The 72,089-nt window shown below is 39.2% G+C and overlaps 1 pseudogene; it reads left to right on the forward strand.

Annotated features, from left to right (window-relative positions):
• The first annotated feature begins 33,782 nt into the window (after nucleotides 1–33,782).
• Nucleotides 33,783–34,263, forward strand: LOC123821056 (annotated as a pseudogene).
• Nucleotides 34,264–72,089: the final 37,826 nt, after the last annotated feature.

Genomic DNA, 72,089 nt, shown 5'->3' on the forward strand with positions numbered 1-72,089 from the left:
TTCACAGATCATCTCAAACTCTTCACTGTATGGAAGAGGACACTGAGGTCCCAGGAGGCTAACTGACTTGTATCTAACTCCAAGCTCCTTCTACTGGAAAACCAGAAACAGGAAGCAGAAACCGCTACAGAAAAAGGAAGGAGAGTAGGGACACTATCTTCCCTTCCCTCCCCACCCTCCTCCTGCAGGCTGTGGCAAGCAGCCAACTGCAGCTTGCTGCATATTTAATTTAAACCTTTGTCTGCCCTGGCAAGGACAAAGTACAATCTGTTTTATGTAAAAAGTCTTCCCTGAGGAAAGCCTCAGCCTCCAGCTGCGAAACTGATTGATGTTCTTAAAGCCCCCAGGAACCTCTGCTGGGATCCCAGGCTGTAGTTTCCAAAAGAAGAGTTTGTGAAAAGGGAAGCACTGAAAACAATTTTTTTCTCCTTTATTGTGTTTCTCTTAATCTTGGAGAATTAAACTGAAACATGGGTGGGGAGGGGCATGCAAATAAAGACTGGATTTTAAAAGCAGATTTCAGAGTTCCACCTGGGAGGGGCTTGGGATGGCAATCTGTTCCGGGAGGAAGACTGGAGACTTGTCTGGAAGCTTTATTTGCATAGCAAGCACTCTGCTTTTACTTAGATTGCCCATTCCAATCAATAAAGATACTAAAATATTCTAAAGAAGCTTTAGCCACACTTGACGGAGACTGAAAACATTGATTTTTTTTTTTTTTTTTTTTTACTTAGAGTGTCTGTGAAATGTTCTAACAGAGATTAAAATCCATTTTACTTTGAGAATGTTGTGGTTTTCCTGATATCCTTTTTTGGAGACCCTGCTTTGGGATGACACTCTTGCAAAACCAAGGTCAGTTTTGAAATCCAGTCCTTGAGCTGCCCCTGAGTACTCCTGAGTCGGTCAGGGTCAGGGGAATCTTCACCAAGCTCCTGCTCCATCCCTTGATATCTTTACAGCAGATCTCTACACCAGTTCAGGGCCCGGGGCACACATAGTGACACTGACACTGAAGTGCCTCCTGAACCCCAGAGAGGGTAGAACCACTACACATGTTCTTAGAGTGACCTTGGTTAACCCCGGAGGACTGGCCCTTCCTGCTGGCCCCTAGCCCCACCTACAGCAGGCTCCCTGTCAGGCCAGGAGGAGGGCATGGGTCAGGGCCTGCCTTTACCTTCTGGCTCTGGGAGTCCAACTTCAGCTTGGAGCCAGAACAAAGCCACTGCTGGGTCAAGGCTAAGGCACTTGGGCTGGTCTTGGGAGGGAGCCAGGACCCAGAAACCATTGCCATGAGCCACCAGCTGGCTCTGGGCCCAGGAACATGTGCAGCTGCTATGCAGACCAGACTGGGCCTGCAGACTGTCCCCGTGCCAGCCGCTCCATTAGGCCTCCCAGTCTCTCTGCTTCCGGCAGGCTCACGCCCAATGGCCTGTGTACTTTGGCATCAGCCTGCTTTTTGGTGTGTCCTGAGATGACTGAATAAATCTTCAGAAAAACCATATGACCTGCTGTTTCTTATCATTGTGGACATTACACTGTTGTTCTAAAAATCCATAGAGGACAAGGTGTACAGTTGCAAATCTCTGAAGTTCATTAGCCTGATGAAAATGAAAGAATGAACTATTTCCCTTAACTCTGTGTGGTCTAATTTCAGTGCCTGTCATCATTCGTATTCTAACAAGAACAACCTAGGCGTCCCCATAAGTGCTGATGGTGGGGGCAGACTGGTGACCGGCCACGTGCACAGCTGTTTCTGGGAGTGTTTCCCAGTATCTTGGATATTAAGCTTCAGTAATACAGTTAACAGCAATACAATTATATTGAGAAAAGGTCAAAATGGGGAAATCTTTATTTTAAAAACATTATACCATTTCTTTTAAATGTTAGATCACCTTCTGTATCAGTGGCTATTCTCCAAGGTGACAGGTCCACTGACCTTCAGGGAATTTCTTCTGAAAGACGGACCTTCCTTTCTTTCTAGTATTGTTCCCTCCCAAACATGCTAGATCCTCTCCAGCTTGCGTACAAAGTCCAGCATTTTGATGGGCTGCACTTAGTCCGTCTTTAGATTCTTCATCACCAGGGAAAGGTCTGTACAGCTTCTCAATAAACTGTGGCCTTAAGGCATGCTACCAGAGGAGAATAAAGGGCAGGATTCTGCAGTGGGGCCAGTGGGATCAGTCCCATGGAGAGTCGCCCAGTAGGGTTTAAGCTATAAAGACCAATAAAACAAGGTCTCTATGCCCAGGGTAACTCATAATCTTGGGGAGGCCATAGTATGTTGCTTAACAAGGTGATAAGTGTAAGCTAGCAGTGTGAACCAAGTGCTAGGGGAGCTCAAAGGAAGCAATGATTAATTGTGCTAGGTATGGGGATTAAAGATCTGGGAATGTTTCCCAGAGAGAGTCATAGTGGAGCTGAAATTTAAAGGAAGAGCCAGCTTTGATCATGAGGAAATTTAGTGGGCAGAGTGCTCAGCAAGATGCATTTCAGGAAGAGGCACGGTGCAGAAGTCTTCTAGACACTGAGAAGTGATGATATGTGAAGTGCTTAGAGCATAGCAGGTCATCGGGTATAGCTGGAGTCAGGCTGCCTATACCCCACATCCGTTTATGCCCCCACTGATATGTTGTTCTTTCACTTTCCCTATTTCAGGGCCCTCTCCTGGAACATATATCCATATTCCAGGAGATGTCTCTCCTTGGATCAGTGAAAAGCTGAGATCACAGACTTCTGCTCTTCCTGCTGACACTTTCTTTGTAAATGTCTTGAATAAAGCCTGTTTCTAAATCCATACCACAGGATGTTGTAGAATGCTTTTCTGACCCTGGTGCTTTCTGACCACAGTGACCCATGAAGGCACCCACATTGCACCAAAATAAAATGTCCTTGGAATGGAATAAACATTTTGCCATTGTCAATTATGACTTTTTATGTTGTAACAGAAAATCCAGCTAAAACTGGCTGTAAAATTAAAGGGAATTTTTGGTTCAAGTAATTGCTGGGGTGGACATAAGGTAATTAATCCAAAGTTTCAATGCACTTATCAATAGCCCATTTCTCTCTGTCTCTTTGCTCTGCCTTCTCTAGTGTCCACTTCATTCTAAGGCAGTCTCCCCTAATAGTTGTAGGAAGGCTGCTGGTCATAGTCATTTCTCAAACATTCACATCCAATGGCAGACAGGCTTCCAGATCAGCATGCTAAACCAGTGTCCTGAAATTCATCTAAATTAGATAAGCTTGTGTCATATCTGTGCTCACATCAATTCACATAACACTTAATGAGTATTTGTTGAGTACCTGCTACCTACCAGCCACCGTATAAGATTCAGTGAAATAGTATTGAATGATTGATTGGCTTAAGCCAATTGGTACCTACTACTAGAGCTGGGATTATGGTCAGTTTCTCCCAAAGCACATAAACTATATAAGGGGAAGAGTAAATACTTGCATCAAGATTTCTGTGCTATTAGAAAAGGGGGAGGAGGGAATGGATAATAGTTAGGCATCCAAAAATCTCTTCTACAGTCTTGCTGCTGAGAGGGTGGTCCATGGACTGGCATTGTTGGCATCGCCTGAGAGCTCACTACGAATGCAGACTCTTAGGTAGTATCCCAGTTTTATAGGATCAGAATCTGCATTTTAAAAAAGATTTTCATTGTATCTATCATTAGAGAGAGGGGAAGAAAAGGAAAAGGAGAGGAAGAGAAACATCGATGTGAGAGAGAAACATTGATCAGTTGCCCCTTGTATGCACCCTGACCGGAAATGGAACCCACAACCCAGGCATGTGCACTGACTGGGAATTGGACTGGCAACCTTTCGCTTTGTGGGACGACACCCAACCAACTGAGCCATACCGGCCAGGGCCAGAATCTGCATTTTTAACAAGATTCCCCAGTAATTCATATGAACATAAAATTTTGAGAATCACTAATCTACAGGATTGATAAAAATCACTGTTATGATTGGGGCTATAAGGGAAAGAAGTTGGAGAGCAAACCAAATAGTCTCTGTCACAGACACACGCTGGGATGACTGCCAGCTCATAACAGTTCTCCCAGGGGTAATTATGCAGCTAGCCCTCTGTCAAAGATGATTCATCCAAGGGGAGGTACACCTGCCAAGGTGGGCTAATTAATGGATCATTCTTCTGGGCATTTGAAACATGAATAGTGGGAAACAAATATAGAAGGCTATTGGAGCAGAGCTGCAAGTTGACAGAGTCCTAGGAACTCCAGAAGTACCTAATCTGGGACCCCCAAAGTATTTTGAGACTTGGTTGTTTAGCACCTCCTTTGATTCATCATCCCTTAAAATTATCCCTTCTGTAGCTTAAGTTATTCAAAAGCAGTTTCTATTGGTTACCGTCAAAATAACCTTAACTTACATAGTTTTGACTTTCCCAGTAGAGTTATCTAGTAAGAATGAGAATATTTGATCTGCTTTGGGAGGTATACCAAAGTCATTCTTTTCAACATAGAATGTCTGAGATACTTCAGTTGTTTTTCTCCAAACTTTCAAACTTGACCCTCAACATAGCCATGAACATTGAACTTCTTTCACTATGGATATAAACATAAAAATGATTTAAATAATATTTTAAAAATTCTAAATACCCTAAAAATGTTCATGGTTTACATAATAAATGTTTCACTTTGAAGGTTTATTTTCTGTATATAAATTATTATATCTTTTTAGAAAGCTCAATCCCTGTGTCTTCTTTAAATTGACCATCTATTGTTATGTTTTTCAAATGCAGCTGCCTTTTATAAATACATGTACCAAATTATTGAACTGTTGTTATACAATTTTTCTTCTTCTACATGCAAAATGTTTGCTAATAGCTAGGCTATTTGGAAATTAACAATCCTAATAGATGGGAACAACAATCTAAGCATTTAAAGCTTAATTACTCCTTCAGGCTCATTTTAAGAAAATCAAGGCTTTCTTTATTAGTCTGATTATGTATTCCTTGGTGTATTTCATCTTTTTCTACAATATTCTCATTTTATTCTTTTTAAAAAAAAAACCCTAATACAATGAAACAATGAGGAGGTCAAATCTAACAAGGAACAAACATGACATCACACAGGGAAGTGAGTCACTATGCATCAGACTGGGAACTGAATCAGGACTAAACTGACTCATGTCTTTCTGGGCCAAGAACCAATTCTAGTTATATCATGCTGGAAAATGACTCATTTTCTACCTTTATTAGCTCCCCTCAACATCAAATCAACTGCAAATGGGGATAGGTCTTATGAAACTCAAGTGGCTCTGCTTGAGCCATTACTCTCTTCTGGTACACAGAGGACTTCTGTGTATAAAATTAGCTGGTTGTTTGGCCTCAAGAACTCACAAGCCCAGCCTTGTCAACAGTATATTGCACTTATCTGAGTTGATCACCTCTAAACATACGAGTATCCATAATCTTTATAGTGTCTATACAGTAAGCACATTTCTTGATAATCTATTGGTTGATTGAAAATCTGTTATCATTCATGTTATCTTTTTTTCAATGTTTATTGTAGAAGGTTATATGAAAAAGCAACTACTCAGCTAGTACTTTGGCAATAGAAAGTCAAAGTTCAGCAACAGCTAAGGGTAACCTCTGCCTTGTAGTTACCTCTGCACCTAAACTGAGTTACAATAGAAAGTTGTGCTGATAAAGTATTCCAGCTAAAATTGGAAGGCAAGACGGGGAATTAGAGCTCCCAAATCATGAGCTAATTCCCAAAGCATCTTAAGTAAGTACCTTATTAAGAACTATAAATATTATTAACACCTGGAAATCTGAAATAGATTGTTTTTTGATGTATGCTTTGTATTTAGCAGAATCCCTTATGTAGGTAACCTAGCCACAAACATATAGAAATTTCGCGTATATATCCAGAAGTTCAGACATCACTGCCATTCTTCTATATGACAATTGGCTATGACAGAACATCAGTTCATACTGTTAGAGATGACAGTTAAAGCTCTCTCCAACCATCTCCCTGTCTCCACAGTCTCCACCATTCTCTTTTGTCTTAACCAGGTTCATTTCTTATTACATGCTTGATCCCTGATAGGCATTTGAGTTTGTAACCCATGATCAGTAGATTCTTAACTTTAGTACTTCTAATAAATTTTTTAAATAGAAAATTTCAAAAAATGTTAACATTTTAAAAGCTTGGCCAATCTTGTTTTCAATTTTCAGTGAGACCTTCCTTTGTTAAACATGTATTGAGCATCTTATTTGTATAAGACAATGTGCTAAATGTTGTTCATTAAGTGTACAATGCTGCCCTTCCCAAGTTGCTTGTTTTGTTATGAACAGGTCATAGAAGCAGTTCTTTCTTCAAAATTCTATTTTTAAAGTATTAAAATGAGCCTCAGAGACTATATAACTTACCCCAAAGTACAGAAACTAGAGCTTATATTTCCCCCATTAAAACCTTCATTTTCAATAAAAAACATTGCATTACCTTGTATTTGAGTGGCACTGTGTTGTGGAATGTAATGTTCTATAGGGAAGTCTTTATCCTCAAGAAATCTGTGTTTGTCCTGACTGGTGTGGCTCAGTTGGTCGAGCATGTTCTACAAAACAAAGTTTGCTGGTTCAGCTCCTGGTTAGGGCACATGCCTGGGTGGCAAGTTCAGTCCGTGGTCAGGGCGTGTACAAAAGGCAACCCATCGACGTTTCTCTCACACATCAATGTTTCTCTCCCTCTCTTTTTCTTTCCTTTCCCATCTCTCTAGAAATAAGTAAACAAAACTTTTTTTTAAGTTTTATATAAAATTAAACCTATGTTTTATTAGGATTGCAAAGACATTCCCAAATGATTCAAGTATTTGGCAATGTGTGATGCCATGTAGGACAAAGAACCCCCCACAGTACTCAGAGATCACTTCTTTTGCAGGTGTTTGGAGAAGACCTGACCCCCCCACCGCCCCCGAGGTTTGAGCAACTCTTCTGCAGACATCATTCTTGACTTAATTATTCTAACCCTAAGCCAAGGCCATGTGCTAGCTGAAGAACAGTAGAGGTTTTCCCCAGAAAACCTACATAATTCTGACTAATGACCACAGGGCAAGTTTAAGAAAGGAAGTAGTGGTGTGGGGTAAGAGGGAATAGAAAAATAAAGCCAGAAAGTTCCAAAGAAAAGGTAGCTTAAGCAAGTACTCAAGAGCCACAGGTAGGCTCTGGATAACCTTCAGTGTCTGCGGTCCCTGACCCCTCAGATTCCTTAACCCACATGAAGATTTTGCCTGTATTGGGAATCAAGAGAACTCACTTAGGGTTAGGTGGTATCTTTGGTGTGGCTATTCTCAGCCTATTCACTGTGGGATGCATTCTTTCCCTTCCTGTTTCATCCACCCTTCCCCATCCTACTCAGATCTGTGTTGTGGGCAAGGGGGAACCTGATTTCTGCAGTTTACTTTTCCTGGGTTCCATTGTCACTGGCTGCCCCCTGTGGCTGAGCAATCAGAGGCACTGACATAAGACTGTGGAGGAGAATGGGAGTGGGGAGAAACCTGAGGCCACAGCTCCCTCCACCTTGAATGGCTTCTCAGGTTACTGATGGGTCTCCTCTCTGGCTTTAGCTCCTGCTGAATAAAGCTGTCATAGTTCCAGTTGCTGGTAGCTGACCCTGGCTCCTGGGGCCTTACCTGAAACTCTGCCTCCTTCACTTCTCTCTCTGTTGATAAACCCCTATTTTGCTCCTAGCTTCTCTATCACCTGTGCAAACATTTCCTGTATTTAATTTCTTCTCTTGTAAATACTTAAACTGGTTTCTGATTTCCTTGCTAGATCTTGATGTGTGTGTGTGTGCGCGCGTGCGCGTGCGCGCAAATGGTGACTTGCCAAGTAGTGCAGTTATAATATTCAACAGCAGAGCAAAAATTACTAAGTCTTTTTCCCCACAAATTGCAGGAATTGCATAAATGACTATTCAAAGAGAAAATCTATCTCACAGAGCTTCAGGAAAAACCAGGCCACCAGCTGAGCAGGAGCAATTGTAACATGAATCCATTGTCCTCAAAGTGTGTTATAAGCAACCAAGTGTCCCACAGCATCATATCATTGGCTCACTATCTATGAGACACTACAAGTATGTAAAGTGCACACAGCTTAGCCCACAGACTTGGGTGTGCCGAGAGCCCTTGAAATTCTTGAGTTTATTTGAATTAACAGAAAATTTAAAGAGGTAGTGAGAGAAGATAAAAGTAGAAAGCTTTCTATTGAAAAAAAAGACAAAAAGAGGAAGGCAGAGATGAAAGTCAGAGAGAGAAGGGGTGAAAGGAGGCAGCTCGTGGCATCCTTTGGTCCGCAGGGCAGCGCACTCAATCCCTGCCGCAGAACCGGGGACAGAAAGGGAAGGAACAAGTGGCCAAATGAGGAAGTAGCAAAAGTGCTAGTTCCTCCTCTAATCGGCTACCCCCGTGGCTTCACAATTTAGTTGAAATGTCCACATTTGGAAAAACAGATATTCTCATACAAAAATTTAAAACTGCATTTCACAATAAACAAAGAATGATTTGCAGATTAACTTCCTTTTTGAAAGTCAAAATATAAAAAGCTCCTCTTTTTTAACACATATAGTAAAGGATGGCTTACATACTAAAGTCCTTCTATCCCTTGGATAATAATTTATGAAAAATTATACAAATTATACATACACATACAAAATGTATGCACATATTAAATGTATCTGTATGTAAAAAAGTATAGACACAATACAACTATAAAGTTCTAGATCACTAAACCAAATCTTTTTTTGTCCCATCTTCCAGAACCTGTTTTTTTAGAATACATATATACCACCCAAACACTTCTCAATATATTTTTAAATAAACTCACTTTATTAACAGAAAGTGGGTTGAGATTTTTTATATTCTATATTCACCTGCACTGTTCCATTAAAAATGTAATAAAAAGGCAGGCACAGGCTGCAAATACTAAATTAAAAAAACAGCTGTGCTTTTGACATTGTTCTGCTGTATAAAAAAGGCACCCAAGACAATCCCAGCAGCTGGCATCCTCTACATGGTGTGCTCATTACCACAAATGAATAAAGTCAGTAAATTACTGGCAGAACACAGGGGACCATGATGAGTCTAGGAAATAACCCTCTCACCAAACTCTCTGCACATTGTGTATTGCCTGGGCAGAAAGCAAATAGTGCTGATCAGTGGAGAATTAATATTTTAGTTAGAGGACTAGAGATGAATGCATACTATAAATTATTAACCAGCACTTCTCCTCTATCCCCTTGGCACAGCGTGAAGTAGGCTTCTAAAGAAACAGGATACATATCTTCTACTTACCTAGCAATATTTTCTTCCACCAATGAATAATACTCATTAAGATGCACATTTCTGAGACGTTCATGAGGAAAATGTATATCCGAATTTCTCTACCTTTCTGTAACAGAATGTAAGCAAAACATGAATATTTCTGTTTCTACCTATGTAAACATACTCACGTGTGTGTCATGTGTTGTGTCCATAAGTATGACTGCGCTGCAGCAGGGAAACAATCAGGGGCTGGGAAGCAAGGCCCAGCGGCTCCAGCTCTTGCTTGGCTGTGACCAGTAGTGACACTGCGACCTCCCGGGGCCTCTGTTTTCTTAACTGGAAATTAAGAGGTTGGACCACAGATGACCTTAAAGGACACTTTCAACTTAAGCTCTGCATAAGGGCTTCATAATAATCAAATAGTAGAAAGAAGTAGAAGATAGTTGCTACCAGCTCCAGCATAAAATTAAATATATATATATAGATAGAGTCCAGTTCTTTAAGCCAATAAAATATATCATGCACAGAAGAAATTGTGTATGTGTATATAAAATCATATGCATGTTATCATATGCACATATTAGTTGCTGTTCCCTTAATAAAAAAGCAATAGTTAACTAATAATTGTACATTTAAGTGACAGAATTCTATATTTACATATCCACAGCATACCATGAAAGTTACACAAGAAATTATTAAATAATGAACATTCAAATTTGAGAAATAGTCATACTCAAAATATTGAGCAATCATGGACTTGCAGTGTTCTGGAGATGCAATTCTACTAAACAAAAGACAGGGCAGCATGTATAGTGCTATGAGAGACCCTAAAATGAATGACTTGGAACCTGTAGAGCCCAACTCAGGAGAGTAAAACATATATCACTTTCAATAATACAAGTCAGCCTCAACAAGGTTACTTGTAAGTAAGGCTGCCCCTAAGCTAAAGAGAACACAGAGCCAGGGGAGAGAGAGACCACGGAGAGAGAGATCCCTCTGATCTTTTAGGACTTGTTTTGAAAATTAAGGAGAAGCCTCTGAATCACTGCTATGACTGGAGAAAGTTTACAGTTTGGGAAGGAATCTAGTAATGTCAGAGCTTAGAGGAGTTTGGAGACCATCTAGTCCTTCTCTCCCATTTTATAGGTAAAGAAGTTAAGGTAAGAAAGAGTATGTAGCTTGCCCTGTACTAATTGGCAGAGTTGAACTGTAAGAGAAGCCTGCTAACTTCCAGTCTGGTCTGCTTTCCCTCACTGCTTCCCTTCCCCCTGTGTAGGTTCAAAACAAATTATTCCCTGACTGACTATGCAAATGGTCTTCCTGGAATGAATAGAATATACTGTTACCTCCTCCTCCCCGAGAAGTTCCTCCCAAGCCATAAAGTTTTTCCCAAGCTGACTAATGCTTTGCTTGGTCAAAATTGTTTTTAAGCAATCCTTCCAAATATCATCTCCCAACTGAGCAATCTGGGAACCAAGCTATTCCTACCCACTGACTTGACTGTGTTACTCCCAGGGTGGAAGAGCCGGCATGGCCTGTGTGATGTATGTAGGTCAGTGACTCATCGACAAAGTATCGCACAAGAGAACAGAAGCTCTCTTGGGCTTTCTTGTTAAGTGAGCTATAAATCTCTCTGTATCTCAGTTTTCTTATCTGTTACGTAGGGACAAATATTCATATACATTTTCAAGACTGTAAAAATAGAAAATAATATTTTTTTAAGTCTGATTTCTTAGATACAGATTTTATTCATCAGGTAGAAAGCAGATACTTTTCTTTTTATAAAATTATCTCATTTATTTCCTCATTTCACAAGAGAAAAAAAGGGATCAGAAAGATTTTGATTTGTTCAATGTCAGTTAGTGTGCTTCTAAGTTCAGGCTAAAAACTGGGCCTTTGACATGCAATCCAGTTCTTCAGGCTCTGTGCCATGTTGCTCACTCTAATCAAGGTGCTTCTAATAAATGTGATGATAGAGAACATGTAAATAACATGTTCATATTGAGTCTTGGTACAACACAAGATGGCAGTCTCCTACACTATCAGGGCAGAGTTACCCCTTCCTTCCCCCAAATTAATTGTGTTTCTTGTAAATTATGTGGTAGACCTTACCATATAATTTCAGATACAGAGGCGGATTGGGAGTCATCTCCTACAACCTAACAATTTGAGATGATCAAGCTGGGTCATGATGAGAGAGGAAGCAAGTGGAGGAGGGGCCAACTATACTAAAATAGTGCTTTGTGAGGCTGGAGGTTCACAGATCACAGAAGCAGCTCTAGCCCCTCCAGTCTCATTCCCTCTTCAACCAGGGGAGTTATGACCCTCTCCCCACCACTTTTATATATCAGTCAAACTTGGGGACACTTTTTGGTGATTTGATTTCAAGCTCCAAATCATGGGACAATACCTGGATGAAAACAACAGGTGTGGAGCAATAGACGCAAAGCCTCAAGGCTCTAACTCTCCACTGGGACTGGTCATTATTAGGTACTTGACTGAAGGCTGCTCCTCTCCAAATCCCTCAAATATAATATTCTCTTGGGGGATAAGTTCTCTTCTACTCTTCCCTCCCATGCTCTGCAGAAAAGTGACTTAAAATGACATAACAGGAGCTCTGGCCAGTGGCTCAGCTGGAGCATCATCCTGTATAGCAAAGGTTGCAGGTTTCATCCCAGTCAGTACACATACCTAGATTTTGGGTTTGATCCCCAGTTAGGGTGCATTCAGTAGGTAACCTATCAATGTTTATCTCTCACATCAATGTCTCTCTCTCTCTCTAAAACTGGAGGATTTGGGGGAAAAAAAGAAAGAAAAACCAACATAACAGAAAATGGATTCTGGAGGAGACATCACTCAGAGAGCTCTGCTATTGGGGGAGGAGGGAGAAAGAAGGTGGCCAGAGAGTAGGACAGTGGCTAGTTGTCTGCGGAGTTTCTGAGAAGGTGAGGCCAGTAGGGGATGGAAGCACCTTGGAGGAGTTCAGCTACTTCCCTGAGTTAGGCTGGATGTGGAGGCCAGAACTGCCTCGCAGACCACTCTTCTCTGGGCAAAACAAGAGCAACATTTCAAACTAAGAAAAGAATGATTCTTCTCAAAAACAGGAGTCATTTCACAAACTTGAAATCAGACCACACTGAAGCTCCGTCTGCAAAAATAATGGTTTTTCCTGACATTTTAAACAGCACAATTTAATGGCTCAATGTTGCATTTGACATTTAAAAAGTCATCCATCTCCAAGAAACTTATTGGCAAATCTCAGTTCCCAGAATTAGCAAATGTAGTGTGCAAGGGAACACATTCTACAAGAGCCCTAAAGACTCTTTAAAAAGGAAGGCCAGGACACTGAGAGCCAGCTGTTACCTTCACTGAATTGGATCTCTCTCTCTTAGCTCAGGCCCTGCCAGCCCACCTGTAAACCAATTACCTTTTCTGGTAATCAGCCTCCTCATGACAAGAAGGAAGAAAAATCTAGTCTCAGCTTAGTAAACTGTTGTAGTAGGAAGATAGCTATACTAGATAAAGAGAAAAATTAAATTGCTCTGCCATTGTAAAGCAGGTATTCTGGAACAAGATTGCCTCAGATTTGTGGCTACTCTGCAGATTACAAACTGTGCAATATCAGCCATGTTACCTAACCTCTTTGTGACTTGGTTTTTTCCTTTCTAAAATGGGATAGCAATACTACTTATCTCATTGTGTTGTTAAGGTGATTAAATGGGTTAATATTTGTAAAGTTCTTAGAATAACCTGGCAGAGTAAATGCTATATAATTGTTTGTTAGAAAATAATAAATGACACATAATGTATTTAACTTCTTTCCTTTTTTTACTGAATTTATTGGGGGTGACCCTGGTTAGCAAAATTATAGAGGTTTCAGGTGCACAGTTCCACAGCATATCATCTGTACACTGTGTTGTGTATTCACCTCCCCAAGTCATGTCTCCTTCCATCACCATCTTGTATTCAACTTTTTTCGAATCGTTTGTGTGCTGATTCTCACTGCATGTGGCCCAAGCCTAAACCAACCAACGTATCACATTTCTCCTGGCCTCTGCGACTGCTCTGTAGATGGCACATAGTCTCAGTCCGAGTCAATCAGATATTGTGAGCCTATTTCTGGAACCCCTGGCTCTTTCCTACTGAACTTCAATCTGACAGGATATAGAGTCTGGAGCTGCTGCCACCATCTTTCAAATATGAGGCAAGAATCTGTTTGAGAATACCAGAGTGAAGCAAATCCATGATAAAGACAATGGGTGTGTTACCATTATCGGAGCTCCTGGATCATGGGATGCTTGAAGCTATGTCTCCCTCAGACTTCTTAATTACAGGAACCAATAATTTTCCTCTTTCCTTAAATTTTTAGGCTAGGTTTGGGGGATTTTGTGGGTTTTTAAAAACATTTTATTTATTTATTCTTAACATGAGGGGAAGGGAGTGAGAAAGAAAGGGAGAGAAACATTGATGTGAGAGAGAAACATTGATCAGTTGGCTTTTGTCGCACCCCTACCAGGAACCAAACTGCAGGAACCAAACTGCAGGAACCAAACTGCAACTTAGCATGTGCCCTCATCGGGTACTAAATCAGAGGGCTTCCACTTTGTGGAACGATGCCCAACTCACTGAGCCACACTGGTCAGAGGTTGGGAGTTTCGTTTAATCACTTGCAACTGGAATAAACCAAACTGATAAAACTTACAATATATTTCAGGGCCTATAGTAAGTATCATGGCAAAAAAAAGAATTATAATCTCCCTGGCCGGGTGGCTCAGTTGGTTGGAAGGTCATCCTGTACAACAAAATGTTGCAGGTTGCAGCCCAGACCAGGGAGCACAGGGGAAGCAACCAACTGTTGTTTCTCTCTCACACTGATGTTTCTCTCTCTCTCCCTCTTCCTCTCTCTCTAAAATCAATAAACATATCCTTGGGTGAGGATTAAAAAATAACCTCATCAGCATTTATAATGTCAAGTTCTGACTTTGTGATTTTTGTCAGGTTGCTTAACTTTTCCTGGTCTCAGTTTGCTCATCTGAAAATCAAGAAATTGAAATAAATAATCTTTATGGACCCTTCCAGCTGTAAAATTTTATGACCATGCCTTAAATTAAGGCTTTCTAAGCTACCTTCAAGATTACTCTTAAGTTCACTTTTTCCATTCACAACAAAGCCAAGAATAATTCTAAAAGAATGGTTTGTTTGTTCATTTGTTTTGGTTTTTGGGCATTTTTTAAAGTTCTTTTAAGAACGCTTATTGAATTTTTTAAAAACAAATTAGCCTGTTGGATCTCAATATGGTTTATAAAATAACTTCTGTATAAACTGCAATCAAAAAGTAATTTACTATTCCAAACAGAAAAAAAAGTAATTTGTCAAAAAAGTTATGAAGTTGGAAGTTATTGTTTTGTAATATGCAATACAGTAAAATGTAAGCATGCTCTCCGATGCTGGTGCTCCCATGTGCTATGGAGTTACTTTGAAGAGCTTGCTTGCTAAGGGCTGTAGGCAGCTTATGAAATGTAGTCATTTTCTTCACAATTTAAGTACATGGGAATAGAACTGATACTATTACTACCTATGAATAGAATATTTTTCTCGAAAATGTCGAGACAGCTCTTGTTGAATGCTATCTTGTGTTGATACACTTGTTACACCATGAGGTATACTAACAGAAACAGGCAGCCAAGAGTCCACGTTCATGCTGAACCTTGAAAAATCCTTCCCCACATGGTGAGTCCCAAGAAAAGGAAGAGGGTAAAAGACCATGCAATTGTTCATCATCTTATATTTATAAACCATACCAAGACACTTAACAAGACAAGGACGCAAATTCCCTTCACTGCTTTAAGTCAAGGTCAGTGGTGTCTACAATGGAGGGTGGAGATGGAACAAGCCTGGGACAGGGTAAAGGTTAATCAAGTCTACATCTTGTGTACAGTTGTCCTTGTCTGAGTATTTCTAAGATATCCAAATTAGAACTGAGGTTTGTTAACCTAGAATCCACGTCTATTTCATATCTGTATTGATGCCCTTTCATGTAATTTCTGCATGCATCTTTGATGGTATGCATCCACTTTTTTATCCCCTTATGGTTCAAATAAAAAGTGAGTAGGAAAATGGCACATATCAGGGCTAAAGCAATACCTAGGAAGACCAGAAGTCTTCAGGAATGAAAGGAGGATAAGGTCACCGCCCAGGTCGAGCTGTTAAGTTCCAGGAGGACGTGGTTCTCATTTTTTCTGGACAGGCACAAGTGAGACTGGCTGTGCTCTGCACCACCTCTGTCTCCTTGAACCAGGCTACCATGTCCACCATGTGGCAGTCACAGACCCAGGGACTGTTTTTCAGGAAGACCCTGACTTGGGGCAGGCCTTGCAACTCTGCCAGTGTGACATCGTGAGGGACATTGAGAGCACTGTAATCCTTGTGGAATCTTCTAGGTGTGTCAGCTTGTGACACATGTAGCTGTGTGTCACTATGTATGAAACACATAAGTTGGCTCACCAGCAAGTTGTTGTGCAGGTCCAGGTGCCAGAGGCTGAGCAGTTGAGCCAGGGCATCAGGGAGATTCCGTCTGCCTGGGAGAGAAGTGAATCTGCTAGAGACCCTAACACCACCTTCCCAGAGTCAAGCACTCGTGTTGTTATAGCAGCAGCCTGGAGAGTGCACTGCCTTGCCCCCCAGCTAATAGACATACCACTCTGCCACACTCGGGTCCTACAAAGAGGTCTGTTGGCTGCACCCAGCACGGGTCTTAAGGGTGCTCTTTTTCTGATCAATGGAACAGAATAGAGAGCCCAGAAATAAACTTACGCCTTTATGGTCAATTACTATTTGACAAGGAAAGAAAGAACATAAATGGGGTAAAGACATTTTCTTCAATAAATGATGTTGAAAGCCAGGCAGTGAAAGACAAATACCCTATGATCTCACCTTTAGCAGGAACCTAAACAACAAAACAAAGAAACAAGCAAAATATAACCAAAGACACTGAAATGGGGGACAGACTGATAGTGACCAGAGGGGAGAGAAGAGGGAATTTTAGGGGAGAATGGGAAGGGTTTACAGGAACAAATTTAAAGGACACATGGACAAAAGCTAGGGGGAGGGTGGTAATGGGAGGGAAGTGGGTGGGTGGGCTGGAATGGGAGTAAAAGGGAGAAAACTGTACTTGAACAATGATTAAAATAAAATTTTAAAAAATAATAAAAAAATAAATGATGGGAAAATTGAACAACATGCAATAAAAATGAAACCAGACTATCAATTTATACCACACACAAGAATAAAGTCAAAATAGATTAAAGACTTAAATGTGAGCTGAGAAACCATAAAAATCCTAGAAGAAAACACAAGCAGTAAAATTCAGGCATTTCTTACAGCAATACTTTTGCAGATATAACTCCTTGGGCAAGGGAAACAAAGAAAAAAAATAAACAAATGAAACTACATCAAACTAAAAAGCTTTTGTACAGCAGAAGAACCCATCAACAAAATGAAAAGAGAACCCACTGAATGGGAGAACATTGTTGTCAATGATATATCTGATGGGGTTTTTTTTTTTCCAAAATATATAATGAACTTATACTACTCAATGCCAAGACAAATAATCCAATTGAAAAACTGCATAGATAATTCTCCAAAGAGGAAATACAGGTGGCCAATAAGACATACGAAAAAATGTTCAACATCCCTAATCATCAGAGAGATGCAAATGAAAACCACAATGAAATATCATCTCACGCCTGTCAGAATGGCTATCATCAATAAATCAACAAAAAATAAATGTTGGCAAGGATGTGGAGAAAAGAAAACTCTTGTGCACTGTTGGTGGGAAGCAAATTGGTGCAGCCACTGTGGAAAACATTATGGAGTTTCCTCAAAAAATTTAAAATGGGTCCTGGCTGGTGTGGCTTAATGGATTAAGTGCCAACCTGCAACCAAAGGGTCGCTAGTTCAATTCCCAGTCAAGGCATGTGCTTGGGCTGCAGACCATATCCCCAGCAGGGGCCATGTGAGAGACAACCACACATTGTGTTTCTCTCCCTCTTTCTCTCCCTCCCTACCCTTCTCTCTAAAAATAAATAAATTAAAATATTTTTTAAAAATTAAAAATGGAACTGCCTTTTGACCCAGCAATTTCACTTCTGGGAGTATATCCAAAGAAACCTGAAACATTAATTCAAAGAATATATGCATCCCTATGTTCAGTGCAGCACTATTTACAATAACAAAGATCTGGAAATAGCCCAAATGCCCATCATAGATAGTGGATAAAAAAAAACTATGGTACATTTATACAGTGAAATACTACTTTGACATAAACAATAAAAAGGAAAGAAAAAAAGAGAAATTTTTTCTTGCAATAGCATGGATAAACCTTATGATAAGTGAAATAAACCAGTCAGAGAAAGACAAATACGAAAAAGGCATCCCTGGATTGGGTGAAGGTCCTGGGAAACTCAGATGTTGGGAAATCTTCACTAGTTCATGTTCTATGCCAATATCAAGTGCTGGGAAATCCATCATGCACTGTGGGCTGCTTAGTAGATGTCAGATGTATTTGGAAGTTCTGCTCAAGATGGAGGTGTAAGTAAACGTGGCTGGCCTCCTCATACAACTGCAGCAAAAATTATAACTAGACTACAAAACAACTATCACCCAGAATCATCAGAAAATCAAGCTGTATGGAAGTCTAGTAACCAAGGAATTAAAGAAGTCACATTCATCTATACTGGTAGGAGGGGCAGAGATACAGAGATGCGGAACAAGTGGTGCCCCACCAATGTATGGTGGATTGGGAGGGATCCCTTGTTCCCGAGGGATCCCAGTCCCATATCAGACAGCCTAGCCCAGGGCCCCAGTGCCAAGAAGATAAGTCCCCAAAACTTCTGGCTGTAAAATTCAGTGGAGGTTGGGGCAGCAGAAGCAATTGCAGGATTCTCAGAAGTCTCCTCTTAAAGGGTCTACAACAGACTTAGGACTCACACAGACTCACTCCCTCTGGGCTTCAGTATGGGGGCAGCATATGGAAGGGCACCATTGGCATAGGGGGGGTGGAATGCAGTGTCTGGCATCAGGCTGAGTACCAGGGCACAGTTTCTTCCCAGACAAAACTCCAGAGTCCAGGCAGTGGCATTGTCCCCTTTCTGAGCCCTCTGTCACACAGAGCCACAGTAGAGACACCATATCTGAGACTCCATCAACCTGGTTCACATGGGTCTCCCCACCCAGGCGATTACCTAAGTCTCTGCCCCACCAAACCCATGGTGTACCTTTCTACGATAGGCCATGCTAGTAAGACAGGGAATCAAAGAAACTATACCTAATACATAGAAACAAATACAAGGAAGCTGCCAAAATGAGGAGACAAAGAATGTGGCCTAAATGAAAGAACAGAACAAAACTCCAGAAAAATAACTAAACAAAATGAAGATAAACAATCTAACAGATGCAGAGTTCAAAACACTGGCTATTAGGATACTTAAGGAACTCATTGGGTACTTCAACAGCATAAAAAGATCCAGGTGGAAATTAAGCTTACACTAAGTAAAATAAATAAAAAATATATGAGGAGCTAATAGTGGAGTGGATGAAGCTGAGAAGCAAATCAATGATTTGGAATAAGGAAGAAAAAGCATTTAATCAGAAAAGCAAGAAGAAAAAAAGAATTTTTAAAAAACAAGGATAAGCTAAGGAGCCTCTGGGACAACTCCAAATGTAGCATCATTTGAATCATAGGGGTGCTGGAAGGAGAAGAGGAAGAGCAAGAAATTCAAAACTTATTTGAAAAACTAGTAAAAGAAAACTTACCTAATTTGGTGAAAGAAATAGACAAACAAGTCCAGGAAGCACAGAGAGTCCTAAACAAGATGGACTCAAAGAGGACCACACCAAGACACATCATAATTAAAATGCCAAAGTTCAAAGGTAAAGAGAGGCCCTGGCTGGCATAGCTCAGTGGATTGAGCACAAGCTGTGAACCAAAGGGTGGCAGGTTCGATTCCCAGTCAGGGCACATGCCTGGGTTGCAGGCCAGGTCCCCACTAAGGGGCACATGAAAGGCAATCACCAATTGATGTTTCTCTCCCTCTCTTTCTCCTTCCATTCCCCTCTCTCTAAAAATAAATAAATAAATAATTTTTAAAAAATAAAGAGAGAATATTAAAAGCAGAAAAAGAAAAGCAAATAGTTACCTACAAGGGAGTTCCCTTAAGACTGTCAGCTGATATCTCAAAAGAAAGTTTGCAGGTAAAAAGAGACTGGCAAGAAGTATTCAAAATGATGACAAGCAAGGACCTAAAACTTAGATTACTCTATCCAGCAAAGCTATCATTTAGAATGGAAGGGCAGATAAAGTGCTTCCCAAACAAAGTAAAGCTAAAGGAGTTCATCACCACCAAGCCATTGTTATGAAATGTTAAAGGGATTTATTTAAGAAAAAAAGATAAAAATGATGAACATTAAAATGACAATAAATTCACAATATCAACAACTGAATCTAAAAAACAGACTAAGCAAACAAGTGGAACAGAAAATAAAATCATAGATGTAGAAGTCACTTAGAAGGTTATCAGTTGGGAGGGGGAAGGGGAAGAATGGGGGAAATGTGTAGGGATTAAGAAGTACAAATTAGAAGGTACAGAATAGACAGGGGGATGTTAAGAATGTGTAAGAAATGGAGTAGCTAAAGAACTTATATGCATGACCCATGGACTTGAACTAAGGTGGGGGATTGCCAGAGGAAATGGGGGTTACCTGGTGGAGGGGAACAACGAAGGAAAAATTGGGACAACTGTAATAGCATAATCAATAAAATATATTTTAAAAAAAGAGATTGACAAATGCCATGTGATCTCACTTACATGTGGAATCAAATGAAAAAATAAACTGATAAACAAACTAGAAACAGAGGCATGGATACATGGAACAGACTGACAGCTGTGTGGGAGGAGGAGGATTAGGGGGCTGGATGAAAGAAGATAAAGGAATTAAGAAAAACATATATATAATGCATAGCGATAGACAACAGTGCGGTGATAGCCAGAGGGAGAGGGGGTGGGTCAGTGGAAGTGGGCAAGGTAGGGGGAATGGGGATGGAAAGAGACTTTGCTTGGGACGATGGGCACACGATGCAGTGTGCAGATGATGTTTTGTTGAGTTGTACGCTTGAAACTTGTATGATTTTGTGAGCCCATGTCACTCCAATAAATTCAGTTAAAAGAAGAAAATGAATGGCTACACCCTTAAGGCATGGTGAATTGTTAATAAAGTTACCCTTGCATGAACTCTCAAAAAAACAATCCCCCCAAAGGTCATCAACAAGCCACATGTATTGCACACTTGCATAGGGAAGTGAAAATGCAGAGGATTTTTATCTTCATTGACTAGAACATCCATATGGGCTGAGTATAAAACATCACAGTGATAACAAAAACAAAATAACGAAAATGTGAGGTATCTAGGAAGTTTATTAACCCGAACATCCTCATTCCCTGTTAATGGCAACAGTAAAATAATGGCATATTTTAAATTCTTTTCATTCTAAGCAACAAACATTATCTTGGACCTCTATATTGTAAATTTGCTAATCTTACAAAATCTCTAAATACCAAGGCAAAAGAAGAGAGAAATCATTAGTTTGTGGTCACAGAAAAAGTTGTAGGGGGCTTAAAAACTAGTCCTCTCCTCGTAATGGGGTTTATGATCATCAGAAGCTTTTTTCCTAGATAAAACGTTAAACCTATCATATTCAGTAATATAATTTGAATATTTAGATTTAGGCTATGAGAATGGAGACTATGGTAAAGAAGAAGAAAAAGTTTTGGTCTTGGTCATCTCTTTTTTTATGAAACACATATTGGAATTCTCTGGAACATTTTTCTTCATAGTGTCATGTTTATACCACTTCTTTTACCCTTGTATTAAATTTCACCCCTAAGCCACTGATTGCAGGGTTGGTTTTATTCAATATTTTAGGAGTACCTGTGTGTGTGTGTGTGTGTGTGTGTGTGTGAGAGAGAGAGAGAGAGAGAGAGAGAGAGAGAAGGGGGCGGGGAGGGAGGGACAGAGAGGTTACATTGTGTGTGGCCAAAACAAGAACTATTTACTTCTTTAAAAGAAGTATCAATAATGTGCATGCCAAGACAGCAGCCAAAGGAAAAGGAAGCCCAGGCCTGCCTATAGAAGCAAGCCAGAGAAAGTAGAGCCAAAAATAATCTGGCTGAAGGAAGGAGACAACAGAAACAATGAAGCTGGTGGGTGTCCAATGCTGAGAGCATTTAACCTTTCATTATTATCACATGTGGATTTCCTGTAAATTCTTCAAGACCCAAATTCAACCCACATTTACACATGTGAATTGAGGACCTGATTCTAATGATAATTTCTGGTTGTATGCTTAAATTCATCTATCCTTACTTTATCAGTAATTTTGAATTTAAATGAGGTTTTACTTCCTATATTTGTTACTTTATATTCCGTACTATTCTTAGTTGATTATTTTTGGTGTTGACTCTTACAAACACATAGCCTTTCTTGAGCAAACGACTAGTACAGAACTTTGTGTGTGTGCATAGCATTGACATCCTAGAATCATTGGTCCATACAAACCCCTTCTTTTCAACAACACACCCTTCTTCCTTCATCTCCATGCCAAATACTAGCCCCAGCCGTGGCATCCAACATATTTGAATATACACTTATCTTTGCAAAATTCATACTGTTATTTTGTGTTAGAAATAAATATTTATAATTTATGTAACTAGTGTTATTCTATAGAAGTGATTATTGCTATTTTTTCCCTGTATAATATTTTTTAAGATCTACATGCACTGCAGCATGTATTCCTAGGTTGATGCTTGTAGCAGTTGAGTAATATCCCATGGTAATAATGCAACACAAATTACTTAAGCATTCTCCCAGTAGGTTCCCTAGGTTACTTCTAACGCTCCCCACCCCACCCCATCCTTATGAATAATGGTGGGATAAACATTCCTACATATCAGTTCTCTGTTAAAAAATTTTTAAATCATAGATTGTTTCAGAGTTTTAAGTCTAATACCGTCATTTCATAGCCAAAGGCCCCACATTGAAAGAGGTTAAGAATATTGGAGGCTGCATCCAAAAGAGAGAAATCATCAAGCTTCAGAAAAGCAGTTGGTAGGTAGCAGGGGCAGGACCAAAACTAGTTCTCCCAGCTTTCAAACAGCATGCTCTGGGGCAATTAACATATCTACCAGGAGTTTAAGATACGATCTAGAAATCCTAAATTCTGAATATGTTACTATATTCTACTAACAGATAAAAAGTATAAAATCCCAAGCTAAGAAGAAATATATTGGAATCAGTGCTACATAGCAGGCTCCAGTTATGTAATGCATTTAAAACTAAAATGTTGGGAAAAAACCCAAACTCTACCTCCGACCGGCTGTGTGGTTTGTTATTTTTGTTAAGAAAGCTTCCAAAGGGATGTGCGTCTAGTATCTTTGGGGAACTGTTTCGTGCTTCTGAGCTCCACCACCAGGAAATGGCCTCATTTGTCATTTTGCATCCTCTGTACTGGGCCCCCTAGAGCATTTGAACAGAGTCATTTTTGGAAGCATTGGTGGGAGGCTGGAGTGCTAGAATGCAAATAGCTGCATCTCGTTGGACAGCTTGCTTTACTTCTATGAGCCTCTGTTTCCTCATCTAAAAATGAGAGAGAGTCTAGCATGTTACAGACAAAAATAAAAGCCATCATTTCTGATCCTTATTTTTAGCTAAAGTCCATGTGTTCCACTACATATGATAACAAATGTGCTTTCAGTCTTTTGTTATGACATAGAAATAAAACATAGATGATCGTATTTTCTGTATTGTACTGCTTCTTAACGTCAGTGAAATAGTGTGAGTGATGTTTGCAGAAGCAGATTTACCATGAAGCTGATGAAGCCACAAACACCGGCTATACCTGGGCCCTGCAGTGCAGGGAGGCAGGCTGGCCTTGGAAACATTGTATGTGTTTATAGCAAACTGCGGAAAGAGATCTCAGAAAAAAAGGGACTACAGTATGTAAATCTTCACTAATTTGTTGTGCTATTTTTCCTATTCTAAATAAATATTCTCTTTTATTCCCCTTTTTTAAAAGCCTCCCCCCATTAAATTATTTTGCACTCCCAAAAACCTGGATTTGACCTTACAAGTATGTTTGACATTATAATTTAAGAATATGAGGAAACCACATAGATAAATCTCAATTCACCTAGAAGAGTTTCCTGGAGAAAAAGGGGTCTACTCTTTGAATTTTGGGGCAAGTCACTCTTATTATGTCTGGACCATACCTTTCTCATCTTAAAACGTGCAGATTTGACTGGCTCCGTAAGACCCCTTCTAACTCAGAAAATCCTGACATGATACCTGTCTTGCCATAGTACTTCATTTTTAAAATTTTAAGTCTTCAGTGCTGTGAACGATTAATTACATCTACCCTTCAACTGAGTATTTATTTCATAAATGTGAATGAGTAGATACAGTTCTTAAAATAAGGCACACTGGTTATAGCATGTCACTATAGAACTAATTTGTTTTGTAAGGGCAGGAACATTTCTTCTTGTGGTTCTAGTTCAAACTGGCCAAGAAAACACTACATGCTGATTTTCATTTATATCACTACTCAAAATAATCCATTCTGAAAGAGGAAGAGGTATTTTCACAGTCCCAATGAAACCAACTAAAATCTCTATGTAAACCAAGTTTTAGAAAGTATGAACAAAATAGATGAAAAATTTATGAGAAATCAACCATAGTTGTTTCTCTTCTGAGCTTAGACAGTTGAACCTGATTTTTTTAAAGAAAAAATTGATGATGCATTTAGCCCTCAAACACCAGAACCAAAAAAAAAAAAATCAGGGTTCAGATTACATTTGTTTCCAGTGGTGAATTTCACAACACACTACCTCTTATTGGGCACAGGGAATGAGTTGTTGGAAATAGGCAAAATGAGTCCGATGGAGTCGGGATTTTCTGAGTTGAAAGGGACCTGGTGGAACCAGTCAAATTTACATGTTTTAAAGTAAAAAAGCTGAAGCCCAGACACAAGTGTGACCCACCCAAAAAGCCACATACCCAAATGAGGCAAGACTGATATTACAAGTCTGGTGCAGTTTCCCCCTCACCAATCTGAGTTTGCAAAACCATTTGAGTGCTTTCATACTTCAGTGCCCAACTAGAGTTTATGGTACAAAACATGGAGCAATTTTTGTTCTACCTAACATTAAATTCTATGATAAAGTTACAATAATTAAGATAGTGAGTATGATACAAAGCTTTATAGAGACCTATGGAACATATGGGGTGCCTAGGAATTAGACTCACATACATGTGGAACCTCAATGCATGCAAGTGGTGGATTTGTAGATTAGAGGGTGACAGTGGACAGTCAGTTAGTGCTTGAGCATGGAGTTATCCATGTGAAAAAAAAAACTGGATCACTACTTTAAACTATACACCCACGAAAATATTTCAAGTTCATGAAATGTAAAAAAGTAAAACTTTAAAATGTTTGAAAGAAAAATAAGACAATGTGTTTATGACATTTGGATAGGGATTGATTTCTTAAATCACAAATCCAAAACCATAATGAAGATTTGTTAATTCAAGCACATTTTTAAAGTGCATCAAAATATGCATATTTATATAAGTATATTTACTTGTAAAAATTTATTGAACTATACCTGTAAATTCTGTGTACCCTGTGTTTATTATACTTTAAATTTTTAAAATTTGCCAAAAACAAGATATCATAAACAAGAGTAAAGAGGTAGGCCACACTCTGGGTAAAGAAGTTTACAACATCTATAACCAACAAAGGATCATTATTTAGAATATATAAATTACTTCCTCAAATCTAGGGAAAAAGATGACTACTCAAATAGAAAAATGAGCAAAAGATATGAACAGGTAAGTCATAAAACAGGAAATAAACATTATGAATGTTTGAATGGCTAATAAACATTAAAAGATGTTCTGCCTCATTGGTCACATGTAAGTGAAAATAAAAATAATAATGAGAAAACATTTTACACACACTTAATTTGCATACTTTAATAAGTCTGGTAAGATCAAGTGTTGGTGAGAATGTAGAGCAGCAGAAACTTTTATACACTGCTGATGGGAGTAAAATTGGCAAAAACTACTAGGGAAATTTTGGAAATATCCATTAAGTTATGCACAAATGCCATAATCCAGCAATATCTCTCTAAGTAAATACCAAAGAGAAACTCTTTTATGTGCTCACAGGGAGACACATGCAAAAATATTCATGAAGCATTGTTTGTAACAATAAAGAAGTAAACAACATAAAAATCCAAATAATCAAAGAGCAGATAAATAAATTATAACCAAGCAATAGCATACTATATGTCTATGAAATATATGAACTAGAGCTAAATATATATGTAGATAAATTGTACAAAAATAATGTCATATGGAAAAGAGGAATTTATAGAAAGAGGTTTACAGTATGATTCTGGGTCATAGGCTGGCTTTATCTTATCATAACTGAAACATTGGTCTAGAATGGGCCAGCTAATATCAGTTAGGAATATTGTCTGTATTTGCTGTTTCTAATCTCAGCCTGGCTAACCTTCAGTTCTCAAGAATAGGTCCAGGCAGAATATGTTGGGTTGGTGGAGGGGGACAGTGCAGGGGGTGAGAAGTGTCCTTAGCTGACCCAAGCAGGGAGAGAAGAGATGGAACTTCACCGGCACATGACCCAAGAAACTCATGTATAGATAAGGATAGTGCAAGGCTCACCTAGACATTTTTAGGTAGAAATGACAATGACATACATGACTCTGAGTCACTCTGCTCCAATCTGGACTTTAAGATTGATGTATGGTTGTCATCCTGGGAACTCCCTTCATTGTCATCCTGGACAGTCCCTTCATCTTCTCTGAGTTGTGTATCCTGGTCTTTTTTTTTTGTATCCTATGTCTTCCTCTTTCTTCATTTATTCATTTTGGTGGAACATATCATCCCACAACTTTCTAAGAGGTTACTTTGGGGAGATAAATGTTTGGAGTCTGAAAATGTCTCGCCTTGACACTTAATAGTTTGACTGAATATAAAATTCATTATGCCCTTTCAATCTGGAAGCTCATGTATCTCAGTTCTGAGAAATGTTCTTGAGTCATCTTGTTGACAGTTTTCTCTCCTACTGCTACTTCTTTTACTCAGATTTTGGAATTCTACCGTTGGTTATATTTCTCATTCTCTTCTCTTCTTTCTCTCTCTCTGTCTTGTTTTCATTGTTGTTTATTGGTTTGTTTTTTGGTGTACTTTCTAGGATAATTCCTCATCTTTATCTTACATTTCTGTTATGTTTTAAATTCTCATGAGCATTGTTGTTTTCTTTTAATGTGCCTTTTTATAGATTTCTACTCTTATTTCATATATAAAATAACCTCTCCTAACTCTCAGAAGATAATAGTAGTTATCTTAAAATTACCTTTACTCTGCAAAACTGCCATTTCCTCCAAGATGTTTATTTCATTTGTTTACTCTCTAGCCCATTTGTTAGACACTTTCATTAAGTATCTGTCAGTCCTTGGTTGTCTGCTCATGTTTAAAGGTGAGGGGGGAAAACTGGTCGGAAGTTCTGAGCATGTGGGTGAAGCTTCCCTGTAAGGGGACGGGGTGGGGGGTGGTTTCCAAGTAGGTGACTGAACTTTCTGGGGGAAAACTTTTGATGCAATATATTTAGGTTTTTCCTCCTTCACTAGTCAAATTCCCCAGAGATGTTTCTTTTACTCTCCTGCCAGTGGGATAAGGATTGGCTGTCAGTATTTCGGGAGCTGAGTGGGAGAAGAGAGTTAGGGGGTTTCAGCAATCAATACATGCATTTATTTAATCAATCCCCTGCTTTCAGGTATGGTATCTACATGCTCACTCAATTGTGTTTGATTTCTCCAGTTCATAGACTCTATTTTAACATCTCCAAAAAGAGCAAGTTCTGCTGTGGTAGTGGGGACCGTAGGATCGCTTCTTACCAGTCTTGATTAGCTTTTAACCAGTCCTCTTTGGTTTAGCCCCTCCTCACTCCTTCCACCCCGCAAACCTGCTGTCACCAATTTTGAGTCTTTTCAGATCATGTGGCATAAATTCAATGGGCTCTCACCTTTTCCCAGTATCAGCTTAGAATTTGGCTTTCACTGACTTAGTAAGTCAATTCCCACTCAAGCATCTGCCTTTCAGCTTCTAAAACAATATTGCTGTGGATTCCCTTTGCATGTGAAAAAAATACAAATTAAGCCTGGACATAAAAAAAGATCAATTATAAAGGTTCAGTTATATGTAATATATAGGTAGGTTTTCACTCTTCAGTTTGGGGGACTGTCATATTATCCTTGTCACTGTAGGTTTATGCATTCTGTTAAAAATCCCTCCATGAATAGTTCAAGTGGGAGTTCAGGAGGGATTGAAGTTATTAATATATGTATGTATTCAAGTCATCATTTCCACCTGGAAGTTTATATAGTGATATGATTACTGTTTAACTCTTTATATTTTTAATCTATTATAAGTATCACATAATTTATCAAAGAAAGCTTTGAGAAACCACACTAAAGTCATAACGTTTAAAGAGAAGCATCATACTCCCTCTGTGTATGTGGATATCTTGAAATTTTCATCTAAGTTTAGATAGTGCAGAATTATAGAGCTTGAGAACATAAAGTTCCACCATCTCTCAGTTCTTTTCAAGAAGAGCAAACTGTCCAAGGAGTTGATGTGATTTGTTCATGAACATTACTAGCAAATTCTAATTATCAATAAAATTTCCTGATTATGGGTCAAAGTTCTTTTGCTAAGTATCCAGAGACCTAAATCTAGTGTTTTTTTTCATAGTAAACTGTTTCTCCAAATATTTAGTAATTCTGTTTCGTTTTTCCTACTGACAACATTCAAATCATTCGAATTTCTTACAGATTTTCCAAATTGCACCATAATCAAGAGGAACTTAAAATTATGCACATTGCTTGAAACAATAAACCAACTAGATATTTTAATGTGAAAAATCTATTCTAAAATAAATGACAAAATGGGACAATCTTTATCACTTTCCATGGTTGGTTAGTTTGGACTGGCTCAGGCCTTCTCCTGCACATTATCACTTAACTAAGGATATATCTATATATCTGTATCTATCATAGATAGATAGATAGATATCTATATATCTGTATCTATCATAGATAGATAGATAGATAGATAGATAGACAGACAGATATAGGTCTGTCCAGAAGGTATCCAGCCATGTAATATGAAAAATAGAGACATTTATTGAAGAAGATACAAGAAACATTATACATAGGACAATAATGACACCTGAGACCCCTTCAAAGGAGGCAACTTGGGACCTCACATAGTTCATCTATTGTCTCTTCCATTGTTCAAAACACTCATAGAATCCTTTGTTGGAATCACCATCAGCTGCCCTGTCATATTTTCCTGAATCTCATTGACAGTCTGAAATCTCTTCCTTTTCAAAGGCGATTTTAGTTTAGGGAAAAGTCAGAAGTTTCAGGGCTCCATATTTGGGCTATAGTGGGACTGAGTCACCTAAATGATTTGATGTTTTGCAAAAAAAACTCTGCAGGCCTTCCAGAATGTGGATCACTTCCAAAGGATTCTCAACCATCTTTGAAGCATTTGTGTCACACTCTTATTTGCACTATCATTGCATTGTCCCCAAAAGCCTTCTGAATCATCCAAATTGTTTCTGTGGAGAAATGTTCAAGCGTAATGCAAATTTGATGTAGATTCATTGCTCTACTTGCTCAGTCATTTTGAATGTGACAGCCACACAGTACACGTGCTCACTAAATGGTATCTACCACCCCCACTGACTAGTAGAGTGAAGTCATTGTTCACACATGTGCGCTCTAATCCACTCGCCTTGGCTGCCAGGTGAAAGCAAAGTTGCAGAAACCATTCTCATTATATTAACAATAGCTGCATTTTTTCTGGACAGACCACATATAGATATATATGAGTATATCTGATGTAGTTTGCCAGGAAAGACTTGGGTGCTTCACTTGGTTTGGAACACTAGATGTTAAGTCACATGTTTTCATCGTTCCTGCAGATGTCTTCAATTTTATGCTCAGACTTACATTTCCATTCTTATGAGTGATGTGTTGCAATATCTTCTCTGTTTTTCTGTGTCACCTTGTGAACACAGCCATCTTAGGGATTCAGGAAGCACATACCCAAAAAAGGATTTTATTGTGAAAGTTCATTTCATTTAAGCAAAGTTAATTCCCTGCCTTTTCTCCTTCGCAAACTAATGTGCACAATACTTATAAGGTAATTATGCTTTCATGTTTAGACTTCAAAAACTGAAGACAGCCAGATTTTTCAAAGCAAAAAAAAAAAAAATCAGATCATTTTCATATCCCAGACTTTTAAAATTCTGCCAAATAACTCCATAAAATGTCTAACACACACACAACCTGAGCTACTGGGAAAGTATTTCTGAAGGAATGAATCTTCCAGAATGTTTTTACTTATCTCTTTTTTCCATAGAAAATTTCAAATATCTACTCACTCATTTTCCCTTCAAGAATATAAACAGAATTTGTAAGTGCTTGAGTAAAAAGCAAGTCAAGTAGAGCAAGGTTTCATTTCTCAGACACATTTTTAAACTCAGTAGCAAAAACACTATACTCAAATACACATCGTTCTCCACTGATTATGTTAATGGACCTTAAATATTGGATAGTTTGAGGTTAAGCGTAATGCTGGAATCTGAAATCAGAATGCAAGACGATTCACAGATTCCTGATTTGTAGTTTTAACTGTGGGTATGAGGTACCACTTGGCAGGGCTTTATTTTCCTCGTGTCTGGTGTGGTCCAGAATCACCTGCTGTGGGGGGGACAGGAGGGCAAATGATGGGAGAGCAGCTGCCTGCCATCACATTTATCTTCTCAAAACCATTGGGACACGTCAAGAATGTTGTAGACCTTAAACTTGTGCTCTCCCTTAGTTCAGTCTCTCAAGTTCAGCTCAATATATCCAATCTCCATCCTTCTCCTGGAAATGGAAAACAACAGGGTGTTTGTTTGTTTGTTTTGTTTTTTCATGAGATCCTTATGTACCCTATGAAGGAAAATAAAAACCCAGGAAAAAGAGATGTCTGTCTACACAGACTTGCTCCTGCCTGCGTCCTTTCTCTTGTGGATCTCCATGTTCCTGTACGGGGTGAAATTAGAAATAAACGCTAATAGTTAATAAGGCTTTTCTACATTCTAGGCCATTTACATATGCTGTCTTGTTTAATCTTTGCACACACTACAACATGGGTACCATTGTTATCTTCATTTTATACACGAGAAAACGGACACTTCGAGAAATTAACTCTCCTTAGGTTCCCCAGCCATCAAATGGTAAACTACCTTCAAACCCTGGCAGCCTGGACCCAGCGCGAGCAAGTTCATCTCACGCCTGACTGAAAATCACCTCACAGCAGCTGCTGGAAGTCTCCACCACTATCAGTGACCTACTTTTCATTAACCCCTGAAAGTGTTCCCTGTTTTACTGTTGGGCACCATACTGAGACTCATTTGGATCCTCTATGAAAGGGTTATCTCATGAAAAGTAACTTCAGTGCATGAATCATAACAAAGGTATGAGTATTTTTCTTTTCAAAGCAAATTGATTGAGTTATAATTTTTATACAACAGTATGTACCATTTTCTGTGTATATGATTTTTGACAAACTTATGTATCCACATACCCACAGACTCCACGTACCAGTCAAGATATACAAAATTTCTGTCATCTCAGTAAATTCCCTTGTGCTCTCTTGCAGTCAATCCCCCATAACTCCCACATCTGACCCAGTAAACCCTTTTCCATACTTCAAACATAATGTGAATGCCCCATGACATGCCATGTTCCAACTTCCCACATAACTCTTTGTTTCTAAAATATAATGAACTCCTGGGAAGATACGTACAAGCTTGGGTTTGCTCCATGTGACTATTTCAATAACATACTAAGAAGTGTGAAGGACAAAACTTCAGAGGTAATTGATACACCTGCCCAGGCCACCAGTCATGACACTGATACCTAACACCACATAGAATTTCATGTCACCTGCAATTTTCTAAACAAACCTAAAAATAAAGCGAAGTCCACTTGAAATTATTAAAGAAAACCTATATAAAGCTTCTGTGGAAAATAAAACCTAGTTTATAACCAACGTAATAACCAATGCTTCTTTTAAATGGCCATTATCATGTTATAAATAAAATTCTTACAATAACAGCTACAGAATGTACTATAAAGAATACCATCTAGAATGAGAATCAAGAAAGCAGAGACTCTGTTTCACCCCTGCTACTCACTAACTTTGAAACTGTAGACAAATCACTCATTCTCCATGTATGAAATTGGGATTGTAATAAATGTATCTCCCTCCTGAGAATAATAGGAAGATCAATAACTGCAACACTTACAACATAAATCCAAGGTACTTTTTAAAAATTGTCTTTAAAGAGACAGGAAGGGAGAGAGAAACAGAAATATCTATTTGCTGTTCCACTTATTTATGCATTCATTGGTTGATTCTTATATGTGTCATGACCAGAGATTGAACCTTCAACCTTGGCGTATCAGGAGGACACTCTAACCCACTGAGCCACCCAGGCAGGGCCCAAGGTATTATTTTGAATACAGAAAGTCTAGAAATAAATACCTTGTTGTCCTAACATAATTATTATTTTAATTTGTCTAAATAATATGGTTCTTGTGGGACATTTATTTGGTTCTTTGTGAAAGAAGTAGGGGGAATAAGTCAGATGAAAACAAGGAGAGGAAATAAATGAGACAACTTTGATTAATGTATTATGCTAAAAATTACTGTGAGAAATGAAAGGACAATTCTAAATTAGATAGCTACAAGACATGAAATCCCCTTTCCAGGGTATTTCAAACCAAAGCCCTATGAGAGAGAACGAAGCTAAACAAAGAACATGTCATTGTAAAACTGAACTAGCAGAAAGTTCAAATAGCTAAATGGTCTCCATGATTAGAAATAAAGAAGACACATTAGCTAGTGAGTGGATCCGTTGTCAATAAAGAGCCTGTAGAAATTCCTAAGGGTCAGGACATTCCCGCCTGACTCTTTTTCAAAGTAAATGGCTAAGCATCAGAAGTTTCTAGTCTTTGACCTAAATCTGAGGTATTCTGAGACCTGAGTCTGCAGATGTTTAGCCTGGAGTTAACCCCTGAACCCCAGCAGTCAGTTTCATCTCTCCCCAAAGCAAAAACCAGCAATCTGAAGACTTTAGACCTAGTTGGTGAAGCCCCGTTAACACACTTTAGGATTACAAACAGCAGCTATTGTTTATCTCCATATTTAAAAATACAGAAAGATTACCTTTAGTCTATAAAAGGTAATCTTAAAAGATACAGAAGTTAAATTGTATGGATAAAAAATGACTATTTTTAACTTGCTAGAATGAGATTCTCTCTTAAAGCTTGAGCAAGGTGCAGTTAGGAAAAACCAAAGTTCTATTTTGAACCATGGGATTCATAGGCAGGAGGCATCATACTGTTTATTACACAAGTATCATAATTTTCCGATTACTTGTCTAAATTATCAGTTCCTTATGGGCCGGGTGTTAGTCACCATCATTCCCTCATAACTTAGTACAGAGCCAGGCACGGAGAAGGTGCTTGATCAATCTCAGTTCCCTTATGTGGCCCTTCCTGGGTCTACTTCTCTTGGACACTCTGTGTTCTGTGACCCAGATGCTAAGATTTCTCCTAGCATGGGAAGATTGTGCAATTACTTTCAAGTTCCAAGGATAGCTGGAGAAAATGAGAGGAACAAATAAACAGCACATACTGTACTTCAGTCACTTGGCTTTATTTGTTTTTTGTTTCCATAACAATAATGCTCCACCTCTCTTTACAATATAAAGACTCTGGTGAACAGCAGTCCTGAGAGGACACAAGGTGCTATTCTGAGTGGCAACACAGACATTATTTGCAAACAGTGAAAGTTGGTCTTTAGCATACACTTATTTAATAAACAATGCTAACTGTGAACACTACTCTTACCTGGAATCATTATCCCAAATAATTTTCATATGAGAGTTATTAGTCATAATTCCAACACAAGGACACAACAGAGCAAAGACAATTTGGGGAAAACCTGACAGTTAAAAATAATAAAAAAATACTTGCAGAAAATACCTCAAATATATATATTTATATATATTAAATATATGTACATATATATTATATACATACACATGCACACATATGTGAAAAATTTACAATCTAAGTGACAAATAGAATGCCATGGGCAAATAAATATAACCGACTCTCAGTAGAGTAACAGCTAACAGATCCCACACCAGCAGTTCTCAAAGAGTAGTCTCTGCGCCAGCAGCATCAGCGTGGCCTGAGAACTTGTTAGAGATGCATGTTCTGTTTTTCGGGAGTGGAGTCTGGACCCAACAAGCAGAAATGGCACCTCACAAGGGGAAGGAAAAGAAAGAAGAACAGATCATCAGTCTTGGATCACAGGTGGCTGAAGGAGAAAATGTATTTGGTGCCTGCTACATCTTTGCATCCTTCCTTCAATGACACGTTTGTCCATGTCACTGATCTTCCTGGCAAGGAAACCATCATCTGTGTAACTGGTGGGGTGAAGGTAAAGGCTGACAGGGACAAGTGTTCTCCATACGCTGCCATGTTGGCTGCCCAGGATGTGGCCCAGAGGTGTAAGGAACTGGGTACCACTGCTCTCTACATCAAGCTCTGGGCCATAGGAGGCAATCGGACCAAGGACCCTGGACCAGAGAACTAGTCAGCTCTCAGAGCACTTGCCTGCTCGGGAATGAAGACTGGATGGATAGAGGATGTCACCTCCATCCCCTCCGACAGTACCCGCAGGAAGAGAGGTCACCGTAGTCGCCGTCTGTGAACAGGAGTCTTCAAATTATTGTTTTCTGTTAATAAATTGCCTTTGCATCAACTAAAAAATGCACACTCTCAGACCCCACCCTAGACCTACACCCTAGACCTACTGATTTAGAAATTGTGGGGCTAGGACTCAACAATCTGTGCTTTAACAAACACTTCAGTGATCAGATCAACACGTCATAACCTTAAACTTACACAATGTTATATGTCAATTACATCTCCATTAAAACAAAAACAAACAAACAAAAAACAAGCCTTCCAAAGGATACAAACTGCAGTTTAGGAACAACTGCCCTGACCTACACATATTACTACCCTCATCTTACCAAATGAGAGACCGTGAGCTCATACATAACCCAGATAAAGGAGCCTGGGACGAGAGCAGGCCTTGTGATTCTCAATTCAGTATGCAGTATCGAAGAAAAGAATCAACTCAAGAACCAGAAAAACTCTGATTCCTAAGATGGATGTTCTTTTAGCTGAGAGAGAAAATATATAGGTAAAACTTCTTATGTTTCAGGGACTTTGTCCATGGTGCAGTGACAGTAATAATGTACTAGCCTCAAAGAGGTTTTGGAGAGAAACAAATTAGGTAATGTGTGTAACCATGATTTTAGGCCATGTCATAACATTTTTTGGTCATCGCTATTTCTACAGCCTTTTGATCTCTGCTATGGTTTTTCCCCCAAGTTGTAATATTACATGAGTTATAACTCTACTAGAGACAAAATTACTATCACTCATATTTTTGTATAAAGAAAAGAGATAGTGTTATGTAGTATTTTTTTCTAGAAAAGAATGAAGTGATTATAATGTTACAAAGAAAGTCTCAGATTATGGCAATCTTAGGCTTTTCAGCTCATGTAAGAAGCTTTCGTAAGTGAATTACCATTCTACATTTATTTTATACAACTGGCATTTTTAATGTATCATGTCTTGCATCCTAAGTGGACTTAATATAATAATTTCATAAACTATATGTGCATGTTCATTTTTTAAAAAATAACTTTAATTTTATTATAAGGTATTATAATATCATTATAAGTAACTATCTCACTTATAACATTATGACATTATAAGTTGGAAGTCATGGGAACCTTCAGCTTAGAGCCAGTTGGTCAGAGTGCAGGTGACAGCCTGGATGTGTGATGCGCATCTGGAGGACTGGGGCAGTCTGGTGAGACTGAGCCCTTAGCCTGTGGGACAGCACCCTATGTCCAGGTAGATGGTGTCGGAACTGAGCTGAATTGTAGGATACCCAGTTGGTGTTGCAGGATTGCTTAGTGCATGAAAACCCCCTTATATCTGTTGTCAAAGTATTCCAAGTGTGGCAATAGTATGAGAATAAAGGAGAAGGACAGAAGGAGGACTGGGTTTTTCCCAATATAGAAACTTTTTTAACATAAAGAAAAAAACACACACCAGATAATTGTAAAATAGAGCTATTTATACACTTTACAACAGAAAGTAGTGAAGGCAAAGTGGACACACCAGAAAACTTTAAAACTTCCACAGCCTAAGGTTAATGGTGAAACACAGATAAAAAATTCCTGCTCTGAAATATTGAGAGGAAATTCTGATATCTGAACAAAATGCAACTATGAATCTTGGGTTGAAAATTTTGAGCTCTCCTTGGAAGTCCAAAACATATTGGCCTACGTGCTGTGGGGCCGGGAGTCAACATCAGAGTTCTAGGAATGGGTAAGAAATTCAGATCATGACATAAGAAACAGAGATAAGACACTGAGCACAGTGGCTTTTAGTAAATAAAAGAGTGGCATAACAAATACCTGCAAATAATGTTATTCTTCATGGTAATCAATATTAGCAGCTATTAATATGAGCCCTCCTAAATCTGAATGTCTTAACAGTGTATTTTTTTCATTTTTCATTTGGTTTTATTTTTGTTTTATTGAGCTATAACTTAATAATAAAATCATAAGATAGTTGAAGTACACAGTATGATGATTTGATATACATATAAGGAGTAAAAAGACTCTTACTTAGTTAAAACATTTCTTTCTTTCTTACCCCGCTGCCCAATACAGACTGGGCAGCCCTCCTTGGAGACTCTTCTCCAGACAGTGACTCAGATGTTTGGGCTGCTTCTGGACTGTGCTCTGCTATCACCTAGTGCCTGCACGGGCTTCTCTGCTTGGTCATCATTCAGCCATTGAGGAAAGGGAGAGAGCAAGGAGGATCACTCAGGATGTTTTATAGACAAGTCTGGAAAAGGCATACTCCACATTCCACTGGCCAGAACCTAGTCAGATAACACCCACCAAACTGCAAGCAGGATTAGGTCATGGGTCCTCTTGGGTATCCAGGAAGAGGAAATGGAATTGGTGAGCATCTAGCCAATTTCTGCCACACAATAACTAATAATCCATAATCTGGTTCTATTTTAGTTAAAATCATACAACTTCCTTAAGTTGTTTAAGCATGTTTTATTGTGTAGGTCTTCAAATATATTATTAAAAACTACATTATTTGAGTATTTTTATCTGGGTAGCTAAGATTCTCAATACAATTTACAGAAATACAGGACTCTCCGGTAGTATGTGAATAAAAATAATTATTAAAAGTTCAAATGACTAAGTTAAGCAAATCCATCCTACCACTTGGAGGATAGCTAAGGCTTTGTTCCTTTAATATGCTTTGTGAACCCATTTTTGAAAAGACTATATAAAAGAGAACAACATAAATAATGTTTGGGCAGCTTCAACCTGAGACTTGGCTTCTCACCATCCTCCCTGAACAACATGAACTTCAGTGCACACTCCAGCTTCTCCACAAGCTACCAGTCCCTGGGCTCCCAGAAGTCACCCAGCCACAGGCTCCTGCTGGCCAGCAGCACAGTTAGTGTCTATGCAGACACCAGGGGCTCAGACTCCCAGATCTTGGTGTCCCACTCCACCAGCATGGGGGGCAACTGGGGATCCAGGGGCCTGGCTGCAGGGATGGCCCAGGGGAGGGAGTCTGGCAGTCATAGAGGGCATCAAGAGCACGAAGGAGACTATGCAGTGCCTGAATGACCACCTGACCTCCTACCTGGAAAGGGAGAGGAGACTGGAGGCTGACAATTGGAGACTAAAATAAAGGAATACCTAAAGAAGAAGGGACCCCAGGTCAGAGAATGGGGGCATTATTTCAAGACCATCAAGGACCTGAGGGCTCAGATCTTTGCAAATTCTATGAACAATGATGCAGCATTCTGCAGATTGACAATGCCCATCTTGCTGCTGATGGCTTCAGAGTCGAGTATGAGATGCAGTTGTTCATGAGCTGCTGGGCAGCTATTTTGTGGAAAATGACATCAATGGGCTCCAAAAGGACATTGATGACACCAGTATGACTTGGCTACAGCTGGAGATGGAGATCAAGGCTCTCAAGGAAGAGTTGCTCTTCATGGAAAAGAACCACGAGGAGGAAGTAAATGCTCTACAAAACCAGACTACCAACTCTGGGTTGACAGTGGAGCTGGGTGCCCCCAACATCAGAACCTCAACAAAATCATGGTGGACATCCAAGCCCAGTATGATGAGCTGGTTCGGAAGAACTGAGAGGAGCTAGACAAGTACTGGTCCCATCAGACTGAGGAGAGCACCACAGGGTCACCTTTCAGACCACTCAGATAGGTGCTGCTGAGATGTCACTCATGGAGCTAGGATCTATGGTCCAGTCCTTGGAGACTGACCTGGACTCGATGAAGAACTTGAAGGCCAGCCTGAGAACAGCCTGGAGAACTTGGAGAACTGCCTGAGGGAGGTAGAGACGTGCTGCACCATGCAGATGAACAGCTCAGTGGGCTCCTTCTGCACCTGGAGTCAGAGCTGGTCCAGACCTGGGCAGAGGGACAGCGCTAGGCCCAGGAATATGAGGTTCTGCTGAACATCAAGGTCAAGCTGGAGGCTGAGATTGCCACCTACCACAGCCTACTGGAGGAAAGGGGGGACTTCAGTCTTGTTGATGCCCTGGACAAGAGCCACTCCTTGCAAACCATCCAAAGGACCACGACCTGCAGGATTGTGGACAGCAAAGTGGTGTCTGAGAGCAATGACACCAAAGTTTTGAGGCATTAAAGGTGAGAGAAGTCGGGCCTCCCTTGGCAAGGCAGGAGGCTGATAAAAAGTTCCGAGTTCATTGAAAAAAAAAAAAAAAGAATGTTTGGGCTATGAATTACAAATCTTATTTATGAACTTCTAACACTATGTCCCAGATCCATTCTAATACTCTATCTCTCCGAATACTTATGGCAGACCCAATAGAATATCTATGGACCAATAACAGCAAGTTTTGAACATTTCTGAAATATCTCCTCTATATACATACATATCATCATGGTGGTCCTCTCGTTACAGAACAAACAAGGGGGGCCTTGGGATGATATACCATTACTGAAAGAAGCCCCCAGGTCCGTTATGTCCGCTGCCAGAGGAAAGATGTCTCTCAAAGCCAGAGATTCATGAAAAGGAAAGGAAACATTTATTTAATGCTATACAAACTTAAAGTAGTGACCTAATGTCTTCATCAAAAGAAAAAAATCCTAAAGTCCCTTAAAATACCCACAAACAGACACAGTCCTTCCTTCCTTCCCCCTTTGCCCAGTCCAGAGTACCGTATCTCAGGAAAGGAAATAGAAGTCCATGGCTCAGGCAGTCCTCTGGTTATTCCCAGTTAGTACTCCATTTCGACTGGAAGACCTCCCTGGGTTCCCGGCACCCTCAGCTGAGTCGCCAGGATCTCTGCTAAAACCAGGTGGTGGTTCCCCCTTCTAAAGCTGTGGGGCTCCCCACTCTGGCAAAGGCACGTGGTCCTCTCTCCCAGGGCCACAGGAGTCCCCACTCAACCAAAACCACATGGTTCTCTCTCTCAGGGCTGCGGGAGTCTCCACTCTGTCAAGGCCGTGTAGTTCTCCTCTCAATGGCTTCCATGTCTGGGTTTAAATCCCCTCACCGATCTTCCTCTGCAGCCCCATTTCCAACTCCTCCTACACTCGGGCACACTTGCCCTCAATCTGCTGTCTTCTCCAGCTTTTCTGGTCGCCACTGTGGGTCTGGGCAGGTGTGACCCCATGTCATGGAGCCAATCTTCTCCGAGCTCCCACACAGGCACTGTTAACTCAGGGGACCTGCCCCCCAGCTATGTCTTGGTGGGGTAGTTACTTCCATTCTCCTGGCTCAGAGCCTGGCCATAGCTATTTAGCATATCTAAGTGACCAGCCAAAGGCTATAGGTATGTTAAATGACCATGCCATGCATTAGGTGCAAAGCTGCCCTGCATGTTCTTGCTCTGTGTGCCCCTTCCCCCAACTCACACCTGTGGGGAAAGGAGTGAAGACACATTAAAATCTCCTGGACACCTTGAGTTCTGGACCCCATTTCAAATGCCCATTTGGGGTCTCCCCTCTTGGTTGCACCCTGTAACACTCTTATACTTTTTTCAATGCAAGACTTATAGTCTGCATTTTGTTTAGATATTATTATTTCCTTCTAGTATTCTAGAGCAAGGATTTCAACTCATGAGTCACCGTTAATTTCTGTGAATTGTGGAAGTTTCAAAACTTTCTGGTGCACCCATTTTGCTTTTAACTCTCTCCCCCTTTCTTTCTCTTCCCTTTTATAGAATATGTAATAGCTCTGTAATTACCCTGCATGTAATACGTAATTACCCTGCATGCACTTTTCTCTTTATTTAAAAAATTTTTCCTATAGCCATGACAGCAGTTTGAAGCTTGCACTAAGGGAGACTGATGCAGACACCGGCCTGCAGTGTCCATGTTATTATGGATGAAATGAGATATTCACACAGACTACCGAGTCTGGTGGAGGAAAAGGGACAGCATGGCTTTTCTCTCAAGGGGAGCAAAAACCATGGCCTCCACCATGACAGCCTTTATTAGGTTTCTCCGCCCATTACATGATGGTCCTCATTTACTATGCACAGGTTCACTTTAGGTGGTTACCTTTTACAGAAAACAAAGGAGCCAATGCTGCTAATCACATCACAGAAGAAGGATGTTTGCAAATGAAAAGGCAAAAGTGGTTGAACCAGTTACCCTCATCCTTGGGAGGTTTAGCATGGATTTTAGGAAGTTACTTTGCAGTAAATGTCCTCAATTCAAGGCGAGGAAGTTTTAGCAAAAAGCAAGACTCCTGGCAGCCTAGGTACATTGCAGGCCTGATTCCCCACAGGAGAACCTATCCGTGGGCGTGGGTCCTGTGCATCTCTGAGTGGGAGGTGGGCCCACACCACACAGAATGGTCTCCTACAGAGACTATCTGTATATGAGACAGATGAGTAAGTATATCTTGGACAAAATTACTTACAGATACGAGAAAGAAAATTAGGGTAGGCACAGGTTTGTGGCTGAGAAAACACTTCTGTCCAAATGCACTGGAGAGGATTAGTATGGAGAGAGGACTGCTGTACATAATATCCCAGTTACATAAGCAACTGGGAATTTTAGGATGACCTTCAACTTCCTTGTCTGAAAAAGTACCCTCAGCTAGATGCCTGGAGTTGAAAACAATTGATGCCACCTCATTTGTTTCTGGGGCAACATAGACAAAAAATAAAATGTATATGATTCAATAGCAAATGATAATTTTTCATTTGTTTACAAATATTGCTATGGATACTGGCTTTGAAAAACATCTTGAAATCTAAGTAAGGGTAGCCTTTTATACAAGAAATTAATGTAAACCATAGATTAGAACCAGTATCTATTAACTATTAACTATAAAAATATTAACTATTAACATCATCTATGTCAGATAACAAGCAAAAAGGAAAAACATGAAAAGAAAAAAGAATAGTTACAAAGAAGCCCAACCATGAGATGTTATGTTAGAGGGAAAAACAATCCTACTATATTGAGCCAATAATATTGTTACTTATAAAGCTTTGCTCAGTAACAGCCTTTCATATAAAACCTCTTTTTTCCCCCTCTGTGAAGGTTATTTGTTACATTTGTCATGTAATACACTGTATTAATAGTCATTTAAAAGTTGTTTTTTTCTAAAATAAACTCATTTTATGCGCCATCTTAACACCAATGGTGGAACCCTGCTGCCAGTAAGTCATATGTGCACCTTAACCTCTGACCACTTTTGTGACAAAAGCAAGACAAAATAATCTAATCTTGTCAAATATCACATAAGACGTTCTTGGCAAAGTCAGATGAAAAATCAGAGTTCATGAACTCCAAGAGCTGACGTTTTTAACCACTGCCTTTTTTCCTTGCTTTGGGAACACTTTTCAATTAAAAAAATGTAGGAAATTCTAGAATTTTGCTTTCTTTTCCCCATGACTAATTTAATGGAGTGCTGGAAAGAGCTCTACGCTAAAAATCAAAGACTTAGACCCCTAAAAAAATGTTTTTGTATAATTATATGTTTCAATGAATCCTTTGACCCATCAGTTTCAAGAATCTTAAACATGTAGTCTATCTTATTTCAACTATATCCCACTGAATTTTTTCCTCCTGTGTAATTTTGAAGCCAATTCCAGACATCATACCATTTCATCTGCATCTGTTTCAGTATGTACCTTTAAAAGAAGTCTTAAAGCTCTGACTGTTGTGGTTCAGTGGCTGGGTGTCATGCTGAAAAGCAAAACATCACTGGTTCCATTTCCAGTCAGGGCACATGCCTGGGTTGCAGGCTCATCCCTGGTTGGGGTACATATAAGAGGTAACCAATCCATGTTTCTCCCCTTTCTTCCCCTCTCTCTAAAATTAAATAAATAAAATCTCTTTAAAAAATAAAATAAAATATGTCCTTAAAAAAGTAACGACAATATCATTATCATACCTAAAATATTTGGTGTTATTTAAATACCATCAAATATATAGTCAGTGTTCAACATGCCCAGTCTTATAAATATTCTAATTTTTAAGTTTGTGTGAATCAAAATTCAAATAAAGTTCACTGTTTATGATTTACTACATGTTTCTTAGTTCTTTTAAAAATGTTTAGGTTTTCCCTCCATCTCTGTTTTTAAAATTTTATTTGTAACCCTTTTGTTTTGAGAACTAGGTCATTTGTCCTAGAGACACAGATTGGATTTTGCTGATTGTAAACTGGTGGTATTGTTTAACACTTTCTTCTGTTTGTCAGTTTTAAATTCATAATTGGATCTAACAGGTTTGAAAAGATTCAGATCTGGTTGCCTTTGGCAAAGAGTATTTGATAGATAGTATGTGTTTCCATCAGGAGACACTAATGTATGTTTATCTCTCGTTTGACCATGTTAGCAGATTTGGGTGCTCAATGTCTAGACTCGTTAATTCATTAAGGATTATATAATGATGATATTATAATTTTATTAGTCTGTCTTCATTTATTAGCCATAATTTAAAAATTTCCCTCATTTGCTGTACAGTTCTCCAGAAGTACAGTTCACTGAGCAGACAGAACAAATGTTTACTTCTTTCTTGTTATTACCAATTTTCAAAATAATGAGCTGGTTTACTAGTATCCATCAATGCTAACTAACTAATTGTTCTTTTTTCTTATCATTATGATCTCATAGGAGTTTATAGTCCAGCAAAGGAAACGGATGTACATAATCAATCATATTACAACATGATTTCGTGTTATAGTAAAAGCAAGTAAATGCATAGAAGGGTATACAGAGATTAGAGTTATTTAACTCTTTTTTATGGGGTATGGCAAAGGCCTCAAAAAGGAGATGGTGCTTGAGTTGACTGCTGAGGGATGTCACCAGGCAGAGAAAATCAGGAATTTGTTCTCTCACAACTATTAGCAGAGGCCACCTCTGCAAATAGTTCCAAGCTGCTTATCTGGTGCAAATGATGGTGGTAAATGGATGAAATCACTAAGTCATGATAAAGGGGGTAAAGAGGAGGAGTCATGTGGTATGATGGGAATTGTAGGGATAGGATGAGGAATTTAATTTTTATATGTTGAGTTTGTGATGCCTTTGGGATATCCAAGTAGAAATGCCTGGCAGATGCCTGGAAATACGGACCTCAGGAAAACCTCCTGTCTGGACAGGTCAGTTTAAGGTTCACCAGCATGTAGTAACAGTGAAGTAGATCTCATTCTGCAAGTAGAATGAGATCCTTAAGGAGGGGGAAATAAGAAGAGAAGGGTCACTAAGATGACCACCATATTTAAAGGGTCTTCAGAGAAAGAGAAATCTGTAAAGGATGCTGAACAGGAGCAGAGAAGTAGAAAATAGCATGGAAGCCAAAGGAAAAGTCCAGGAAAATATCGATTCAAAAGTAACCACTAGGCTTTTCAAGTAGATAGCCACTAGTGACCTCATCAAAGGCCTTTTCAGTCAATTGATGAGGATACATTTCAGTCAATGCAGAATGAATGATAAGTAAAGAAACAAAGACAGAAGCAAAATTACTCTTTTCAAAAAGTTTGATGTAGTCTGGTAGTTTGAAAACTCATTAATATAGATTGTGTCCTATATATAACATAAAATCAATCAACCAATAAATATTAATTGTGAGCTTATTACATACAAGCTGTTGAGCCAAAGTACTACTAGAGTAAAAAAGATATTTGTGACATTGTTCTTGATAGAAAGGATACAATTGTGAAGGAGAAAGTATGCAATTTTTAGGTGCATGTTTAAAAAGAAAACTCTTCAGAAACCCTGAGAAATCAGATTAAAAAATAAGTCATTTAAAAAATATGTTGGCCTTTATTATCTCTTTAAAAGTGTGCAAAGAATGCATGTCCATGATTCTAAAAACCAAGGAAAGTACATGTTGTAAAAAAAAAAAGAAATCTGATGTATGAAACAAATACAATTCAGTGAACAGTATATGTAAAGTCTTTTGATTAGGAATATAGCACAGGGTTTTATATACATTAAAAAGTCAGTTTAGGTCCCTCTGAATATAAAAAAGTAATCACACCATCTTACCAGTCACAGATAGGCTAGCGTGTGTATGGACTCAGTACAATGTTTGTGAGTGTTACAATAAGTAAATTCATTATTAGTAGTTCAGCACCGTCAGCAGTGCCTGTTGTCATTATACTTTTCAGTGTGGGGGCCTCCTACTCACCCTCCCCCACCCTGTCATTGACCCTCAATAAAGACATTTCTCATTTAACAAAAATACACTTGTAGTTCTAGAGGTGGTTTTCACCATGCTGTTTCTTTTTTTTTAACTTTTTAAAAATTAAATTTATTTGGGTAACATTGGCTAATAAAGTTATATAGGTTTCAAGTGTACCATTCTATGATATATCATCTGTACATTACATTGTGTGTTTAAGACCCAAAGTCAAATCTCTTTCTGTCACCATATATCTGACCTTGCTTTATCCTTTATTTTCAAATTTTATTTATTTATTTTTTATCCTCATCCAGGGACCTGCCATTGATTCTAGAGAGAGGAGAAGGGAGTAAGAGAGAGGGGGAGAAACATCAATGCAAGAGAGAAACAATTGATTACCTCTTGTAAGAACTCCAATTGGTGATGGAACCTGCAACCTAGGTATGTGTGTTGACTGGAGATCGAACCTGCAACCTTCGTGTTTATGGGACAATGCCGCAACCAACTGAGCTACACCGGCCAGTGATCTTTATCCTTTATTATTTCCCTCAACCTCCTTCCCATTAGTAACCACCATACTGTTGTCTGTGTCTATGAGTTGTCTTATTTTTTTATTTGTAGCTTTCAGTTTTATATCCCACATATGAATGAAATCATATGGTTCTTGACTTTTTCCTGTCTGACTTATTTGGCTTCGCATGATATTCTCAGGATCCATCCATGTTTTTGTGAATGGCAGCATTTCCTACTCATGCTGCTATGGCTGAGCAGTATTCCATTGTATATATGTGCCAAATCTTCTTTACCCAGTCATCTTTTGAGGGACACTTCAGTTGTTTCCTTGCCTTGGCCATTGAGAATGATGTTGCAATGAATACAGGGGGTGTACGTATCTTTGAGAATAAACATTTTCAAATTTTTCTGGTAGACACCCAGAAGGTTTTCTTGGTTTTGTATCAGCTTTCTAATCAGAGCCTACTTCAGATTCAAGTGGAAAATAAAAGTGACCATGAATAAGACCACAGAGTTACATAAGTGCTCCTTCTCAGCAACATCCTGAACTATGAGGAGTCTTTTCTTTTGCTGCCTCTCATGGGAACACTTTGAAATCCAGGAACCAGCTTTCAACACAGGCAAAAAAAAAAACCCTCTAGAACATAAGAGCTTCATTCTCTAAGGAAGAAATGTTTCGATTTACATTTAAACCTATTGTCCACAGTAGGATTACAAATAAGATGTCAGGGATGACAAACAAGCAGAAAGCCTTTTTGTAACATTGGGTACACCTGTCTTTTCTTTTCATTTGGCAGACTCAGTCCTGGCCTTGAGTTGCATAGGTGGATATGAAGGACATTGTGCCATGCTTGAGTGCTATGGCTCCCACTGAGAGGGCTCTCCATGTGCTCTGGCAGGTGGCTCACACCTGGAGGAAGAATTAGGGGTGTCATTTCCGTGCTACCCCTTCCCTAGAGAAAAGAGACTTCACTGGGTTGTCCCGAGATTGGCCCATGCCAGTGGCCCAGGGCCAGTGGCTCTGCTGTCTGACTAGATAGTGGGCCTTCTTGAGCTCCAGGGTGGGTCCTAAATAAGCCTTTCAAATATATTGGTGTAATGAACTGCAGGTTCATCTGTGCATTGTATAATAACCTTCTTTCCTCTAGTGTGTGAAAATCAGTGACTAAGTAAATAAATAAATAACAACCAGTCTGTTTTAATGTTTTGACTGTGAATTCGTGGTAATTCCTTTAGTCAGTCATCCAGAGAGATGAGTTTCCTTTGTGTCTTGACCTAGAAGTGGATATCTTTCACCATGACTTTCAAAGTCTTTTAATGAGAAGACATTTTCAGTATCAGTAAATAAAAATTCAAGTTTTGTTACTGAATTTTCTGAAAATGAATTAATGAAAACCTCAGGGAACATTTCACTGTGAAAATAACTGATGACACTTAAGAATTATTGAAGAATTTGAGCCCTGACCCATGTGGCTCAGTTGGTTGGGCGTCATCCCATAAAGCAAAGGTCATCGGTTTGATTCTCAATCAGGGCACAGACTTGAGTTGTAGATTAAGTCCCCTGTTGGGATGTGTATAAGAGGCAACCAAGCAATGGCTCTCTCTCATATCAGTGTTTCTTTCCCTCTCTTTCTCCCTCTTTTCCCTTCCTCTAAAAAAAATAATAGTAGTAATTAATCTAAAAAAGAACTATTGACAAATCTGGGAGAAAAATATAAAGTTATATCATTGTTTTATTTTTAAAGTAGAGATTCAAAATAAGCCAACTTATTAGAACTCAAAAAGGAACATCAAGACTGAGATTGCCAATCCACAATAAATTTTTTTCAGATTGCAATCATCTTCTACATTAAAAAAATATCAAGTTCTAAGTTAGGGGACTGTTGTACTACTGTAATTATTAAGAACTCAAAGATGAAAATGAACCATAATGACTGACTTGAGGTTGCTGATAAAAAATCCTAGGTGCTGAAATCATACTAATAGAGTAAGGAAACATTGGTTTTGGATGAACAATTGATGGTTCATTAAACCCCAGTATTACAACTAGTTGGCTCATGAAAAAGCTGTTAAGCAATGATCAGAAACATTAGTGCAAAAAACAATGATCTATTCCAGCGATTTTCAACTTTTTTCATCTCACGACACACATAAACTAGTTACTAAAATTCTGTGACATAGCGCCCTGGCCAGGTGGCTCAGTTAGTTAGAGCATTGTTTTGTACACCAAAAGGTTGGGGGTTCAATTGCCGATTAGAGCACACACATAGGTTGTTGGGGTAACCGATTGATGTTTCTCTCTCACATAAATGTTTCTCTCTATGTCCCCCTTCCTTTCTCTCTAAAATGGATAACTATATCCTCAGGCGAGGATTGAATGAATGAATGAATGAATGAATGAATGAATATCCTGCAGCACACCAAAGAATGTATAACAAAAATGCTGACAAAAAACAGGTGTAATATTGATTCATTCAAATTGAGGTCTATTGTTGTGTTAGCTGTTGTCATTTTTTTAAATTTGACAATCTAAGGGATAACAGGTCAGTGCCCTTGACCAAACAGTCAAGTATTGCACATTTCAAAAATTCTTGTTGTGCACTGGTTGAAAATCACTGATCTAGCCTAGACCAGCTGTTGGAAACTCCAGCTACACGTTAAAATTATAAGGTGGGGGCAATAAAGAGTGACAGATAGGCTTGTAAAATATTTCTTTCATGATAATTTATTCTAAGTCATTATTTTCTGAACTTAATGGTTTAGAAAATTACAACTACTAAGCAAAGATAGCATCTACATAGTGTTTGCAAGAAGTTAAACTATATATATATATATATATATATATATATATATATATATATATATATGCATACAGATGAGCCACAGATGACCTTTTCATTTTTCAGTAAAGTTGTAAAAGCCTTGAAATTAAATCATAGAATGCTCTATCCAAATACCTCATCAGAGGTAGAAGGTAAATAGCTGGCCAAAGGTCATCTCACTTATGACAGGTGCTGGTTAGAACCTATGTCCCCAGATTCTCATCCTACTGTTCCTTCACATATTTTCTTGGTTTTATTTTTTTAAAAGTACTTTCCCTTTTGGAGAATAGTAAAAGAAACCACAATCAATGATTAGAAACTTAAATAAGCATTAGAGGCATTTTATGGGGTATTTGTCAAGACCACGGGCTTTGGAATCCCGTGAACCGCAGTCAAAGCCTAAGAGAAGAGATAACAAGTGCTGACCAGGATGTGGAGAGCACGGAGCCTGGAGCACTATTGGCGGGAATGTAAATGCAGAAAACGAATGGAGGTTCTTCAGAAAATTAAAAATAGAACTACCACATGACCCAGCAATCTACTTCTGGATTTATACCCAAAGAAGATCAAATCGTTATCTTGAAAAAGTATCTGCATTCTCATTTGTATTTCACAATAGCCATGGAAACATCATGTTATCAATGGACAAATGTACTGTAATAATTCAGTGGGATGTTATTCAGCCATAAAAAGAAAGAAATCTTGTCATTTACTATAACATAGATGGACCTTGAGGGCATTATGGAAAGTGCAATAACTCAGAGAAAGACAAAATTGTATGACTTCATTTATGTGTGGGAGCAAAAAACATTGAACTCAGAAACAGAATAGAAGGGTAGCTGCAAGGGGCCGGGGAGTGGGGAAATGGGGAGGCATTGGTCAGAGGGTGCAAACTTCTAGTTATAAAATGAATCTAATGTATGTCATGGGGACTATAGTTAGTGATACTGTATTATGTACTTGAAAGTTGCTATGAAAGTAGAGCTTTAATGTTCTCACTATAATAAAAACAAAATGGAAATTATGTGAGGTAAAGGATATGTTAACTAACCTTATTGTGGTAAAGATGTCCTAAAATATATGAGTATCAAATCATCACATTGTACATTTTAAACATAAGAAGAAAATCTCAGATATTCCACACAGCAAGATTTTCACCAATATGTCCCCTAGAACAAGGGACATAAAACAAAGAAAAAACAAATGAGATCTCATCAAAATAAAAAGCTTATGCACAATTAAAGAAAACAACATTGAAATAAAAAAAGAACCAACCATATGGGAAAATATATTTGCAAATGATACCTTGGACAAGGGCTTGATCTCTCCAAATATATAAAGAACTCACACAACTCCACTCCAGGAAGATAAACAGCCCAATTGAAAAATGGGCAAAGGACTTGAACAGGCATTTCTCCACGGAGGATATACAGAGGGCCCAGAGGCATATGCAAGGATGCTCAGCATCACTAGCCATCAGAGAGATGCAAATTAAAACCACGATGAGACACTACTTTTCACTGGTAAGAATGACCATCATAACCAAACCAACAAACAGCAAGTGCTGGCGAGGTTGTGGAGAAAAGGGAACCCTAGTGCACTGTTGGTAGACATACAGACTGGTTCAACCACTATGGAAAACAATATGGAATTTCCTCAGAAAACTAAAAATGGAACTCCCTTTTGACCCATTGATTCCACTGCTGGGATTATACCCTAAGAATCCTGAAACACCAATCCAAAAGAACCTACGTACCCCAATGTTCATAGCAGCACAATTTACAATAGCTAGGTGTTGGAAGTAACCTAAATGTCCATTAGTAAATGAATGGATCCAAAAACTATGGTACATTTACACAATGGAATACCATGCAGCAGAAAGAAGGAAGGAGCTCCTACCCTTTGTAACAGCATGAATGGATCTGGATAGTGTTATGCTAAGTGAAACAATCTAGGTGGTGAGAGACAAATACCATATGATCTCATCTACAAGTGGAACCTAATCAACAAAACAAACAAACAAGCAAAAATATAACCAGAGACATTGAAATAAAGAACAAACTGACAGTAACCAGAAGGGAGGTGGGAGGGCATAAGAAGGGGGTGGAGGGGAAGGGTCATTAAAAAAAACAACAACAAATAACAAATCATCACATTGTACACTTTAAACTTATACAATGTTATATGTCAACCATATCTCATTAAATCTGGAAAACAAGTAAACAATAGAGGTCTTTATGATGGCCCATTGCTACATTAGTTCTTCCACATACATTTAAGTGGCTGACATGCTATAATAGGGTATTAAGTAAGATAATAGATGTGAATTATATACAATAATGCCTAGCATATAGTATGCACTCAATAATATATCAGTTGCAACTATGATGCACTACTCAGTGTTGCTCGGTGAAGCATGTGGGAGTTTTTTTTAAGTAACAAAATGATGTTTACTTCTATTTGAGTTTGTACTATGTGAAACATTCTTCAGTGAAGTCCAAACCACTTTATAGTGTATTGTTAATAATACTAAAAATGAGTCAGTCAACAGAGATGTGTGCATAACTGCAAAAACAAGAAGACAATATTTTTATCCTCAAAAAACCTATAACTTAGTGAACAGAAAGGGGAAAAGGATGAGCTCTGCCAGCCAAGTGAAGGACCGGGCTGATCAACTCACTGAGCTTAGATGTATTGCTAGTCTCCCCATTGTTACCCTCTCTATTTCTCATGTAAGCTAGGTAGCATTTGGAGAATTAGAAGAAACAGTATCTGCAGGTTTATTTGACATGCTGGTTCAATTCATACTGTATTTCTGGGGAGGGGAATTAATTTAACCAAGAAAAGAGACATGTTGATGTTCTCCTTACCCATCAAATAAACTGACTTTCTGCCAAATGAATGTGGTCATGGGCCAAAGGTGAACTTTCCAATCAGGAAACCATCAAAGGACAAAGTGACACTAGGCTTATTTTATAGGCTTTGTGTTTAATTAATAGCACTGTCAGAGGTTTAAAAAGGGGGGAATGTACTAAAATGATGTCATCTTACTTATGGAAAAGACTACACTACAACATACGTATAGTAATGTCAAGGTTACAGCTGACAAAACAGACATTCTAGCCCTACAAAAGAAAATGTATCATCTTTATTTTTTCCTTAATTACCTTACTTTTACAATCAAAGATTGAAAATACTCTATTTCATGTCTGTGAAACTTTTCTGCAAATGGTAATAATTGGCTATAATTTCACTGAGGCAAATGGAACTTTCAAATAAAGAAATGACTTTACTACATTCAAGAATTCACTTAACAGGTATTTATTGTGAACTACTATGAGTGAGACACTGTGCTATGGAAAATGAGACAGGGTCTTTGCCCTCAAAACTGGGATAATGGGACAATAAACACATCAAAATCTAATAACATCACAGAGATCATTAGAGAAGCATAATGAAGAAAATAATCATGGGACCTGAGAGGGAGTAACAAAGGGACCTGTTTTAGATGAGGTGATCAGGAAAATCCTCACTGAGAATGTGCCACCTGAGCAGAGACCTCAGTGACGAGGAGTCAGTCCCATTGAAAGACAGGGATAGAGTTATCTATGCAGAGAAAACCACACATTCAAGGATCCTAATGCAGAGAAAAGCTCTAGTAAGGGACAGATGACTAGCATGCAGGACAAGAGAGGCAGTGGCACAAGGCTTGAGAACGGCATGTTTAAGCATAAACTAACACAGTCTGATGTATGTGTAGTGTGTGTGCGTGCATGTATTTGATTTTACTTTTTACTAAGAAAAATCCAGGTTTCCTACAATTAGTGTGAAATATCAGTGAGGTATCGACATTGGAATGACTCAAGTGTAAATCAGTTTTTTTGCTGGCTTCATTCAGTCTTTGACTGTTTGTGGAATCTCAAAGTCAGGTACACGCTGCCCTAGTGAAGGGGAATGGAGATGTAGCAGAAGCTGCCAATAGAGAAAGCTAGGAAAAAGACATTTGAAGTTTTCCAGACTGATCTGGAAACTTAGGTCTAGACTAAGGTGACATCTGGAAAATTGGGTCCCCTACTGGAAAGTCACCCTATGGCTCTAATCCTCATAAAGTCACTTACTCTTCCAGGATCTTTCATTATTGTTACAGAAGGACAATCTCAGGGTTAGAAAGAAACCTAGAACAGTGTTTTTCAAACACAAGATCACCCTGGGATCTTGTTAAATTTAGATTTTTATTAAAGTGGAACATGAAATTCTACACTTCTAACAAGCTCCCAGGTAGAATTTCACACTCTGAGTAGAAAATCAGGCTGTTGTGTTCAGCCCCTTCTTTGATCCATTCCCTCCACCATCCGAACTTGAGTCTTCTAGACTAAGCTCCATAAGTTTGTACCTCCTTGTGGATCTCACCATGAAATCCTCCTTTGTATCAGGTATATATTAAGTGTTCAATTGGTGCTCAATACATTTTTATGATTAGATCAGTGAATGGGTATGTGGATGAGTCAACACCCATAACAAATATTTATCAACCTCTGATGAAAACCTCCCAAGTGCAGGATTATCAACTAACAAAGTATTTTTAGACAGTCCTGATCATATCTATACTGAGCCAGCACCTATCTGTCTCTATGATTTATAGAGATGTGTGGATTTGTCCTCTGGGGAAACACATGGCAGCCTTCTTTTTGACACAATCAGGACTGGTAGTTGCTTAGTTTAAAGTAAAAATGCATTTAAAGTAAAGGGTCACAGTTTTAAAAGATACATACATTAAACCTTTTATTTTAACCTAAAACATAAGAATGTATATTTATTCACCAATAGTCTGTGCAGATACAAGGCCAGAACATGGATACTTTGATGATCTTCATCAGTTTAGGTTGTCTGTCAACATCAACCACACCTATAAACACATATCATGCCTGTGTGAAAGAGTACTGGAATGAGAGGAAAGCATGAGTGGGAGAAGTAAAAACCTGGCTTGGACCAATCCAAAAAGATATGACTTATTCCTAGCATAGGCATGGTGCTGGATGGGGTAGAGCAAAAGCTACAGACAGCAAAAGCAATCAGGCAAAACAAAAACTGGTAGCAGTGGCCATCCAGTCATGTAATGAGGATCTCTATTTATATCAAGCCAAGGTGATTCACTACCTGCATTAAGTGAGGAAAGCACTCACGGTGTTTTAAGACTACCCCACTCATATCCTAAGTACTAATCAAAATATAAAAATAATTCCAAAGCTCCTAAAAACCAGGCCAATATAAAACACATGGTTGTCAGTTTTCCTTTCATTTATTAAAACATTCCAAGATGTACCAGTTTATGGAATGCTCAGACACTTCTTTGATTTCTGTTTAAAGAGTCAATTTCAATGTCCAATGAATTGCCCTCATTTATTATATAAATTTTATTATATTCTCTAATCTGTCCTAAGATGTTTCTTTTTCTTGAATTTTTGAATCATGTTTTCCTTCTATAATTTTTCAAAGAGTTCATTCACTCATTAATGCTTGACTTAGAATATAAAGACTTGAGCTCTGGCTGGTGCAGCTCAGTAGATTGAGCGCAGGTCTGTGAAACAAAGGGTCACAGGTTCAATTCCCAGTCAGGACACATGCCTGGGTTGCGGGCCAGGTCCCCAATAAGGGGTATGTGAGAGGCAACCACACCTTGATATTTCTCTCCCCCTCTGACTCCCTCCCTTAACCTCTTTCTAAAAATAAATAAGAAAAATCTTAAAAAAAAAGATTAAAGACTGAGAAGATGTTTTCAACTATGCATTTGTTCTTAAAATCTAGTGCTATATTTTATTTAATAGGTAGCATCTATCTCCAAATATCCATCCTCACATAAAGAGATTAAGATGTCTTATATTTGAACAGGACAGTGTTCTGTCACATTCATTATCTTGCTTAAGTTTCTAAGCATCTATGGGAGGTCAGCAGCATTCTTTCTGTTTTGAAAAGACAAAATAAACCTCACAGGTGGTCAGTGTCTTGTAATATACATGGGACACCCAGTGAGAAAGTGACAGAACTGGGGCTGAAAGAAACCTATCCTTCTTATTCTTTGGGCCTTCTTTTAGATTTCCCAACTTTATCAACTAAAGCCAAAGAGCAGTAAATGGGGATTCTTCCCTTTCATTGCACGGCTCTGTGATGCCCTAATATATTGACAGGTTCAAATAATGTTACTATTTATTTGAATTGAAGACTCTCACTTTCTTCACAAATGTTTTAAAGGGCTCCAAGATTAAAGCGAAATCAAAATATTTGGGGAATCTTATTCTATAATATACCTGGATGTAGTTGTAGATAATATTCACAGTGTTTAAAACTAGGACTGAAAATCTCTGATGTTGATTTAGCTTTGGGAGTTGGCATCATTACTAGCTTATGGTAAACAATCATTTCTTCATCTTATTATAGTAGAATTTGCATGAACAATTAAAGGCTATTTAAAAAGTACACTACAGTACACATTTTTACCTAGGACAGTGAATAAACACAGATAGAGCACAAGCAGAAAAAAAAAGTATTTTCAGCAACCCTGAATCATACTCTTATTTGGATTAATCTTTGGTAACAACTTTAATGACTTTTCTTAGTGCTCAAGGCGGGAAATTCAAAATTTGGAGGGGAAAATGTAAGGGCAATCTTATGAATCATTTAGTGTGAATTTAGTTTAAATTTATTCCACCTGATGAAAGTTTCATTATGAGTATAGTCAAAAGAGCTGGTCCTAATGTCAGACTTTTTCATTTTTAAAGAATATTTCTCATTTTTAGTTATAAGAAAAAATATAATTTCTAATTGTGTACACAATCTCTGGAAAAATAATTCAACCATCAATATCTTTTTTGAACTCCAAATAGTGAAATAAGGCCTGAGAAATTTGTATTTCATCAGGAGCTTTTAGTTTCCCCTCTCAGTTACTATATATGTCATTTCCTCTGTAAGGTGAACATACTTGGTGAGCTTTTCATGATTCATATGACTTTTGTCTTGGTCAAGATAACCTCTGGCATTGTACCCCCCAAGAACAATAAGCAAAAACTGAGATGGCCCTAAATCTATTTTAAAAGGAACAGGCCATTTATGTTTGACTAAAGATCTACATCTATCATCATTTTCATGGGGTTTCTTTATTTGTCATACAAGACACACTCAGAACTTGCCTTTCTTTTTTTACTTAAAGTGCTATAGATTGATTCTCACCCTCATCTTCAACCTTATTCTACCACTGGTTTCTATCACCTTGGGGTTTAAGGTTGGCTTGTTGAAAGGTTGATGGCCTGCAAATTTTATCCATGCATGTCTTCTTACCACATACTGTAAACTGTAGGTCAACAAAAAGTTGTGATGAATATTGTAAAGTGTAAATTATGAGTAAATCTGCCTCAATGTTCTAAGCTTACAGATTTGCATTACAGTGATCCTGTCTAAACAGAATGAGTGTACATGCCCATTTTCAGGTCTAAATGAGAGTACAAGGAAAAAGATGATGTAGATGTTGGTGGTGCTCCCTTGAGGCCTCTTTGGTTAAAATGGGAAAAGAGGTGGTCTCTCTCTAATACTCACATCCCAGGGATTCAGTGACATGGGGCTGTCTTCTGGTTTCTTGGGACCCCACACTGCTTGTTGAATGGAAAATGGAAAGGGAGAACTCTAAGAGTAAAAAATGATACCCTGTTAAGACTCTTGCTTCATTCAATAGATGGCAGTGACTTAGTTTAGGGTTGTGGTGGTGATGGTGGTAGAGATGGAAAATAGTGGAAGAATTTGAGATAGGTTTTGGAGGAGAATTACTAAAATGTACTAATGAATTATATTAAAGGGTTGAAAATAGGAATCAAGACATTATTTAAGTCATTTACTTGAGCTGCTGATTGGTTGGTGTTGGTGGGTAACATTTATCAAGATTGAGAAGAACAGGCTTTGAGTATTACAGGGGTGTATATTAAGGATTCTATTTTAGACATGATATATTGAAGATACCTATTAGCCATCCAACTGGAGATTAGAGTTGGAATTTGGTGGTGGAGTCATATGTTTAGACTTCTCAGCACCCACTCAAATCCTTTTACAAAAGGTGTAGTAATGCATTATGGCTCTGGGCGAGTTGAGATATTAGCGGAGAAGGGAGAGTTTCTCATGCCTGAGAGCCTGAAGTGTAGACACCACAATCGATCTTTCCCACTGCTGGCTGTGCCTACTTTTCTTCCTTCCTTCTTTCCTTTTTCTTGTCTTTCTTTCACGTTTATTGATTTTTGAGAGAGAAAGAGAGAAACATCGATGGTTGCCTCCTGTACCCACCCAGACCAGGGACAAACCCTCATGCAACGTAGGTATGTGCCCCAAGCAGGAATCGAATCCACAGCCTTTTGGTGTATGGGATGATGCTCCAACCAACTTAGCCACTCAGCCAGGGCTGTATCTACTTGCCTGTAAGTTTCACAACGACTTGCCCAGGCTGGGTGACTCAGTTCATTAGAGTGTGGTTCCAATACACTGAGGTTGCAGCTAGATCACCCCCGTACAGGTGGGTGAAAAAACAACTCAATGTTTCTCTCTTTCTCTCAAATCAATGAAAAAATATATACTTTAAAAATAAATGTTAATTCAAATACGTAAGTAAATAACACAACAAATTTAATACTTGACTTGGGATTCTGAGGGCTGAAAATGGTTTCAGAAGGTGGAGGAGGCAACCGGATGGACCACTGACGCATCTCTGATTGAGGCTTTGAGTGCTGTGTCAATGTCCTGGAGGATTTGGATTTTTTATATTGAATCTCTCCTAGCTGTCACGGCATTTCTCTTGCCCTGGAGGAAGGTGAAGAGAGCTGTCAGACTTCTCTCACTGCATGTTTGATTCATGATAATTTAAATGACTGGAATTCACACATTAGCTGACTACTCCTCCAAGATGGCCCTCAATGATTCTCACCTCCTTTTATTTATGTCTTAGTGTAACCTCCTTCCACATTGAATCAGGGCTGAAGGGTGATGGTAATTATTAAGAGTTGACTTCTAAGGCTAGGTCATAGTGAGATTGCAGCTTCACTTTGTTCTCTTGGATTGCTCACTCTGGGGGAAGCCAGCTGACATATTTTGAGAACACCAAGTGGCTTTGGAGAGCTCATGTGAAAAAGAACAGAGATTTCCCACTAACAGTTACCACCACCTTGCCAGCTATATGAGTGAGCCCTCTTGAATGTGCGTACTCAAGCCTCAGCTAAGCCTTTACAAGGCTTCTGCTGACATCTGACTACAACCTCATGAGAAACCCCAGGCCAGAACCACCTGTCCAAACTGCTCTAGAATTCCTAATGCAGAGAAACTGTGAAAGATAATACATGATTATTATGTTAAGTTTTAGGGTGACTTCTAGGCAGCAATAGATAACGTCCATTGTGTCCTCTAAAAAGATAGCATTGTTGTTGTTATGAACAACCTTATGACTTGTACTTTCCATTTTGTGATGTTTCAAAACATGGAAAATAAATTTACTGTGAGTTTTCCAGAAGAGAAACAGCCAAGCAATCAACTCACAGACTCTTTTCAATCCCAAACTCCATGCTAAGGAACTGATACAGCAGAAATTGTGATTATTTGCAGATAAAGAAGCCACATAACCTAAATTGTTAAACTGTGGTGTTTTAGGAACCTAGCCTCCATGACAAAAGAAAACACAAAATTATGTTGGATCTTTTTTTTTATGTTACAAGTAATTACAAAGTTCAAAGGAAGGAACTCTGGTGTTTCCTTTCCACTAAAACACACCAGGCTGTGCTTTTATTTATCTGAGAATAGGAAGTTATGCAATTTTGAATTCTGAGTATCAGTAAGAACTATTCACAGCAAGTACATCCCAGATGTAACTGCTAATCAAAACCTGCTAGAAAGTCAGTGTTTTAGGGGTTTTTTTGCTTTTGTTTTTATGGAAAATTGTCCACCTTTTAACAGGAATCCGAACTAACAGAATTTGTTAAATCATAAACTTATTTTCCATACAAGCACTCCCAAAACTTAAAATGTTACACTGCAGTATTAGCCTGAATGGGCCATTGTTAACAGCTGTGTGTCCCTTCTTACCTACCAGGTAGGGTCAAAATGGATAAACATTGACAATCCTGCACCATTTAAATCAGTTTCAAGTTTATTTTGCATCCATTATTGCATTCTAATCTTAAAACCACTCTGTAGGTGTGCTGCTCATCCCATAGAACAGATAAGAAAACTGAGAACCAGAGAGATTATTCAGCAGCCTCATCTCCTTGAACAGTTTACCAACTTACTTTACCTCTCCGAGAAATGAGCAAGTAGGAGGACTGTTTTCTGAAGTCTCTTCCAGTATTGAAATTCCTTTACTCCAAGAGATTTTGACCAGATCATGTCAGTGTGTGAGACATGAAAAGCACAGACTTGGAGTTAGATCATGTGAATCCTTGTTCTACAATTTGCTGATTTTAAATACGTGGAGGAATCCTTTAAACTTTCCCAATTTCAGTAGCCTTGTCCATCCATAACAGGAAGTTAACAAGAAATACCAGACAGAATTATTTTGCAGGCCAAATGAAGTAAAATATCTCAGTCACTTACTTGTCTCTAGGAACCTAATCTAATTACTCTCCCTGCATTCCAGGTTCCAGTGCATAAACTTATGAATAACAGGAAGGTAGCAAGCTCAGTTCTGGTAAAATACAGTGGATGCTGTGATGCAACCCAAGCCCAGCTGCCTGGGCTCCTCAGGTGACAGTTCTCATCTTAGTCCCTCTAGGGCAGCAATTTTCAACCTTTTATTTTATTTTTTTCACTCTCATGGTACACATAATCTAATTACTAAAATTCTGCAGCACATCAAATTAGATGTGTTTTTTTTTTGCTGATCTGACGAAAAAGAAAGGTATAATTTTGGTTTATTCACACCGGGCAGCTATTGTTGTCTGTTGTCATTTTTTTTTATTTGATACTCTAAGGAAAATGAGGTCAATGCCCCTGAATAAATACTCAAGCAGTACATATTTAAAAAATTTTTGCAGCCCACCAGTGTGCCTGCCACGGCACAGTGGGTGACAGTCGCTGCTCTAGAGAAACCCTTGCAGCTGAAAGCAGCTGCCTCATCCAAGGTCTCATCCCCTTCCCAGGAGGCAGCACACAGTCATGGACTGTCAGTCTGGGGCTATGAAGGACAGGCCCTCTTGCCTCAATTTGGGAAAAATACGAAGGGCCATCTCAACTCCAGGACTCTTAATGAGATTGGCTGAGCCCTCTGTTACAAGGTTTCTCAGTTCAACCTGTCTCTGCCCACTCTTGTTTCCTTCACTCCCTCACAGACACCCTTCCTAAGAGCACTCATCCTCAGCATCTTCTTACATGAAAGTTTCCATCTTAGAGTCTGTTTTCTGGGACCTCAACCAAAACGTTGTAGCATGAAGATAGGTCACAGATAAGAAATTTATCAGCATTGATGGATATCATTTACCATAGAATAATGAGGATTATCTAGAAAATACTGAACCCATGCTATTTTTTTTATTTCTCCCATAAATTGTCATTCAGTGTACCTTTATGGCCCCAGGGAAGAGGAAGGGCAAATGTCACCTTGCACAGTAGGATATGATGTAAGCGCAGTGCCTTCCAGCCAAAAAAGAGAAAGTTTAGAAACAGTTTCAGTTTCAGGAAGGGAAAGAAGAAAGGAAAGAAGAGGTGAAAGAAAAAGATTAAGGAAGGAGACCAGATGCTGGTGTCCACACTTGACCCATCCTGGGGTGAAGTCTGCGTGTGGAGGTGATAGAAACATCCACGTAGGTTCGGGTGAGACTGAGAACCTTGGGGTTAGTGGCTGCCGCCTCTGGAAATAAGCAGAGGGAAGCTGCACGGTAGGAGAAACTGCATTAGCACCATGTAGCTTAGAACTAATGGCCTAGGATTGGCAGTCAGGAGTCCAGTTTCTCAAGCCCTGCATGTGGCTGGTGGGAAACAGGCAATTTTAAGCATGCCCTCCCGCTGCTCCAGCCAACAGAGGACAGAACACTGCAGACAGTGGCAGGCTGGCAGGCCATCCCCTCCCCTTCCTCTTGCCTGGGTTGGGAAGAGGAGGAAGAAACTCTGCAAGACCATTAAAGCACAAAAAGCTGCTGAAATTATGACAGGTGGACTTCAGGGAGAAATCACTATGAGATAATGCCAGTCTGGAAGATGGTTTAAAAATTGCACAGTAGTCAGGGAAGTGAGGGAAAAAAATCACTGTCTATTGCAGTGTAGAAAGAGATATTTTCCTTTTAAAAATAATTATTAAAAACATAGATTTATACATAAGTATAAAGAGCCCCATGGTTTTTTTTTTTGTGGTCTGCTTATATTCTATGTTTCAGAGATGTTTACTTCAAATCCTATCCACTTTCAACAGCATTAATGTTCTGGCCTTGTTATGTTCTAGTAGACAATGTATTCCTTATTTATAGCTCTGATCGTGTTAGTTTTGTCATCTGTTGTATCTCATGGGAAGTTTGGTAGAACCCATTATTATAGATATAGAAGTTATGACTCATTAACATCTCCACTGTAAGCTCTAATTTTGAATTGTTTATGTACAACTATGGCTTTACTTTACATTGGGCTGAAAATTGATAGAATTTCTGAGTCTTCATGAATGTTAACTTAGATTCAGTTTGTACTTCAGAACCTTGTTTTTTGTAAAAACATGGGACAAAATTAAAATCTGCTTTTATAACTATAAAATATTGTTTAAATTAAACTGCTGGTTAATGTAAATCAGATTATATCTTTAAAAAGATAAACTTCTGAAAACAGATTTTAAAAATAATTACTTCTGTTCAGCTTGAATCCTTTACATATAATTAGAATATGAGTTAAGAATATGCTTTGGTGTCTATGATTTATACCCTTTAATTGAAGGCCTAAGAGAAGAAAATAATGTATAAAATGAAACATGGCCAACATGCAGGTTTTTTTCTTTTTTTTAAAGATTTTATTTTAATTTATTTTTAGAGAGAGAAGGGATGGAGAGAGAGAGAGAGAGAGAGAGAAACATCAATGTGTGGTTGTTGGGGGTTATGGCCTGCAACCCAGGCATGTACCCTGGCTGGGAATCGAACCTGCGACATTTCGGTTCGCAGCCCGCGCTCAATCCCCTGAGCTACGCCAGCCAGGGCAGGTTTTTTTCTAGTTGTCTTAAGTAAAATATTTGAGTGCTTATCTAATGAACTGTAAGTGGTTTTCTAATAAATCATTAGACAAAAGATGCCTTTCATTTATGATTGTGTTAATATTTTCTCAAGGAATAAGAACTTCCTGTCATTAAAAAAAGACTAAATAGTGAAATGCCCTAATGTCCAGCATTATAACAATGCCTTTCTAACATCATTTTGTGTGATGTTATCTGCACCCTAAAGGTTTTATCTAACTGAAATCGTGGTTCAAAATAATTTTGAGAGAAGTTAGGATGGCATAGAGTCAGTTTCTCTGATAGTACCCTGATGCAGGAGTTTTCATAACACTTACATGGATTTAACCTGATTTCACTGTTTGTTAAACTTGAGACTTTTAAAACTTATGTGAATATGTAAGAATTCACTATTTAGTAGCTTTATTTTTCTTTAGAAATGTTGATGCAATTTTAATAAGAATAACTTTTAAAGATCACTTTCTCTGCTCTTGTTTTCAAAATCTTGACCATGTTATTTATTTATTTTTAACACACAACAATTTTATCACCTACTTATGGAAAGTCCATACTTCACAAGTTGGGAGAAAGTAGCAATTTGTGATATTACTGTGTCAATTTATTGATAGTAACAAGAGTAAAAATATATTTGTATTTATAGAATCATAAAATAACTTTTTGTCAAGCCTTCATTATAGGGCAAATTTTGTATCTAGTTTTAGGCTATGATATGTAGAAAGCAGCTTATTATAATTATCTGAAATTATCTCTCAATATAGTAAAACAAAAGCTAATAGTTGCATTTATGATTTTTAGATGATCTATTAAGCTGTTTTATTTAAGAGAAGGAAAATATATTGAGAAAGGGTTATGTTTACAGAGAGCTTTTCTATGTGCTATATTTCTGAAATATAAACATACATTTTCAATGCACATTTAAGTAACAGTTCAGGAAATAAACCAAAGCAATGAAATACTGCAGTAAAGTGCATGTCATCAAACTGAAGCATTGGGTGGTCTCGACATGGACTTTTGGTTAAATATAAACTTCAATGAAGTAATTCTTGAAGTACAATTTTTATTTAATATATGCCTCTGAGATTTAAAAAATGTGTATATACACATAGAAAAAAGTATGACTAGAATGTACTCCAAAATGTTAGCAAGAGTTTTCTCCTCAAGGTAATTGATTTTTATGCCTTTTCTGTATTTTTGTATTTCCCAAATTTTCTATAGTGAGTGTGTTAATTTTTTAGTCAGAAAATAAAAGCCAACAAATGCTAACTAGGAGCTTGAGAGGAATGAGCATATGATTGTATTGGCAAAAAAATTCTCTTTGACAGGAAAACTGAAAAGCAGGCAAGGGGAGACTGTGGAGTCTGACATGCTATGGGATAAGGATGGAATATTTTAAAGAATTTAAGGAGAGCTAGTGAAAGATTTGAGTCTGAAAGACTGCTTTATGTACAGCATGAAGAATGGGTTAGAGGGTGTGATTGGTACAAAGTCCACTTAGGCAGTTGTAAGAATCTGGAGAAAAAATTATGAAGCCTTTGTTTATACGAGACACACACCTTGTGTACCTTCTCAGAGCCCCTAACTGCCTCCTCCTCCTTCTCTCTCTCTAGGTCAGAGACTCATCGGTGCCAAGCTGCTGTTTTACTTTTGAAGTTGTATGAAGTACCACAGTTTGGACATGGGATCTGCCCTCCTGAGAGCCACCAAGTGGCCATATGCTACAACCGACAAGTTTGGGGACATTTAGCTTTCTGGGAGATAAACCTTCACCAATAGCAAATGGAGCCAAGAGAGATGTCAGCAGATATATTTCTCCTCTGTTCTCTCTGTTGTGGACTAGTCTGAGATGTAACCCTTTCAGAGAAGTCCCATGCCTGCTGGAGTGATTTGTCATGACATTGCACAACGGTACCGGTGTGGTAACACAGTGCATCTCTCCCTGAGTCACATCTTCCCTTGCCTTAGTCACGTCTTTCCTTCCCCCCACCACTCTCACCATTCTAGGCTGGCACCCCATAAATACAGAGTCTCATGCTCTGCTTTCTATAGCAGCTGGGCTTAGCCCACCTTTACCAAAAATAGTGACAAGGGGGTTGGTTGAGTGGAGACAAGAACAAAATTAAAAGGATATTTAGAAGGTAGTATTGGCACCAGTTTGGTGGCTGGCACTAGTACAATTCCTAGCACATATTAAGACTTCAGTCAATGTTCACTGAATGAATGAATGCGTGAACAATGGTACCATACAGGGGTATGTTTATTAATATATCACATGTAGGATAAGTTCAAGGAAATTATACTAAACATTAGCATGGAGGTTTCCAGTTCTTTCTTAAGAGGTTCTAAGGCAGATATGTATGAATGAGTGGTCAAGGCCCTGGAGAGAGTAGTAAAATATTGAGCCTAAATGGGTACTGACAGAGTGTCTAGAGCAGTAAAATATTGAGCCTAAATGGGTACTGACAGAGTGTCTACAGTTCAAACATATTTTATTCTTGTTTACTCTGGCATGAACTTAGTCTGTTCCAGATGACACAGTGGAGCTTAAACCATCTCAATTGTCCATGATTCACAGGACAACCAGACACAGTTAACACAGTGCTAAGTCCTGAACTTCATTTCTGAGCTATTTTCATTTTCATGAAAAGCATGAAAAAGGAGAGCTAATGAGCCCTCCAGAGATGATCTGGCTCAATTCCTGTGGTTCAGGGACGACTTGGCACACAGGTTTAGGAAAAACACCAATATTTATTTTTCTGTAGAGCTGACTGACACTTCACTACCAAAAAACACTATTATGTTATAGAAAAGCTGGCCAAGAAAAACTTACAACACTAAAAAGTAAGGAACATCTTTTGTTCAACTATAATAGAGTGGGTGATTCCTTGAAGGAACAATTTCTTTCACAAAGTTACAGCTACTTTGGCCTAAATGAAATTTATGCCTCAGTGTAGATGCTGCAGTAAAAACAGCTGTGAGACAATTATCATGCTTGGTGCTAAAACTAAAATCCCTGGACTGAAACCATAATGAAATCTCCAGTGCCAATCACAATGGAGTAGTATCTTAGCTTATAAAGTCACTGAGAAAGGGGAAAACCAAGGATAGTCTAATATGTTAAATGTTTCCTTCAAAAATACTCACACATATCTTATTATGTTCCAAATACTATTCTGAGAACTTTAATATGTTTTATTGATTTGAGAGAGAGAGAAAGGGGGGTGGAGAGAGAGAGAGAAATGTTGCCTGCTGTTCCACCCATCCACACACTCCTCACTACCCCTTATACGTGCCCTGACCTGGGGTCAAACATGCAACTCTGGTGTTGCAGGGACGACACTGCAGCCAGCTGAGTTACCCAGCCAGGGCTGCCTGAATACTTTGCAGACATTAATTATGTAATCCTTATAATATCTTTATAAGGATGCATTATTATTGGCCCCTGTCACAGAAGAGGAAACTGGGGTACCAAAGGAGTAAGTAACTTGCCCAAGGTCACACATTAATGTGGTATATTGAGGATTCAAGCTTATTTTCCAACTGCCTTACATTTGCAGGCCATGCTGTTCAAATAGTCAGCATCTTTCAACACCCAGCATGACACACAGATCACAATATGAAGAGCACAGACAAACAGAGTAACTGAAGAAAGCAGATTCATGTCTCATGTTTATTTCAGTACATACACTTTCTGAGTAAAATAGTAAACAGAATTATCATGCTATTTACACTGTTTTCTCTTACCATTTCTCTCTCCCAGTCACCTCCCCCATTGAGTGAATGTAGTTTGATTCACATACGTATATGCATGTAAATTAAACTTCTTTCCAATAGCCAAGATCCATCTGGGGGCAGGAACCAATCAGGAATAACCTCATGCGACTGGGAGAGCATGACATTGACTTGAGTTTACACTGAAGGATACCTTGTTTCCCCTTTGCTTTTCAGAGTAGAGACTCTTTTCACCCATCCATTCAGGAATTATTGATTATGTGCCTTTTATAAGACAAGCAGTGTTTTAAGATTTTATTTATTTTTTTAGAGAGAAGGGTAGGGAGGGAGAAACAGAGAGAAACATCAAGGTAAGACAGAAACATTGATTGGTTGTCTCTAGCACACATCCCAACCGGGAACGGCCACAACCCAAGCATGGGCCCTGACCTGGAATTGAACCGGCAACCTTTTGCTTTTTGGGACAATGCCTAGCCAACCAAGCCACACCAGTCAGGGCACAAACACTGTTTGAGACTGGAGATGTTTTGTTGAACAACACCGACCAAGTCCCTCACAGAACCTACCTTCTAGCTACATTCTAGACGTGGGAAAATAATCAAATACAATTTTAAGAGATTTGATAAGAGATATGATAACAAACCAGGGCAACCTGTTAGAGAACAGCTATGGTGATGTTGTATCTATATCATTCATATGAGATGATCAGGGATTCTTTCTGAGGTGACACTTGAGAAGAGATCTGAATGAATTACGAGAAAGCCAGGAGAAGATCTGGGGGTTGAAGGCAGGGCAAACAGCAAATGCCAAGACCCAAATAAGAGACTGCTTAATATTTTCTGAGGACAGTGAGAAGGCTGGTGTGCCTAAACAAGAATGAGCAAAGAAGAATGTGACAGAAATGAGGTGAGAGAATTAGACAAGAGTCAAATCACATGAGCCATGGTTAGGTGTATGGGTTTTATTCCAAGTGTTGATGGGGGACTACTAGAGAATTTTGTAATAGGAGAGTGAGCTCATTTCATTTATATTTTAAAAAGGGCTACTTTGGCTGCTATGTGGAGAATGAAATGCAGGGTGAAGGAGTGATGGCAGAATGAATAATTAGAAGCCTGTTGCAGTGGGTTTGCCAAGAAATGATTATGATTGGACTAGTTGCTAGTGCAAAATGTAGAAAAAGGGGGTGGGGTTTGGGACACATCTACATCTACATTCATATCCACAGCTATAATTAGAGCTAACAGGAGTGGCTGATGGATTAAAAGTAGGGCATGAGGGAGAGGGATCTAGGGTGATGGGAAGGGAGGGCACATTATTATTTGGAAAATATTTCTCAAGTAAGATGATGAGGGGAAATTGCATGGGAGACATTTTAAGGTAAAATGGGGTTAGGGCCCTGACTATAAGGGCCACCACCATCCTCCTTTCTTGGGGGACTTTCTAGTTAACATGACAGGAGACCCACAAGAGGGCACACTTCTCTCATCCAGTCAGAATTATGGACACCTACCTTCCCATCTAAGCCCTTCTGCTGAAAAGTAAGACCAGTCATGCCCAGAGGAAGAAAATTCTACCTTTTGTGCAGATGGTGGAAAAATTTACCAAAGGAAGGATCTGTGTGTATATAGAATCTATACTGTGGATGTACTATATATAAACACAAATGTACCTCATATATTTAAAGTACACATGGCAATGTATATGATATGAATATATCCACGATACACATAGAAATATGTTAGCATTTACCTGGTAATAAGTAATTTACCTTGCTTTATACAGCTCGTTCTTGAATAACACAGGTTTGAATAGCACAGGTCCATTTATACATTAATTTTTTTCAATAAAGACAGTGGGCCCTTTCATTTGGCTGGATTTGCCTCTGTGGATTCAACCAACCCCTTACGGAAACAGTATTTTCACATTCCCAATTCAGGATCAAAAATACTATGTTCAATCTGTGGTTGGTTGGCTGAATCTGCATATGCAAAGGGATGACTGCAGAATCATAAGTTTCACACAGATTTTCCCAATCTGAGGGAAAGGGTTCACACCACTAACCCTTGTGTTGTTCAGGAATCAACTGTTCTCCGGGACTGATCTGAGGTCCTGTGTTAGCCTTGGCACCTAATGATGATCGTTTGAGAGCCCAAAGCTGCTCAAAGTCCCTTTCTTATCTCTGCAAACCCTGGTGTAGACAAGAAATAGTACCTGGACAGAGCTACCTTAACAAACCAAAGTGTCTGTGAAGGAAAGAAAAGCCAGCCGAACCCCTTCACTTTAAAGTGGAGGAAACTGAGCCTGGAAAATATAAGACTTACAATAAAGTTCTAGCAGCTGCCATGTGTACACAATAGCCTTGACTTTCTCAGAATTACATTTTATGTGCATTTCTAAGTTCCCACATTTTCACTTGATACAGAGGCTGCCCTAGTTAGATTCCTCTATAATTAGCAAAAGGAGAGGGTATGTGCAGAAAAAGGAAGAGGAGGTAAAGAAAGAAATATTTTTTGCACCCATCTGTTGATACATTACCATCACCCTAGTGAAATTTTCTCAAAGAAGAGTAATCTTCTCTGGGAGTGGTTATAATGGGAAACCTAGAAGTCAAATGCATTTTATTAAAAAAAAAAAGTTACATTATGAGGAAAGCCTATGCATCATTATCATTTCATCCACTTTCCTCTAATTAGACTGAAAACTTTCAAAGGGTATAGATTTGGAGATGTGACCAGGGTTGCAGGTTTTGCTTGTTCAACAGATGTAAAAACTCATATTCTTAAAGGGGTGAACTCTGGAGAGGGTCTTATCCAACTGCCCATGTTCACATTTATATTAGTGACAAACAGAGCCTACTGTCATTAATAGTAATAATTATCGAGTTTTTGCTCTGCAGCAGGCTTTGTGTGATGCACTTGGTTTACATTATCCCATTAATCCTTAATCCTTACACACCACCCCAGGACACAAATACAGTTATATTTTAAAATGGTGAAACTGAGGCACCAGGCACCAAGAGGTAGAGTAAGTTGCCACAGGTCACAGACATAAGCCATAGAAGAGCTAGTAAAGTGTACTCCGAGTAGTGTTTGGGGTAACCTCTATTCTTTTGTCCTCAATGAAGCCCAGCATGTCTTTGGGAGAGGAAACACTAAAGATTGTTTCCTTTCAGCTGGTGATTAAGGTGGGGTCAGACCCCATTCATGCATTTTGTCCCTAACAGGAGAGATATCCCATAAGTTAAAGAAAGCTGTAGAGTTCCTTATTTTATTTTGGTGGAGAATATATGATGACTGGGACTGTTAGATGAAAAAGGACGAATTATCTTTTAACATTGCCCTGTCGGTTGTGATTTTTTTTTGATTGGTTTAAAGATATTGGGGGGAAATTGTCACAAAACATTTGTGTGATGACCTGGTGTTGACACCATGAGATAAAAATCAAAGGACAACTTGGATGAAGGGCAATTTTTAGGTAAGAACACGGTCTGCCTCCGTATCGGTTATACAATTCAACTGTAAACGATTCGTTCTAATCGGGTCATCCAATAGACACAGGCTCTTCGAAAACAGCCGACTTCTCGGCAAACACTGATGCCTAAGGAAAGGTCAAATTCCTGCACTCAAAGCAAGGTCCAAAGGGCGCCCGCCGTTGCTACACAGGCTCAAGTTTTGGAGAAAGGCTAGAGGGCCTACGCTGCTTCTCTCTCTCATGGTTAAGGAAGGAGTGAGCAGAGAGGGAAAAACGAGCAAGACCTCAGGATTAACGAGTCTTCCGTCCCAAGAAGGTGCAGGGAGTGCGGGGCCAGTAGCTCCTTCGTACAGGAGCCGTGGGCGGGAAGGAGGGCGGGGAATCCCGCCCACTAACCCTAGCAAGATCAGCGCGCCCCGCCCCCAACCCGAACGTGACCTCCGGTCTCTCCGGGCCCCCCACATTACCACCTCCCTGGGGACTTGGATTGTAAAATCCCGCGTAGTGGGCCAGACTCAGTGAGGTGGCGAGGCGAGGCTCTTACCAGGCCCTAGCACCCCCAACCATCTCTCCCACCCCTCCCCCATCCCTTCTCCAGCCTTTATCATCCCAACACCCCTCCTCCAGTTCCCTAGCTAGGCTCCAACAGCCCAACACGGTCCCCCAACCCGACTAGAGCCCTACCCGCACTACCCCCAAACCCTGCCCCGGCCGGTCCTCCTCGAGCCTTCGAGTAGTCTCTGAAGTCTAGACCCCTACTGTCTGGGCTGCAGGCAGGAGCCACAGCCGCGGTAGCCATGCCCTTCGTATTCTTGGATTCCCCTTGCCCATTAAACAGCTGGGTGCGGGGATTACTCTTCCAGATGTGTCTCCTGGGCCGCCCGAAGTGCGCGCTCCTTTCCCCCCCTCCCCGCCCGCCCACAGCCTGGGGGCCAGCGAGTTTGTGCGGGCGTGTGGGAGGGGCTGAGAGGTTTTCCTGAGAGCTGACTTAAAAGCCGGCGGAACCTCAGCCCCCCAGGGTACCCCATCTTGGCCTTCCAGCGCTCCCGGACACACCGCCAAAACGAAAAGTTTCCGTCCTAGCTCCTGCCCCGCAGCCGAATAGGCCTTGGAGATTCTCAAACCTGCAGGGAAAACAACAGAGCAGCCCTACGGGACTCCCCACAGAAAAGCCCCTGTGTTCTGACCATGAGACCCTAGTTCTGATCGTGGGGCCCCAGGTGTTCAGCCAGCAAACCCCAGGTGTGTGGGGAGAAGTTACGGTAGGGTAGTATTTGGGGCTTGCCCTAAAGCGCTCTTTGACCGATTATGGATTCCTTTTTTGAAGTTGGAGGTCGTTCCTCCCGGTACAGGCAGTTCGGGACGGGAGAAAAGCCAAGTGAACCCTGTGACTCAACCCCTTGGAATGTGCCTGGAATAATAATGGGGATTTGAAAGGTTTTTACGGCCGGCCCTAGAGGAGGAGACGAGGCTCCTGCGCCTGCATTTGGCGGACGGCCGAGGGGGGCAGTATTGCCTTTTTCAGTGGTGCTGCGCGGGCAAGCAAGACAAAAATAGTCTGAGCATCTGGTTTAAATCAACCAGAAAGCATTTCTATCAACTTAACCCACCATCCTACGGAACTGACAGAACAGGACAAGCCAAATATATTCCCAGTACCCTTTTAACACTCTGGTACTAGCTAAACCCAATCACATTTTACCGCTGGGATTTCTAAGTGTCCTAACGTACAAACTGCCGTTATTTCATGTATGTTGCAAATTAAACTTTCTTTTCTGAGGTTATGTGTGGGCTTGTGCTCAAGCATTTGCATTTACAAGCAACGCTCTGAATATGTTGCCTTAAAAAATGATGTTGAACTGTGAAGGCTTAGAACAGTTTTTTAAAAAAGTGAGGCTAACATATGGATTCTTATACTACCAAATATATAGTCGCATTTCCCTCAACGCCCTACTCAGAATTCCAAAGGCAAGTTGGAACAAAAGGAAAACGTGTCTTAGTGTAAAGAGAGAACTTGTGCCAAGAATTACAGTCACAGGGTAAATAACCTTGTTTTCTCCTTCATCAGAGTCCGCTACCAAACCCTGTTCTTGGAAGATGGCCAACAGTCTGTCTGGTGGAGGGCGCTGCTAATTAGAGAGAGCCCATAAACCTCTCTGTCAAAGAGGGCATATGACCTTCCCTTCAAGTCTAAACAATAAAGCTGGCGAAGTGCAGACTGCACTTCACGCTGGCTGCCCTGCGGATTCCCTAAATAGGAACAGGATGAAGGCCAGGCTTAAGAGGTTACCATAGCTCTGCTCTCACACTTTGAGGAATGGGTCACTCCACTTCCCAGTAGAACTTGTTTCAATTACTCTATACAATCTATTTAGAGGAGAGCAGCTTGCAGAGAGAACTCATTGTCTAATCTAAATGAGGAAGCAATTACTTGCTGCAGTCTAATGTGCTTTGAGACTGTCGGGTCAAATATCAACCAGATCTCATGCAATTTTACTTTGCACTTTGGGAGGTACATCCTTTTCATGACAGTTCCCTCCCCCCCCCCAGCTTTTTTGAAACCCTTTTTTTCTATTAAGGTTACAAAGTAAGATTTTCCCACCTCCTCAGCCTTCAAAACTAATTTTGGAATTTGTTACTGCAAAGTAAAGACCACAACCTTCTCTGTACCTTGTTTAATATTAAATGTTTTAAAAATTATTTTTTATAGGCATCTGCTCAGAATATAGCAAAATAAGAGTTCCCCAAGTCTCTCCTTCTTTGTCTAATTTACCTCCCTGGGAGCCCCCTGCAAGCTTTAATTTTACACATGCTGTAAACTAGAAATAATACAGTTCCACTTCCCCAGAACATGTGGAAACTGTCGCCTGCTATATATCCTAACTGTACTTGCTTTCAATTTAAAGATTGAATAAAGTTCATCTCCTGTGTAAAAAGGCATTTGGCCCCCTTTGTGTGTTTTATTAGTTAAAACCCAGTACAGAACAACACACAAAAATTCTTCTTGTCAACAGAGCATATAAAAGGGTTTACAAGGTGTGGTTGAAGGGAGGAAGCCATGGAGCAAATGCTGGTGGGAAGGCGAGGAAGGAAGGAAAGCGCTTTCCGAGAGGATGCTCCTCCTGCTTAAGCTACATCCGCTCTTCATATCTCTTCCTGCTTGTCTTAACCAATAATTAATAATAAATTTTCTTTATTTTCCTACTTATTTTAAAAGCATCCTTTCCTTACTGAAGCTACTCTTGGAGCCAAATCTATTACTAACTTCAAATGACTTAAAACTTCACTGTTTAATCTTCTGGTAAGTAATCCAAAATTTTTGTATAACACATGTTTGGTAAGAATTTGGTAAGAATAATTTCTTTGTTAGCTGTTTAAATATTCTGTGATTGCCAAGATAACTAAGTGTAATGGAATTAACAACACAAGAGTCTAAATTCAAAATCGTTGTGGCTGGTTTCCTGGTTAATCACTATTGAGTCTCGGTTTGCCTATCTATAAAATGGGGATGATACCTCTTTCCAAAGTGTGAAAACCAGCTGATACACAAATGTTAGTTACCACAACAGAATACAAAGGGCATCATAAGCCTTACACTATTCTTCCTCTTCCAAATAAATCATGTGCAGCAATATTCCCTTTTTCGTAAGATAAACCAGTAAGATTCAAGATTTGTAACTTCTATATACCAAATTAGCAAATAACTTTGTATTTCAGGGTAAACAGAGTTTTTTCCAAACTTAATTTAAGGAGACTGCAATGGTTTTAGGTGTCAACTAGGTAGGCCATGGCACTCAAGATATTTGATCAAACATTAGATGTTACTGTAAGGTATTTTTTTAGATAAGGTTAACATTTAAAGAAGTAGACTTTTAGTAAAACACATTACCCTTCATAATGTGGGTGGGCCTAATTAAGTCCGCAAGAGGGAATTCTGCCTGCAGAATACCTTCCTGCTGGCACCGCAACATCTCAACCCTTGGTTGAGTCAGCTGTTGCCCTGCAAATTTGGGACTTGCCAGCCTCCA

This window comes from Phyllostomus hastatus, unplaced genomic scaffold (assembly GCF_019186645.2).
Source record: "Phyllostomus hastatus isolate PE091 unplaced genomic scaffold, TTU_PhHast_1.1 phas_contig_38, whole genome shotgun sequence".
NCBI lineage: Eukaryota > Metazoa > Chordata > Mammalia > Chiroptera > Phyllostomidae > Phyllostomus > Phyllostomus hastatus.